Below are 72,089 nucleotides of genomic sequence, written 5' to 3' on the forward strand. Positions count from 1 at the left end.
TCTGATTGCGGTCGCCTCCAAAGCCTATCGTCGGCATACGTTTGACCACAAGGCCTATCGCCTGATTGCGGTTGCAGCCAAGGCCTATCATCTGAATGCGTTTGGTTCCAAGACATATCATCCGATTGCTGATTAGATCGAGAGCAAGCGTTCCAACGCTCGAAATTAATCGCAATATCAGAGTCTTTTTCAATGTCACGATATCGTTTACATTTTTGACAGGAACAACAACTAAGGTCGCATAACATTCTTTTTCTCATTTTCCTTGCGCATCTTTCCATCTTTGCAGACTTTTATTTATTTTAAAGTTTTTTTTTTGTTTTTTTTTTTAATTTTTTTTCTATTTTTATGTAAAATTTTCTATTACGTATACATATAGAATTTTTTTTTTCCAAATTTTTTTACAAGAATTTTTTCAATTTTTTTGTTGTTTTTTTTTTTGCTAAGAAAATTTCCGAAAATTTTTTTTTTTTTTTTTTTTGGTTTAAATTTTGTTCGAAAGATGTGAAGACTGTCTGACCAAAACGGATTTATGTAAATTTTGAACAGAAACTTACGACCGCACACGTACGTGCTGCTCCAGTCAGTTAAGAAAAAATAATAAAAAAAAAAAACTAATAAACCATATATATGTTGGGAAAATTGTTTACTTACTTCTGAAATTGTTGCCCATAAATTTATTTGAAAAGGTTTCTATAACGCTTTGATTTGTTTCAAATTGGAAGACGAAGAAAAACAACTCGCAAGAAACATGTTTCCAAACCATAAGGTATTGAAATTTGAATAAATTAATTTAATGCTAGTAAGACTGACCCGAATTTTGAATAGTTAATGCTCGAACTTTTTACACCCTACGCTACTTGCGTTACAAGGATATACAATGTTAAGTTTATGGGGATGTATACAAGGCACAGAAGGACCTCAAGGACGCAACTGTTCATTACATCGATTGGTTCGGAATCACTTTTGCAATCGATCTAAGCTTGTCTGTCCGTCTGTTTATCCGATGTCTGCCCACGTGGATTGTTGCTGAACTGAGATATTTTGAAGAAATCTGATACACGGACATGTTTTGCTTCAAAGACTCACACTATTGAAAATGGTTCGAATCGGAGCAGTTTTCCGACACTACTTCCCACATAATGCCTTATTTTGAAAAATTTGTTATATGAACAACTGTGGTTTCCTACAGAGTAGTTATTGGTTGGCCGTGACCCATTATAGTGTTTTAATTGGTTTTTTATTAATTTTAGGCGTTTCAATGCGCTAATCAAAACGGTTTTAATTGAAAAACCTCAACAAAATCCTATCAAATATTTGGAGTATTCCTGGCGAGCCCTGTGTTGCATTTTTTTTTTTTTTTTTTATTTTGAGCAATTCGACTCAGAGGAGCTCAAAGATATAAGGCGCTCGTGCAATTTGAACTAAGAAAGATTAGAGATATTGTCTAATGTCTAATACAGAGCGTGTCCATACACATTCACTATTCTCGCCTTTGGCACAAGATATTGCGATCAAATTTGTTGTGCTAACAAGGAGAAGGGCCAAAGAAAAACATTGCTGAAAATGGTACGGATATATATAACTGTAAGTTTGTGTAGAGTATTTTATGATGAACTGCGATCAGTTATTGTTTTTTGTTTACATTTTTTTTTTATCAATAATCCACATAGATCTAATATATGATTTAGATTCTTTTTTCTCTTGGTCTAATTTTCAAGACTCACAACTGCTTCCTTACCAAAACTTGAATTATAGACGTAGTAAAACGATTAACGCCATTTACCAACGGGACTATGTGATGGCCCTAATAATTGCTTTCACCAACTAATTTATTAAGCAATATGGAATACATAGCCCTAACGAATGTTTCAACATATCGTTATTATTTATTGTGGATGAGTTGTGACTATGCGCCTTATTCCGAGCGGTCTTCTACGTGATCCGTTTTGTAACTCGTCGCCTTTTTTTCCACCTCCATTTATGATTTTCGTAAACTAACATACCTGTTTTAGCGCTAAATTGTTTTGAAAAATTGTATTATTGCCATTTCTGTTTCGGAACACGTCATTTGATGCCAAATGTCTCAAACCTGGACAAGCTCGACGCAACGTTAATTTTACGACCCCTGATCAATAAAAATGTCAAATAATTACTTAGTTCAGTGTTAACTAGTGTAAGTAATACATATTTGGCAATTAGAAGTTAGAAGTAAGTGCTCCTTCATAACAAGTTGGTTGTTTAATATATCTTTGTTACACCCTGCAATACTTGCTGCGGTTATGTGCAGCACCAAAGTTTGTTGTGCCGACAAATTACGCTCTAAACCTAGGCTTGTGTCATCGCCTATCTCTTTGTCCGTCTTATCGTCTTATTTCTTTTGCTCAACTTGCTCAACAACCAAAAGAAGCAGCGCAAAAAAGCGCAGTCGCCAGATGCACCTAACTGCAGCGCATGCATAATAAGTGCAGCTAGGTGCAGCACAGTCTCTAGGTGTAGCGTAGTCGCTAGGATCAGCCCTACAACTAGATACAGCGCAGTCGCCAGCGGCCGTCTTGTTCTCTGGGATTGCACCTAAAAATATGTAATGATGAAAACAGGTCCACAGTAGCTGTAGCAAGCTGTTTGCGGAATGAAAGTCTAATTTCTACAATAGATAGATAGATAGGTTAAGTTCGCAAAATTTCGACCACATAATGTGATGTTTCGAGCACGAGTGAAACGTTATACTAGGCGAACTGGTGTAACGTATCTTTTAGTCATACTTACGCGCATGTCTTTGAAAATATACAAATTTTTTTTTTTTTTTTAATCATTTTTTGTTGTTCTTTTGCTTCCTTTTTCTATTTTACTTTACAAGAATTATCTGTATTAAATTATTGGTGAACTTGGGCTTCGTTGGTTTTACATCTGTCCTTTAGACTCGCACAAACGCGTTCTGATATATAGTTTCGTAGATAAACCAAGATAGCTGGGGGCGTTTTCATATCCAATGGATATGAATGTTTTTTATAGGTTTTGAAAATTTCTAAACCCTCCTCGTCTTCCTGATCTGCTAAGTTGGCCGCCTTCACTGCTTTGCATAATGTATCGATGCCAAAAGCTTTTCGTTGTTGTGCACACGTGTTTCCATTATTGTTCGACGTGCAATGCGTCTTGCAATGAGGCTTAACGTTAAGCGGATTAAAAATTAATTTATTATTATGCTTTCCATTGAGAGCGAGTCCCGATGATGGTTCCTTTTTAAAGTTCGGCGTTTGTGTTGATTTAACGGCTGAAGTTTGAATTTTCGGCACCGCAACTGACGGCAACTTAAATGTACGCGCCTTTGCGAACAGTTTCCATGGAGAAGACGTCCCTTCTACTGTTTGCGTTTTCTCATTTTTTTTCTTAGTAGTTAATGCAACTGTGTATTTTGGATGATCGGATGAACCACTCGTCGTTTCAATTGATGAATGACGTGTTGTTGTCTTCATTGTATTAGTTTTCGACTCAACAGCTATTTTCTTTGACAATTTGACCGGTTGTGGTGCTCTACCCATTTTAGTGACAGCTAGCTGGATCCAAAAGCTTAACGTTATTATAGCGATTATTATAAAAACTAACGTTTGAGTTTTGCTGAAATATTGCAAAAAAAAAAAAAAAAAAAAACAAATTTTTGCTTTAGCCAGGAAAAAACAAAAAAAAACAATGCAACGCCGAAGACAAAGAAGATTACCGTGTAGCGTAGAAAAAGTCGAGTAAAAGTTTTTTGAAATAAACACTTGCCAGGATGCAAAACACAGATGCGATCATAAGGAAATAGCTGCAAATTTTTAAATAAAATACATATCTTTTGTTGCTTGATATGCGAATACTTACGCCAGCCCGGCGATAACATCGAAGAAAACATTAAATAAATTCCATAAATTAGCATCAGTGCTGCTTATAATAAGATCGGGCACACGTGGCTTTTTCAAGCTGAACGTCATTCTTAATGAAGAATCCGATTTTGTAGGGGATGAAGACGAAGGTTTTCGCCATTTCATCCTTTGTGCTTCGGTCTCACTGCGTTGTCGTTTACATTTTTGACAACCACAAACAGTGTCATAACGCAACGGTTTCTTGCCGTTCAGCTTGGATATTTCCATAACTTTTTTATATATATAATATTTTCACTGAATTGAACTGTTCATGCTTGTGGTTGAAATTCCTTTATTTTATTTTTTATTATTTTTTTTTTTTTTGCAAAATTTTGCGAATTTCTTTCGTCTGTAAAATTTAATGTTTAAGAAATTTTTGCTTTTTCTTCTTATTATTACGTTTTTTGTTTTGCTTTTCAGAATTTTCGCTAGGGAAGGAAATGTTTTTTTTTTTGTTTTTTTTTTTTTGAAAATTTTTTCTTTATTTTTTTTTATTTTACAAAATTTTAAAAAGAGACCAAATAATATACAACCAAGTCGAAAGTAATTGTGTTTTAAAAGTGAGATAAAATACTGAAAAAAAGCACGATGACGTTCGACCCTAAACTTGTCCAGGAAACGATAGCAGTATTGAACCGGAATATGATACCTTCTTCTTCGCTACACTCGGCCCAAAGACTACTTACTCTTCATAATTAATATTGATTCCAATCGGCGAGTTATTGTCAACCAGAAAGAAGACATACATTCATTCTTTTCTCTTCGCTTTCGTGCGTAGCTTCAAAAAAATTCCAAAATTCTTTCTTTTTATCGAAAATATACAAAAAAAAAAAAAAAAGTGTTTTTTCTAGATTGACAATACATTGAATGAAATAATTTTTGCAATTATCTTATTACAAAAGGGAACAAACTTAATTCAACATTTGATAAAATTATCCGCGGCATGAGTTACGCAATTTCATGTCGGCAATCCTAATAGATATATAAGAGTGGAAGATAACCGTTACCGCATCGAACGTACAAGTTGCACAAGACGTCACGATATATTGCATCATAATTTTGGCGAAACTATCGGATCATTAAAAGCGTAATTCGAGCAGAGAGACACTCCTAACAGAAAACCTTATCTAAGAAAGGCTTTATGCTATTTTTGCTGGCTGACGCAGACATTAGACGGACAGGCATACTTAGATTGATTCAGAAAATGATTAGAAATCGATTTGTAAAGACGGGTCTATCTCAAGTTCTTCTAGGTGTTGTATATGCCCGCAGAAATTTAATATAAAAAAAAAGACTCTGAACATCGCTTGCAGCAATGTTTCGATAATGTCTCGTAGCCTTCTGAACAATCCTTGAGGCTTATAGCGAATATATTTTACTAAAATCTACAGGGCGTAAATAGTTCACTAGCTTCCATTCTGCATGCAATGGGACTTGAAATTAAACTTATCGTTTATTATTGTTGCCCAATTCAGAAGGCGAGCCTGTCCGTCTTGTTTTCTTCCGTTCAACTTGCAGGTCGTGCTGTCATTTGGGATATTTTTTTTATGAAATTTGGTACAGTGACGTGCTTTAGCCCAAAGACTTACACTGTTAAAAATGATTCGGACCGGACCCTCCTTTTTGCCCATTTTCAATATATGAATGACTAAATTAATCGAATTGGTGTAGGGCATCACGTCGCACTATAGGCTTTTTATTTCTTTTTTTGTTTGAGTGCAAACAATTTATATACACATCGAATTGAAAATCTGCAATGTCTTTAAATGATCACAACTTAATATCGAAAAGAGCAAAAGCATTTTTAAAAATGTTCATTCGATCATTATCTACATGTTCTATATATTGGCCTTTCATGTTCCACATGCATGTTAATAGATCTCAGAACTATTCTCTGGTCGTCGCTTCGATCAATTTTTATCAGAACGGCCAAGTTCAACAATATAAAAAAAAATTAGATTTAAAAAAAAAGCAAAGAATTTTTCTTTTACAATTCGTTATCAACGAGAACGAGAAATTGATTAATTCCTTGATTTATTTCAATAATTATTGCTCAATGTAAAAATTGATTAACGTTTCCCACGTCTTTTAGCTTGATTTAAATCTCAAACCTTATATATATATATATATATATATACCAATCTCCCAAATGTAATATGAGCACTTATATCACTTTCAAATATTGCTCGAATAGCTTGAGATAATAGTTGAAGTCCAAGTTTAGTCGCACAGCCTGTCGATCTTTTTTCTTCTTCCCTTTGCTTCTATTCACGATTCAAAACAGAAATTCATTAAGGTAATGTATTTTTCTAGTTTTGCAATTATGCATACATGTATACATGCATATACATATATATATATATTTGTATATATATATATATATATATATATATTTGGAAATTATATATAACAATATTTTTTGAGATTAGTTTTTAAGAGTAACATAGAATTCTTCATATTATTTATTAATCATCCGGAGAGGTGTCTGATGGGCCAGGACATACTCGACGAAATATACAATTATATAAATAAACTATGGGACTAGGAGGTGATTTCATTTCCATTGGATACGAGTAGGTGCGATAAGTTTGAAAAATTGCGCGGCCCTCTTCATCTGACATAGGTGTGTTAGTGGCTCTATCTTCGGTACTCACACTTCTGTCGTCGCCTCCGACTGTTCGTTTGTCGCAAGTGTCAAGTAATGAACAAAATTTATACTTTCTTCGATTTTTTGCTGGTGGACAATTATTCCTGCAGAGACCGCCGCGAAGACGATTGCGATCTGATTTACAAGATTTTGCGACAACCGTGGGAGGCTTCCTTCGAAATAAGCCAGCCGGTCTCTTTACTGCGCTCTCCGGCTTTGGAAGGTATAGAAACGTTGGCGGAGACATTTCTTTTTTTTTACATACTTTTGATGTTCCCGGTGCTTTGGCAGCTGCCGATACATTTGCTGATATCGGTTTTGATTCTGACGGCTTAGCCGGTTGTGATGATACCGCTGCTTGAGCTGGCTTTGATTTCTCTGCAGGAGATTTTTGTGTCGGTGATTTTGCAATTGATTTTGCAGCTGATTGCGTCGGTTGTGCTGGTTCGGCAGATCGCGATCGTGCTTTCGGTGTCTCTGCGTTAATGGGAGAGGGAGGTGGTTTCTTTTGCAACCTTGACTTTAAATGACTTAAGCTAATTAGTGCATAGTGTACGAAAATAGCTATAGCCACAACGGCAATAGCAGACAAAACAATCACTTTAGTTTTTCTACAACATTTGAAAATAATTTTGAAATGAATTTAATATAAACGATCTTAAGCACCGTTACCGTTTAGCGTAATAAAGTTGAACTAACTGCTTTTTCAAATGAATACTCGCCGAAATCCAAAATAAAGTTGTGCTCAAAATAAAAAAACTAAACAACATTTGGATATAAATTATTATTCAATTTGCAATGCTTACGAAATCGCTCCTATGATATCAAAGAGTACGTGAGTTAAATCTGTACATTTGACCTCGTCCTCCTGCTCTGCACTACCGAACGGCGACTTTTGTGCGAGAAGCGCCAACTTTTTTGCGGCTTTATTTGTTAGTGTAGCCAGTTTCTTGCCCTTACTCTGCCAAGGTTCTGGCTCAGTTCGGCGCCTTCTACATTTTTGACAATTGCAAGCACTAAGATCGCACAACATTGTCTTGGTTGCTTTGGGTGCTGGTCGCCGACTACATGCCATTTCTTTTTTAATTTTCTTTTTTACTTTTCAATTTAGAATTTTAATCGAATAAATTTATAATTTTACCTAAAATTTCATTATTAACATTTCTTAATATATATACATATATACATATATATATATATATATATATATATATATATATATATATATTTACCTTTTTTTTTTTTTTTTTTTTTTTTTTTACCCTTTTTCTTTTTTTTTTTTTTTTTTTTTTTTTTTTTTTTTTTTTTGACTTTTATGCCAAATACATCAAATCTTTTGTACTTTCAGAGACTTCTGCTGTATTGGGCGATCAAAGTTTTATACGCAATACTACATGGTATATAATGCCAGTATTGAATCCGGATAGTTATGTCTATAGTCATGATTACGATCGTTTCTGGAAGAAATCACGTTCGCTGCATGTTTCCCGACCGACTGGACTTATAAATTCGGCAATGACTTGGCTGAAGCAGAAAAAAGTTAAAGAGAAAATATGCTTTGGCGTTGATTTGGATCGCAACTGGCATTATCAGTGGGGCCGTAGAGGAAGTTCAAAGTCACCCTGCAATGAATTTTTTGCCGGTCCCGGACCATTCTCCGAACCGGAAACTAAAACCATGGCTGAATTTCTTTTAGAAAATCGCTCTCAAATAAAAGTATATTTCGGCTAAAAAATAATAAATAAATAAATAAAAAATAATTCAGATTTTTACAGTTATTTATATCACTTCAAGCCTATGGGCAAATTCTCAGCTATCCCATTAAAGTGAATGCCAGCTATAATACCGAACGTTTAGATGATATGCTTGACGTGGCTATGGTGGGAATTGATGGGCTGCGTAAAAAGTTTAGTAAATCCCGATATAAAATCGATACCTCTAACGATCTGATTGAGAATCGTTCAGGTAATTTTAACTTGAAAATTGTGAAAATTTTTTTTTTTTAAATTTCGCTAAAATATTTTTTTCACAAAAATTTTCAAAGGTTGCTCTGATGCCTTTGCCGCCTATGAGGTGGGAATACCGTTTGCTTATACGTTACAATTGGCGGATAACGGTGTCCATGGTTATTTATTACCGAGTGCAGCTATTGAATCTACTGCAGCTGATGCCTTTGAAATGATCATTAGCATGTTGGATTATATATAGAGTATAAAAGTTACTTGTTTTCTTCTTCTTCGAATTAATCAAATATTTCTACTATGAGAGAATAGCGTTAAAAATGTTTATATAATTGATAAAAAAAAATTTTTTTTAACATTTCGATTCTACGATTGTGTTTAACGCATAAAACTAAAAATTTAGCTTAATTTATGTTTAGTTGAAATGGAGATATATATATATATTTTTTTTTTTTATATTATATTAATTTAAAAAAAAAAAAGAAATTAATTGACGATATTTTGTTTATTTATCAAAATTTATTTTTGTTTTTTCTTTTTTTCTTTTTTTAATTTTCCACCTGCATGCCTGCATTGTCGAGAATAAAAATTAAATGCATCCTTAAAAAGTAATCCTATACCCTAAAAGTATTAAAAGCTAAATGAAAAAAATATGTCGCATGAGATTTAAAATATCGTTCACAATTTTCATTAAAATATATTGGAAAAAATATTTTTATTATTATTAATTTTATTATTATAATTAATTTAGCCAGAGAAATAAATTGTAAGACTAAATAAAGTCTTAAAACACTATCATCTAAGGCTATCAGCTTTATTGAAAACTGTACAGCACTTGAGATTGGAACCCGCGACCATTGAATTGTTCATCGAGATCCCTTCCCTACTCGGCCATTCAGGCGGAAAAAATAAATTCAAATATCCTTTCATGAAAGCATTTCATTTTATTGAAATAAGACAATCGATCCTTAAGGCGAAACTAAAAGTACATAAACCGATTTTTTGCCAGTATAAAGGTGAACAAAGAAAAATGAACAACCAATGATAAGAGAATCACATTGAAAGAAACTTTTAAACCCTCCCTCTCTTTCGCGCTGTCAGTCCAGTTCTTCATTACTAATAAGCTTTTTTGAGTTTCGAGAATCATGAAATATTTGAAAATTGTTAGCATATAATATAATTTAAAGGAGAAAGAGTTCAAAGAGCTCCCACTAGAGCGATAATGGAGTCAAAATTTAATGTCTATTTTGAGAATAATTTACTTATAAATACGATTTAAGCGCATTTTTGTTATAGATCGCGGTATCCTCTTAACGGAGGAGAAGCATTAACTTATTATACCCATCATCGAAGGATGAGGGGTACATTCATTTTGTGAACACGTTTGCAACGCCCAGAAAAAAGCACCAGAGAGCCCACAACGTATCTTCATTCTTGATCAGCATTAAAACCTAAATTGGTTTAAGCATGTCCGTCTGTCCGTCTGTGTAATGTCTATTGTAAAACTTCTCCTGGAAGCTATCGATTTTAAATTTGGCAGAAACATTGGAAGTTCTTGCACGTAGTTCGCTATTGAAAGTGGACGAAATTGGTCGGGGCACACGTCCACACCATCATGTAATGTGAGAGCACCACCTCTGCTTTTCAAAGCGAATGAAAAATTGTTGTTTTACTCATTACTCATAAACTATTGTATATAAACATACAAACATTTGAACGCATATTCTTTGGGCGATCTGGTAGTGCTTCCACAAAACATGGACAAACTTTACTATGCCTATCCAATATTATAGTGTATTACACTTTAATATTTTTCCCAATACTTTTATAATGCGCAGGAACAAGCTTTTAAAAGCCCCATAAAATATACACATTCCGCCTGCTCGTCTGCCCATCTGTCTGTTGTGCGTAACGTTGTAGTATTTGTAGTAAGAATTCTCCCGTTAGCGAATATGAAGATATCCCTTAAAAATTTGCAAAATTTTCGAATTGACCTAAACTTTTCAAAGGACACACCTACAACGCCCACACGCCTCGACGACAAAAACTTTTATTTTGAAAATAGAAAACACATCAACTGCGTCCGCTTCATATTAAAGAGCATGAGAAGTTTGTTCTTTAACTTTTTTTTGAGTAAACGGGGTGGGGTGATGGGTGTAAAAAATTCGGTCCCAACTTGTTTGTTTTCTAAATGAGATGTGATGTTAAGCAGCACGAAGTCTACGTTAGTATTTAATTTAATAACACTTGAGTATAATAGGTTTTCATGTTTCGAATTTAATATTGCGTAACCTTCTATTTAATCAATGCAAGAAATTATAATTTTTCGTTTGATTTGTTTTAAAATACACTTCATGGAGTTTTTTTTTTTTTTTTTCTTTCTTTTAATTGATGGAGGGCGAATTGACACGTTCATTTTTACATTAAAATTATAGTTGAATATCATCTGATAAAGATCGTGAGTTATAAGGCACAAACATATTTACAAAATGAAGAATTTTCCCAAATGACTACAAAGAAAGAAAGTTATATCCGTGCTTTTAGAATTATTTATTAACTAACTTTTCGTCGCGAAATTTTGACACATAGATAGATATCGTTCGTAGTTGTATTGCCGTAAACCAATGCCTGCAACATACAATGTCGTACATTATATGAAAATTGTATATGGTACACATGAGGATTGACTATGTTGAAGATGGAAGAGAAATAAGAGTCAAACCACTGTAGACCATCGCATATAAACTTAATAGTTAAGCATCAACTGTAAAACGCCATAGGCGAAATTGCATACGAGAACAATTTCTAAACGAAATGTTGCGGAAATGTCTTGATCTACATTCAAGATGCTCTCATCGCTCTCTAATCGGCCAACCAATACTCAAGGTCACGCCATGAATCGGATATGATCTCAATTATGGCAGTTTATGGAAGTTCGCTAAAAATGTTTGTTTTGAAAATTTACACAATTTAATTAACTCTTAACGATAGACGTAAGTAATACTTGCTTTTTGGCACTGAAGTAAGGCGAACAATAAACGATGATAGAAGTTTTGATTGATTTTGCGCTGGTTTTTTAATTGACAACAATCCACGATTACTTTAATTGAGGATTGTTAAAAAAAGACCAAAGTTTACATTTGAATAAAAAAATTAAAATTAATTACATATATCTGAGCAATCAGCCGTTTTCTTTTATTGAGAACAAAAGAAATATAAAAAAAAAAAAAAATGCTAAAAAGCAAAAAGCATAAGAAAAAGTGAATCCTTTCTCTCGCAAAAAAAAAAAAAAAAAAAAACTCAATAAATAAATAATAAAAAAAAATAAATAAAATAAAACAAGAAATTGCAAGGAAAAATTATTTCTCTATTTTTGTTTTTGAAAGTTTTTACTGCATTTTTTTAAATTAAAAATAATAATAGTTTAAAAAATTTTCTTTATCTTTATGATTAGGTTAAAGTGCTTTAGATAATGCTTACTTTTTGGTTACTATCTACAGCGGGAACAAGGGCTCACATTTGATTTGATTATACAGAAGTTGTGTTCCAAAATGAACTCAAATCATTTTCTACAGTAAACGCGAACATAGGCAAACCGAGACCTGCATTAAATGTCACAGCTTTTATAATAAATTAAAAGCATTGTAAGATAAAAAAAAAGCAAATAAAAAAAAAAAAAAATACAAAAAAATAATAAAAGAATAATAATATAAAATGCATTTTATTATTATATTATGTATTTAAATTGTCGACTCATTTTGGAACACGATTTTTTCTTTTTAAATAATAAACAAATATTCTAAGAGGATTCGGTTTTGTTTTGTTTTTTGTTGTTTTCTTTTTTTTTCTCGTCAAAAAGCCAGACAATTTATATAAAACTGCTAAATTCACGTACGTACACAGATGTTTAGATACATATGTATTTTATAATTAGCTTATAGATAAATATATACAGAATTATATATTAGATGAAATCTAAAAAGAAAAAAATATATATATAAAACAGTTATTTAACAACAGAAAAAAAGTTTCTTTTACAAATTTTTTTTCCCCGGAAATTTTTTTTTTTTTTTTTTTTTTTTTTTGGAAAACTTTTGCGTGAAGCCACCGAACAGATTATGCAAAACACCATAGATTTCATTAAATAAAAACCCTTTAAAGGCATTTATAAATTTAAAAAGAAAAAAAAAAAAAAAAAAAGTGCTTACAAATCTAAAGCCTAAATTTTTATCATTTTATTAATTAGAACAGAGATTTTTCGTTTTTAAGATTTCTTCCTTTTATGTAATATGTTTATTTAAATATATGTCCTTGTTTTAGTCTATAGTCTATATATATACATATATATACATATAGACTATATTTTATCATTTTCTCATTTTTATTAGTTTATTTTATTTTGTATATATTTTATTTTATGATAATTATTAATAATTTTATAACCGTAGTGTAATGAATTTATTTATTTTTTTTTCTTTTTTTAAATTTCTTTTCAGTGTAATGGTTCCTTTTTTCTCTCATGTTAATGCAGTAATAAGTTTCCTTTTCATTTTTTCTAGGCTTTTTTCCTCTTCCCTCACAGTTCACTCAAAAATTTAATGCATTTCCAGTTAATTTCTGTGTTAATGACGAAACTTTGTATTTATATATATGTATATGTATATGTGTTTTTGTTTGTTTGTGCATATGTGTGCATATGTACGTGTATGTATGTATATATGTGGGTATGTGTGTATGTGTGTGTATGTGTGTGTGTGTGTGTGTGTGTGTGTGTGTGTGTGTGTGTGTGTGTATGTGCTTCCTGTCTATTTGCTTGCATAAAATTTTCCTTAATTTAAAATTAAAATAGTTTTTACTCTCATTCATCTGCCTCGGGGAACCGACCGCCTTTCAAATTTTTATTACTTAATTTTTTCCTCAATTGTATCATAACATGTTTTTTTTTTTAAAATTTATATTTCAATGTTTTATTGGCTAAAGATCATCAGACATGAATGAATTTTGTGATTTTGATTCTTCTATTCGACGTATTTGCTGACGTAGATACATAATCCTATATAAAATGTAAGATTAATTAAATTGCTTTAGCAAAAAAAAAAAAATGCAATTTTCAATTTACTTTTGCTCCTGCAACGTTGCGGTTATTTCTGTGATTCTAACTAGACTTCTTGCGCACTTCAGTTCAGCTGAAACTTTTGTACATTGTAAATCTCCATATAGATGTGTTTCTTCGGAACATTTCTGGGCCTAAAGGAAGTCAAACAAATAAGAAAACTACATTCGGCCGCGACCGAATCTTTTATACCCATCACCGTTATTTCTATTAAAAAAAAAAACTACATCTCCAGGCTCTATACAGGGGAGCATCATGGCCGATCTTTTTTTTGGTTTTTAGTGTACAAGCGGAAATTTATATCGTACATCTATTACGGTTTATAAGCAACGAGCAGGAAACATCTAAAGCAAAGATGTTTTTAGTTTTTGCTACATAGACGTGTGGATGTTGTAGGCGTGTCTTTCGATCACTTTGGATCATTTTTAATATATTTCACACGATATCTCCATTTTATAGATACTAAGTAGTTTGACAGACGGACACGCTTAAGTGAACTCCGAATTTGAAATTAGCCAAGAATTTCTACTCTTCACCGAGTTTCGATGATTTCGGAAAGTGAAATGAAATTATGGGCGTAGCAAAATTTTTTTTTTATTTTTTTTATATGTACTATAGCATCACTTATAAAATATATTTTCAAATTTTTATAGGTTTATCTGTTGTAGTTTCCGAATAATGAGCAAAAACCCAATTTTTTTTTTTTTTTTTTATTCCCTTTGGAAAACAAGTTCCCCAATTTATACGTGGTTTTGTAAGCGTGGCCTTCGAGCGTTTTAACACATTTTCAATACCAATCTTCTTAGTACAAAAACTTTCAATATTTCTGTCAAATTTTAACGCGATGACTGAATGTTTGCGCCCTGAAGAAGAACAGTTTACACAAAACAGCCATTACACGGACAGATATGCTTAAATCTATTCAGAATTCGATGCTGATCAAAAATATATAAATTCTGTAGGGTATTTGAAGCTCAGCCGTCGATGATAGGTATAAAAGCATAGTCGGTGCGGTGCGGAGAATGAAAATCCACGAATTTTTTTTTTTTTTAAACTTGCCTGTTTCTCCAATTGGTCAGCTGCCCAATTAGTGACATGTGTTATTAAATCAGCTCTAAAATACTTGCTAAGTTTCGTTGATATTTCCGGACCTTGTGAACGTGCTCCAGCTTGTATCGAATTGGAAACGCAACTTTGCAGGGTACTTAACGATGCGGAAGCAGTATTATCCACTAATAAAATTGAATTTAAACAAATATACACTAGCAGAGTAGACATCATGACTTAAATCACTTGATAACTTACATTTCCGTTGCTGTTGATCTAATGATGAATTAGCGCTTATATCTAATTCCTGTGTAGGAGTCGGTGGTCCTTCACCGGGTAAAATGCCCAACGCGTTACCGCCGCTAACGTTAGTTGAATTGTTTGAATTATTAATGCCAGTATGGCCGGGTAATGCATTCAATGCTGATGAGGAACAAAGAGCAGAATTACTTCCCATGACAATGCCGCCGCCACCTACGCCACTATTACTACTAAGGGAATTTAGAGCAATATTAAGGTTACTACTACTGCCGGCACTGTTGTTGGCACTGCTACCACCATCGACAGTCTTGATACCATATTGATTGTTGCTGACATATGAAGGAGCAACGCTACTACCGCCACCGGAGGTAGTTGTGGCAGCTACAATGTTACCCAGACTATTGGTATGTGTTACCGCCGCCATAGAGGCTGTCGCAGTATTATGCGTTAAAGGACTTTTGGCATAACTCATGGGTGACATGCCATGTGAATGAGTTAAATTATACAAAGGAGAATTTAAAGCGTTTTCTCTGCGGAAAGGAAAGAAAAAATATATAAAGTAAATTAAAGTAGGACATGTTTAAATTTTAAATTAGCACAGACCTTAAATTCACAGCTCCAACAGTCGAGGCATGATTTATATTTTCTGTTAGCCCAGAGCCACCACCACCGCCGCCACATCCTGGCATTATGTGGCCATCAACTGTGTTCAAGTGGTGATGCATTTGCTGTTGGCGCAACATTAAGGCGGGATCCTTAGAACTAAGTTTGTTTGGTGGTCCTGGAGCATTGGAATTCAAATGATGATCCACTTGGTTTGTGGAGGCCTAAATCATCATTCAAATAATAGAATTAAACAACAACAACAACAAACAATATTTAATTTTTCTTATGCCACTTACAATGGGCGAACCCGCAGCCATTATATGAGATTGATATTGCAACCCCGTTACAGAGTCCATTTTCCGTTGACTACCGCTCACACCACTATTTGATAACACTCCGGCTGATTGCCCCGATGTTAAATTGACGGAAGCAAGGCCTGTAGCGGGTAACATGGTTGCACCAGCTATGCCGCTTCCTCCACTGTTGCTGCTATTACCATTCGGCGGCACAATAACGGAAGCCGAATAATGCATTGAAGCTGCTGCCGTAGCGGCGGTTACATTTGCGGAGGACACTGAAGATGCGTTAGGGTGTGAAGCCAATCGGGGCAAAGCGTTGGGCAAACCAACCGTAGTTGATGGCAATGTTTGGTCGTTATGTGATTGACCAACAGTACCCATTGTATCATGGGTAGTGGGCGTACCGGTCAACGAGTAACTGGCTTCAGAGGTGGGCGTGGAATCACCCGGACTTATATCCATATCGGCGTTATCGGTCAATCGTCCTAAAGATATGTCATACAAGATCATTTTAGGGATTACAAAATTTATAATAACAATAAATAAGTACCATCCAAACGTCTTCGATGTCCGGGGGGACCGGCGTCGTTATCATAATTCCACCTTAAACGAGAGTTGCCACGAGAACTGGAATGTTTTGTGTAGGCTAAAAACATGATCACATATTACATCTTTTAATATAAAAAAGCGTAATCTTTTCAACGGTCTTACTTGATCTAGAAAAGCGTTCCTCACGCTCACGCTCACGCTCTTTGTCACGGTAGTCTTTTTCGCGATGCTGATCACGTGCTAAATTGCTAAATAAAGGAAAAAGAAAAAGTTCTACAAATCTTTATATTTTACGATGCCGTCCATTATCGCATACCGTTCTCTCTCTATCCATTCCTTTGGTTTCTCCCATTGTGAGACCTCGGTCTTACAATTATAATAATACATTTTACCTAATACGACAACAACGCAATATGCGGAAAATTTGATTATTTGTTTTAAAATTAAACTTTTTCTTTCTCTTACTAACCAGACGAGCTAACATGTTCACTCCAGTCTCCACATCGAGCAACACGTTCGCCACGTTCGCTACGTTCTCCACTATTACCACCACCACTTCCTCGTTCCCGATCACGATCATCACTCCGAGCGCTGCGATCACGTTCGCGTTCACGTTCGCGCTCTCGGTCACGATCCCGCTCTCTAAGTGAATCTCGTTCTCGTTTACTATCTCTTAAATCGCGTTCTCTTTCACGATCCCGATCCCTCTCGCGATCATCCGAACCGGAACGTTTGTCGCCCCCGCTGCTGGAAGTGCAAAGCTTAGCTCCGCTACTGCCGCCGCTACCAGCACCTCGCCTATCAATCCTATCATGATTGGAGCGATGCGAATCAGAATCGCGATCACCACCGCGACGATCCCGTTTATCTGAAATTTCTTCAAAATTAACATCATTTCATAAATGAAAAACTTGCATATTAATCACCTGAATATTTGTCCTTTTTATATATATCGCGATCACGATCTCTCATTTTCTGTATATAACTGAAACGATCGCCACCACAAAGGCCACCGCCGCCACGATGATCTCCGCGATCGCGTATATCGTGCGAATTGGAGTGACCGCCTCTCGATGATGGCGAATCTATTTCGGGCGACTGTGAGCGATATGAAGAACTATTACCATTATTTAATGCTCCACCGCTACTTCCGCCTCCGCACACACTACCAGCCGGTGAAATGTCGCGGTCGCGGTAATTTGATGAACGATCGCGCTCATAATCACGTTTTGAATTGTATTTGGAACTCTACAAAAAATAAAAAAAAAAAAAAAAAAACACAAAAAACAAACAAAAGAACAGAAATCCAGCAATCAGGTAAATATGTTTTACTTTTTAAATGAGAGAATTAAAAATAAATAAAATCAGGGAAAAGTCCGAAAAATCAACAAATCAACAAATTTTGTAATAAGCCAATTAATTATTTGCAAAATTTAAAAATCGTGGGGGCCCCCCCCCCCCCCCCCCAAAAAAAAACAAAAAAAAAAACAACATGAATTAAATGAAAATGATTTTTTTGAAGACTTGGTTGTCGGTTCCGTTTTAAATGAAAGCAAAATCAAAGATCAAAATAAAAAGATTAATATCAAAAAATGTTTAAAAAAAAAAAAAAATTAAGAAAGAAAGAAAGATTTTAGATAGATATGTATTGCATTGTTGTTTGACGGGACCACTTACATCTACGATATGACAGAGGCCGACAGCAGCAGCATTTTTATTACATTCAGCTGCCAGTGTTGATATATCGAGTGCAATACTATTTGTGGTAGACATAAACTGTTTGGGGAAGCTTCAAAATCTTCCCAGCACTTTGCTTTACTTTAACTTTTCTAAACCGGGTCTTTGGCTTTGTATGATTAAGATGCGCAACAATCTATGAGTACTGTTGTTGATGTTGTTGGCCTGATGTTTTGACTGAGACGACAAGTGAATTTCTAATGCATGACACATTGGATGCGTTGCGTACAAACGAAGGAGGAGAATGAAAGAAAGCGAGAGAGAGAGAGAGAGAGAGAGAGAGAGAGAGTGAGAAAGTGAGAAAGAGAGAGAAAGAGAGAGAAAGAGAGGGAGAGAGAGAAAGAGAGAGAAAGAGAACGTAAAAGAAGGGAGACAGAGAATTTCAAAATCAAATCAAGTGCAATGTCAGTGTGTCTAGTTGTGCTTACAACAATATGCAATAAATCCTGTAGTCGATTATTTAAAACTATATATTAATCCTTTATGCATGGTATCAACATCATTAAAAAGAAAATAAACAAGTAACAAAACACATAGATAAGTTTTTCAAAATATACATATATATATATATATATCTATACGTATGTATGTACACTTTTTTTTCAATATTAAAAGCAAAAAAAAACCATACATTTAATGGCAAATCAAAAAAATATCGAGAATTAGTCAATTAAAGAAACGGTCCGCATTCTTTCGCGTCTTTGCCTAATTTCAGCGCGTTTCATTGAAGACACTCTACTCTGAATACTGAGTACACTATCTATAACAAATCGACATCTTTGAATGACATACACAGCGCTACTCCTGTCGAACATAACTACCCGGAATCCATCAGGCGGCTATTTACACATTAATCAAAGACTAGGGGCTTAAAGTTTGAATTCAACATTAATATGCTACGTAAGTCGGTGATATTCTTCTTTTTGACTATATTTCCACTTGAAATTGAAAAGGTAAGGTTTTCAACTCGCATAGCAAGTTATATACTGTGTCGACAAGATCTTCAAATTGTTGTTCGATTAACAGGGTGATCATTACTGCTCTGCTGGGATTGATTAAAAAAAAAAAAAAGAAAAAAAAATATTATACAATTGAACCGTCGACTTTGAGAAAATTGAAACCCCAAAGGTAACACAATGAGAACATAGAGAGAACTTGGAAAGACATCAAACAAATAGAGGGGGGGGGGGGGGGGGGGGGGGGGCCCTGATGATCGTACCCTTTTTAGAAGCACTTCATTCGCGACAGTTATTTGTGAAATTCAATCTGAAAATCATTCTTGATTGTTTGCTTAGAGCTTGCAGAAAGAAAGAAGCCTTCCTGGCACAGTACGACTATATTACGAGTAAGTAAGCGAAGTAATGAAAAATGTGACTTTCAGTTTAAGGCGGATTTCAGCAAATGCACAATCATAGCATAGTCGCCTTTTAAAGTTGTTGTGTTTGAAATTTACATTAATGTCTGTCGATAAATTCTTCATAGAGTTTTTGTTCTATTTTTCTTTGCAAATTTATTTGTGGGTGAATTGTGAAAATGCTTTCTTCTATCGACATAAGCTTAAGAGTGTATTTGAATGTTATTTGAGATTTCCACACCGAATCTTGAAGTGATTACCAATGAAGATCAAATCGTCTCTGATGTGCATATCTAGGCTTTGAGTTTATGAGAATGTAACTGGGAAAACGAATAATTCCTCCATTTCTATGGCAATGGCGCCTACGTGAGTGCAGTTACTTTGAAAACTTGATTCAGTCTAAATACAAAATACTAATCAAGAATGTGTAGCAATGAAATGGAAGGAAATGCTACTTGCTATAGCCGTATGTAAGCATTCATAAATTCGATTCGAACATCATGGATGCGGCGAATCGCAAGACGGTTTGAATTGAAATTGCTAAAGAGAGACGATGATTCCAATTCGTTCTATAACTCTAAATAACTCTAATTCATTACACACACACACATAGACATAAACGGGCGCGCGCGTGATGAGAGGCAAGTAAATGTAGGAGTGTAGCCGCCAGAAGATTCATTCCAGCATCGTGGATAAGTCCATATCCATAAAAAGATTCCAAGAATTGAATTGACATAAACAAAAGTCTTGCAAAAAAAAAAAAAATTAAAAAAAAAAAACTACTTGTTGCGGGGCGCTGAAATGAAGCATAAACATCAATTAAGTCTGTAAAAACTTAATAGGGTAAAAAAAAAGTTCATCTCTTACTTTCCTGCGGATTCCTTGATTGACTGACTAATTCCTGCTAATTTTCATTCAAAGTGCATACAAGTACATATATAAATGTGTACATATATTATATATATTTATATATATATATATATATATATATATATATATATAAAATAATTTAAGAACAAGCAAAACCATATAACTCTATCAAAATAGTCAAAGGTAAGAGATGTAATTATGAGAGAAAATATAGAAAACAAATTTCGTTATTGAATATAAATGATTCAAATTCAAATTCAAATTGAGTAGTAAGTAGTTCCAGAGAAAATCAAAAATGCTTAATAAACTGTTTATAGATAGATATAGATAGATGTGTATGTATATGATAAAAGAATTATTTTACTCACCTGATAAGGATGGGATTGATGCTTCTCAAAGTAGCTGAAATATAGAAAGGATTAAAGGATTAAAACGTAACGTAATCGTTAATATAGCAAATTAAGAGAGAAAAAGAGACAAAATCGCTTTATATATTATGTCAAATTTTTAATGATGGTATCAAAGGTCTTGCAAAGTATTAAAGCTACTAAATTCTATTCAAAGGATTATTACGACCCCGCTTACTTTGATTTACTTATTAAGTTCTTAGATCATTAGAGAAACTTAATTCGCTTAACTTATAACAGATTTTTCTTTAGAAAAGATTTTCAAAATCTAATAAGACTAAGTGCTTCTGACCTTCCAATCTATATTTTTTGCGAGTCGTAAGACAATTCTATCGCAAGTATTAAAATGCTGACGTTTCGTTATTATTCCCATAACTTTTCCAATATCTTGTTTTTTTTTTAGAATTGATGGTTAAAGGACATCAATCTGTGCACTTCATTATTGATCCAAGCTCCTGCACACAACTCGCTCAATATGACATAATTAAATTCGCTCTAAGGTAAAATCGTGGATACCCATCACTCTGATGAACTGATTATCGAAAATCGAAAGGTTTTCAATGCGTCATGCATTTATTGAAGATTTTGGTTCTACATTCACGTTTCCTTCTCTCAGTTAATCATTTAATGTATTTTCCGGTTCGAAAATGTAAGAAAAAAAACAAAAATTAATAACACAGAAATTTAATTGCATTAAACGGATAGAGAAGAACAGACCAATAAATACAACTCAATGGAACCTTTGCACTAATGTACTAATATATACATTGTATGGACTTCCTAGAGTATATTGATAAATGAAATTATTGATAGTGATAATCGAAAGTAAATTGGAATCACATTGATTCGAATAACCATCATATAGCCGCGAACATATTGGAATCCATCGAGCGCGTTTTCGGGCGCAATGTCAAATTTGTGTTTTTTTGCTGAAGATCGTAATGATCGTTAATAACAAATATATATGTTAAAGTCTTCTGGAATGGATTAAAGCAATTTTTATAATTGCTTCTGCTTTGAGCATCGCATGGTGAATATAGACAAATCGTTTTAATCATATATGTTGTGTGTAAAAATTGTACAAAAATTTCTACTGCGTATCTTTGGGTGTTACAAACAGAATGAAAAAATTATTACATCCCAATCCTTCGATGTTGGGTTTGCTTGCTGCAAAGACCATGATAGTTAATAACGATGACGAGTTTAAGATAATTTCCAAGATTGCTTTTAGGGTAGAATAATCAATGTATTTTAATATTTTAGAGTCCTCAAGAGGTTTCTGTAGTGCAACTAAATATTACTTAAGGGCATCAACCAAAATCTGACCAAAAAGCAGCAATACTGCGAACCACCTAGGATTTCGTCAGTGCTTAATTAGGCCACCGAACTTTGTCCCTTAATCGAGTCCTTTAATAGGATCATAGGCCTTTTTCATAGGATTCGCAACCGCTTCTCCTGGAATTGCCTGTATATCGTATGACACGCTACCGCGACTAGTCATCCTTAAAACGTACTGAACAAACTACCAGCAGGGTCCTTTCCTGCCGTGCCTGATGTTTTCACGTTTAATTGAAACGTACCCTAACACTTTTCTCCCCTCCCGTCCTTCTCTACCCATAAAACTTTCGGACCACCATCTTGCCTGCGTACATTAGGTACAACGCGACATTTTTGAGCGCAAAAAGATTCTTTACAATTAATATACATATAATAAGAAGTTAAATTCTGGCTTGCTTTCCGTTAGATAAACTTATCATAACCAGTAATTTGTATAACACTTTATAATATGATAGACGTTTACTATGGAAAAACCAGAATAGACTACCATTTCTCATTGTAAAGTAGATTTTTTTTGTAGATTAAGTAGATCTTAACAATGGCTTGTAACCGATCAATGTAATTTCCCCATTCATTTGTCGACAAGTATATGTAGGTCCGTATCATTATTCAAATCATCATCTCCTTTTTATTATTAAATTGCTGCTCTACATATCGTTTTAAGGTATCTTTAAAAAAAAATAATAATAATTTAGTTTTGCTTTACTGTGGAAAGAAATTGATTAAAAATAATATATAGATACAAAAAACTATTATTCTGCTCGACTTTAGAGTTAAACTAGAGGCTACACTTTGAACTGTTCACTCTTATTGCACGAATTTGCTTTTTGCTGTGTTTTCAAGCTGTCACTATATTCTTGTAAAGATTTAAGGCACTGCGATATATAGTTACCGCCACATTTATGCGAAATTGATGGAACATGAACTGGGCGCGAACTGCACGGAACGGTAACAACTTTGCTGAGATAACTAAATTTAACTTAAACGATTACTGAAATTATGTATCAACAATCGGATATTGAATGTTGAAGTGGTTGCATCGGGCAATAACGCAATGGTGCACAAAAATAATTTATGTTTACGTTGCACATTACCAGGAACCGAGGAAACTATTAAAATCTTTTAACAATTGCTCTTATGGATTATGAATAGAATAAAAGAAAAAAAAAACACAAAAATTCCTTTAATAATCCATCTTTCTACACTGTTTCCTCTTCTTCAATTTTATAGTACCGTAGGCTCTCTGCTTGTTTATATCCCACCAGAGTAACAGAGCCCTCTTCAGTAACAGCGCTGTCATGGTGGAAAGTTGAAAAACAAAGCATAAATGACAAGAATGTCAAATAAATGCCAAAAAAATAGGAAATTTTTTTCTTTCTTTTTTTTTCGTTAAAAATTATTTTAATGCGGATGCTTGATCGAATTTTACGAACCGAAAAATTGGAAAAAAAAACAGAATTAAAAAAGTTACCCATCATTCATGCGTTGCGGTTTTCTAGCATGCATTACCATCAATGCAAAGTTATTGCCACGATTTCCTCAACGTTAACGTCGTCCCACGATGTTGCTGCTGCCGCTGCTCTTGTTTAGTCTCTGCTGGTGACAAGTACAATACATAAAATTGATGGTCTGTTCTTTAAGGCCCTATATTTAGACGTCCGTCCTTATTTGAGGTGTAGAGTTTTTTTGCGAAGGAGTCTGCCAACCGTCCTTATCTTGTTACAAATTCTTAAAAAAATTTGCTAGGCTTTTTTCTAAAGTGATGAAGGTTACGGCACACACCCCTTCCTTTGGTTGCGAGTTCTCTTAGTCGAGAAAAGCAAGAATTTCTGTTCTGTTATTTTCTTTTGCTTTTTTCGTATATCTAAGATTGACTGAGAACTCTGGAACGTGATTTCTCTACTTTTTTTTTTTTTTAAGCGAGCGCTGTACAGATTTTCACGTTAATCGGTTTCTAATTGTTCAATTGGGATTTTATTCCCCTTTAGTTAATAATTCTTGAAAATGTATTTAACGCAAATTATTGTTTATATTAAAAGCAATAATTTGCGTATGTTTTTTCGTTATTAATTATTAATATAAAATGTAAAAAATTCTTCCAACAAAAATGAATTAAAATTAGAATATTTTCTTGTCGCCTCTGCACACTTGATGAAAATTTTTTCTTTTCAGGTTGTTTTTGTATTGTGGTGAATTATTTACTGCTGCTGCTGTTAGTAGTGGTGTATATGTGACGCCATTTTGGGACGTAATTACACCAAATTTCTTGAGTAGTTGCCATATCAAAAAAAAAAACAAAGAAAGCAATAAAGAAATATATATTATTTTTCCCACAAAATCATATTTTCACGAATTTAAAATAATAGATTTAGCATATTATACTTTGTAGTGTTTCTTTCGTTTTATTTTTTTAAATTTTTTTTTATACATATTTCCCTCGAATTTATAATAAAGTTTTGCAATTTAAAAGAGTTCCTTAGCTTAGCAAAATACGAAAAAAAATATTTTTAAAAAAATTTTTTGCAAAATTGATTTAGTGTTTTGCTGGGTAAAAAAAGGTGCAATAAAAATAGGTTTTATGAAATTAACGAAGTTTTTTACTCTTTTTCATTCATATATCTGGTCACTCTTTAAGTTGATTTAATATCTTGTGCTTCTTCTTTATTTATTTATTTTCACAATTTTCTTGGAAAAATGGCATAAAGCGCTGATATTGAAAGCTAAACGATCAGGAATATGAATAATTTAAAGAGAAATATAAAGAATTACTTACTTCTAACGGATTCTGAATCGTATTCAGAAGAAGTACACAAGGTTGGCTGAAATGTTGTTGTAGAGTATAATCTATTACGTTTTCTTTCAATTTCAGTTTTGTTTAGAACAAATACAAGACGGCCGCCAAGTCCTTTTGATTACTACAAAACAATTTGCATATACTCCATTAACGCAAGGATCTCAGTTAAGCGGTGAACAATTGCAGCGTTTATTGATAATGTGAGTATTTTTAATTATAAAGTGTTGTTTGTTTTTTTTATTTTATTTTATTTTATTATTTATTTATTTATATTATTTATTTTTTATTTATTTTTACTTTATTTATTTTGTCTTCATTATCAAATTTTAACGATCCTTAACGTTTTTTTATATTTTCATTTTTTTTTTTTTTTTAGGTATTGTCGATCATTAGGTGAGGTTAATCAGAAACTTTTGGAATTATACGAATGGTCATTGCCACACAATTTGGTTGTAGTGGACGTTTGTCATGATGTTTGCGATTCATTTGTCCATAAGATTGCACACTGCATAGCTTGCTTATATGGTTTTTTGCATTCGATGGAAACGCAACAGAGGAAACGATGTAGTTCGAAAACTAGCAAGGAATCGAAAATTTACTGCATATTTTCAATTAAATTTGATGAACAAAACTTCACACGTGAACAAGTAGAAATTTTGAGAAATTTATATTTCTATGAGAATACTAAGTTATTTGAAAGCTTCAATGAAATAAAAGAAAAATTACGCGAAGAAAATTCAAAAGATTAAAAATATTTCTGAACCTTGTTTATTTATTTATTTTCTTTTTCTATTATTATTATTATTATTATTATTATAAATTTAGCCAGAGAATAAATTCCAAGACTAAAGTCTTAAAGCACTAGCATCTAGGGCTATCGGCTTTTTTTTATTAAAAAACTCTACCGCACTTGAGGTTTGAACCCACGACTATTGAGTTGCTAGTCGAGACTCTTGCCTACTCGGTCACTCAGGCGGATTTCTTTTTCTAATTATTTCAGTTAGTCTGGAATCTCAATCAGAATATTTATCAAAAAGATTAAAGTATTAGGAGAACATGTATGGGTGAAATGGAAAATATACAACAAGGGCCATCTGTCAATTCAATTTATTTGAAAAATGAAAACTTCCATTTTAATTAAAAATGACAACTCTGTAACATTGGGATCTCCAAGCTTGAAAAACTAAACGAACAGATGGCAATACAGGGTGCTACAGCGAATGTTTAATTAATTAATCATGTGAACAGGGTACGCGTTGTGTGTTCTCCAGTGTGTTTTTTTTTCTCGCAAGGTCTCAAATAACAATGGAGCGTGTTGGACGGAAAAGCCTGCTTTCATTCTTTTTGCCTTTTACTTAAATTATTTTCGCATCGTTTTTGATAGCTTCTGTAAATTTTTTAAAAACTTAATTTTTTTTTTTTTTTTTGGTTAATCGATGCTTGAAACCTTCTAGAGTATGTGGAAAAAAGTTCATTACGCCCAAGAAAAATTTGTTTTCTTGAAATTTCGGAATTTTCCATAAGACAAATGTGGCGACTGACATTGCTGTGTGCAATTTTAATAACTGGTATGACTAGTATTCTAAAAGTTATTAAAGTTTTCGAAACGAACATTGTTACCCAATCAAACAATTTGTGCATTGAAGTCGACACTAACTGGAGCAAGAAAGCTGTAAAACACATAGGTTGTAGCATAATATCATTATGAAAATAGAATGGGGGAAAATATTTGAACTTAGAAGGACGGCCTGGAATTGTAAATAACTAAAAAGTTGAGACGAAAAAACATGCGTATAACACATGGCGAAGTTTGAAGCGAGTTTATCCCGAGACACAATTTTTGAAATCACCAAGAAGCATAATTTAAACAATTTTCATATCTTACATTCGAATTTTTTAACGCGTATTCAAAACAACATTCTCTAGGAAAAGACGTGGGCTCTTTTCAATAACTTTGTTTAAATATTTGCTTTTTTTTTGTTAATAATGTGTGAGTGTCTTTTTTTTGTCGAGAATTGCACTCAAACATTCGCCAGTTACACAAAAACCAATATTATCTAAAGACTCTACATGTTTTGCTAGATGTAAGAATGTAGATTAAATGATTCTTTTTTTTTTCAAACATGAATTTGGACCAGTTGTGCTGCTTGCCGCAGAGCTCTTTAAGATAAAGATGTCACCAGAGAATGGCTACGGTGTTGCCATTTTTTAATATTTTCAAAAAATGATTTTCTCTTCTAAGACTATAAGGTGCGCTTAGCAATCTTCTCAAATATTATTTCGTTACACGCGAAAAAAATTGTTACGGTGGTCTACGTCCTCAAGCCCCCGGCAATTTTTGCGGGAAACATTCTTTGTGCTTCTATTTTGATTTTGATCGCACTTTGATTAGTAAAAAAGATTTTCGTATTAGCATTACAGTCGGTGTAATAAAGGCAATTGTTCATTTCTGTTCCTCGAAGCGTTAGGTTTTCGATTAGGTTTTGAATAAAACTGAAAACATGAGAATTCATGGAGATTATGTCTTGATTGCGTTTGTTTGTTACATTCTACGAAGGGAAGATATCGGGACAAAGGGACGTATAGACATGGAGATTGTCTCCAGGAAAAAGTCCATTAAATGACCTCTCAAAAGACCGCCTGCCACAATTTTAAGACCTTTCGATCGTTTGTTCACATGCGCATAAAGAGCATCCCTTGAGCGGAAAAAAAATCAAATTATTTGAAAGCTGAAGTGATTTTTGATGAAATATCGTATAAGCATAACATGCGCATCTTGCAACTCTTACCTTCCGTTGACAACAAAAACAATTTGTGGTCGCTCAAACACACCAGGTCACATCAATAAAATTCTGAAAACTATTATCGATAACGGAAATGGAAAGTCATAAGGGAGAGCTTTAATCCCAAATGTATGAGAAAAGGTAGTTGCATTTACTATTTAGCCTGAAAAATTGGGCACTAGAACGCAGATTATCAAATGGGTACAAAAAAATGCCTTCTTACTTGGGCGCGGAAATTATTGATCGACATATATTTACATAATTGAACTGGTTTGGAAAAGTCTAGCTATCAGCTTATTTCTATGTCGGGAATATACCTGTGAAAGGTATGTTCAGTTTTTCGAAACGTTTGCAACACCGAGATATATTACGATCGTCGCCCTCTACAAGTACAAACTTTCAAAATGCACATATGCGCGTGGGTGTGTATAAAATGAACGCCAAATACAGAAATATAAGATGAAAGATATTGTAATTCGATATAAATGATTTTTAAACTGAAATCGATTTCATTGAGTGTTAGGTTTTGTTATTTTTTTTTGTAGCATACTTGATGGATAATGGATTATAATGAAAGCAAAAACAAAAACCAAAACTATAAGCAAAAAAATGCAGAAGAAAAAATTGATGAATTTCGAAAGGAATTCGACTTGTGTTGAGTTAATTACTGTTGCATACTGTAATGCGTGCGAATGCTTAATGCTAAGCTTTTGACAAAGATTTGAAAAACTTTTGAATTAAAAAAGGTCGTTATATATAGCATATGTTTAGGCATAAAGAGCTTTTTAAAGTTTTTCGTAAAAGCATTCGATTGCTTTTTTCTTTTTCTTTTCCCTTACTACGCTCTCTCTGAAATAACTCTTTACGAAAGTTTTCCTTTATAAATATATATTAACTCTTATGTATGGTACTCTTTAACCGGAAGAATGTGAAAGCACGATCTGGCGCCTTTTTTCTGCAACGAAATTGCAAAGTCAAGTTTGCAGAAACATATTTCCTTTAAGTTCTAAAGCGTAGCGTGACAGAGGATGGAGGGAGGGAGAGAACAGTTTGGATACTACAGATTTATAATAAATGGAACATAACAAAATAAAGCCAACAAGTAGTAGAAGTAGTAATGTTTTGGCTGCGTCAGTGAGAAGTTTCCATCTACATATGTAGAGGAAAACGAATAAAAATAATATTTAGAAAAAACAAAGCGAAGAAGAATTTCAAAATTATACAGTAACGAAACTCGTGTGCATTGTATTTATTTTTCATTAAAAATATGTCGATTAATTAAACGGCACAAAGACATATATATACAAAACTACATCCGGAGTGATTAAAATTAAGTGTAATAGAGTCCACGAATTTATTTTTTGTTGTTGACGTTTTCCTTAATGTTTTTTTTTTTTTTTTTTTTTTTTTTTTCTTTTCTTTTCTTAAACTTTTTAAATGGTAAGTAAGAGAATGATAGGTCATTGAAGAATAGTTTTCATTACATCAATATTATGCAAAACCACCGGGTATAGGGTTTTGCTTATATCTTTTTTTCTTTTTTTCTTTTTCTTGAATAGCAGTACAATCCTTGTTGTATTTTATCTTTCTGTCGTGATTATAAAGGATAAGGGCAGAAGGAAAGGTGATTATTCATGATGATGCGTTTGAACAGATTAATTTCGATTTTATTCGTAGCACTCTTTTGTTTGCACTATCTTCTTCTACAATGTGAACAATTGTTCTTTTTTCCTTACATTTTTATTTATTTTTTTCTTTTTTTTTTATATATCCATATATATATATATATATCTTAGTTAAAAGGATTTTTAACTCCATTCATTTTATATTTTGTTTAAAAATTTTTTAGTTTCTTGTACAAGACTCTATAATAATGGAAGTTGATTGTGTCTTTCTTGTAGATGGCAATATATAACGTACTTAGGTATTGTATTGGAAAAAAAAAAAAAAAAACATTTTTGTAACAGCAATCTTATGCGGATTTCTGTGGCCAAGAAAGAATTCTCATTGATTTTTATTTTTATTTCTTTTTTTTTTTTTAAGTTTTTTTTTTTCTTTTCGCTTTACATTTAGTTGCTAATGATTTCTCACTATTTAAACTTGAAAGATTCATTACAGTTTTTATTGATAATTAATTTCTCTTCATAGGATTTTTAATATATCAAACATGTTGAGAGAGTTACTTATGTCTTCTGATTTATAACATTTAAAATAAATTGCTCAAATTGTAAGGATGCAAGCTTAAGCGATGTCCTATAAGAATATGATTTTAAAAATTTATTTATTTACTTATTATGTATTATTACATTGTGAACCGCCTGTGGTGCAACGGTATGTTAACTATGTGCAGATTCATGCAACACGCACTTGAGGGACTTGAGATAGATCCGCCTTTCATTAAAACTGATTGAGCTGAGCTTGTCTCTCTCTTTCTCTTTCTCTCTCTATCCGTCTGTCCATGTATTCATTTGTTCAATCTAAAGTTCAGAATTTTTAAGATATTTTAATGAAGTTTTGAAAGCTCTATTAAAAATTGTTCGCAACTCCGTCTTGTTAGGCAAAAATTTGTGGGTATTTATCCATCACTCACAAATTATGAAAGATAGAAGAGTGGAAGTTTTTACATACACTTGACGGAAAACTCTATTGTTTGTGTGCAAAAAGCGTAGTAGGGTGTTTCTATTCCACTATGGATGGATGACAGTTATCTAGACCAGCTTAACCGCTTTAAAAGTCAACCAATCACTTAAAAGTCATTACTTTCCAAAGCATAAATGGTTTCTTAGCTTTTTTTTTTTTTTTTATTTCAAAGCATCTTTCGCTGCTCGTTGGTTACCTTACGTTGAATGAGTTAACAAAACGATTTAAAATCCTAGATATAGTTATGGGAACAACTAAAGCTAGATATTCAACTAAAATATAATGAGATCGAAATTCCGTTGACTCTTAGAAGTAAATCTTATACTCATTATGATGACAAAATATGTGTAAAATGCGTAAAGGGAAGTGAAGACAAAAAAAAAGAGAAGAAGAGAGAGAAGAATAAACTTCATGTACAAGTCAGTAAGAGAGAAACAGTCGCACCCACAATCGATACAGATCCGAGTTGCGCGTGAACCCCTAAGCCATTGCAAATATGCATAAGCTCGGCAACCGATAACAGTAAACAACACCAGTCAGTTTTCGAATCATGAGCAAGTTGTTGAGATTGCAAGTTAATTTAAATACAACACTGACTAACAAGTCGTCTGTGTTAGAGATAATTGTTTTGATAGACTGTACGGAGTCCGATGTTGAGAGCAAGTGATCGATATCGTTTAGGTTTTTGCAACCGACTCTGAACGGATTCAAAAAGCTCGTAATTATATTTACATTGACTAAGCTTTATGAAGGACGAGAAGCGATTCGGGATAGTACCGCTTATTAACTTAATTATGAAAGCAATACCAAGAATAAATTTTCTTCTTCTTCTTCTTCTTCGAAAAGTATCTCAAGTGATGATAAGGCTAAGAGAAGCAATCTATTTTGATAAGGGGGCCGAGGGGAGATAAGCGAGTTCCTAAGGGGCAAATAGCAAGATACTCCTTTTGAACGGATTACATTGAATCTGCATAACACTTATGGGAAAGAGATCGCAGAACAGTGAAATACCCAAGTATTGGCACATGTGCAGCCTCTTTGTAATGTAAGGATCGTTAAGCTCGTTCGACAACTTTACTTGAAGAAAGCTCAGTGTGAAAACTAAAACGTAATCTTTGGGAGAATAGAAGCAACGACGTTTCCAACTTAAACAAATCATATCAGACAATTTGTAGCTGATCCGAAGACGATCGGCTCCACGGAGAAGGAAGAAAACAGTTTCAGATCCTCAGCTTAAATTAAGATATGGCTGGATTGAGAAGACTGGATCGGGGGGAGATCGTTGATCTATCAATTAAATAAAAAGGAATATAGCTAAGTGTTATGCGATCCTATCGGCAGGACAGGCCAGGACTAACTATAGCCCCAAGGAAATTAAAATCGACCGCACTTGCTATGCGCAGTTTGCGCGTGTGTCATGTAACTCTCCAAAAATGGAGTTTAGAAATTCATTTCACGCCTAATAGATTGTAAAGCGCAGTTTTTCTTCTAGTGCTGCTGCATGATTGCTGGCTGGATTGGTTTTTTTCTGTTCTTCCATTTAAGTGCTGAATTTCTTTCATAGTCTTCGTACTGATGTTGAATGAACGTTGAATGGCCGTCGCGAAGCGTCTCAAAGCTAAGGACAGAAAAGAAGAAGAAGAGCAAAATGATCACAAATTGAATTATGAAATACGTCGTCTTAGAGGGCTTTTTAATTACTTAGCGAGAATTGCTTTCGACCATTGACCGTCAGGTCTTGTCAATGATAAATAAATACTGCGTCTCGTTTGAATGAAGAAAATCTGGAAAATTTGTGGTCATTGCGAATGCAATCAATCAATGCGTTGACTATTAGTCGTACATTGAACATTTCATGCCTCTTTCTTATCGCTATATTTGCAAAAGTTGAATGTGAATACAAAAGTGTTTATACAACTTCTTTAGTTCTTTGCTTTACATGCTCGGGTGTATCATTGACAAGGACATCAGGAGTGATGGAAACTAACGAGTAAATGCTCTATTTGCTCGATTACTTCATACATATATCGCATTTTCAAAATCTTCTCTTTCCCTCTAATCGCACACTTATACGCACCGCATGCATAATTGATCTGGGTACACAAAGTTTCGAAAGTTGCTTAGTGTGTTTGTTCATTGGGAAATGACTTGACTTTAATTGAGTTTTGTTTTCATAGAAGAGTAAAACAAAAAAAAAAAAAAAAAATTAAACAAGAAATTTCTTTTCCACTCCCAAAGAATAAAGGTATACTAAAATTCTTATATCGCTTCGGCCTAATTCTTAAAGAAGCAATGCTCGACTTGCCAATTCATGCAGACATACTAATATAAAAGTGGAAAAGTGGTGTTCGCCTACGCTCTCCCAATATTATTGGGTTGCCGCGTTGTCGACTAGTTAACAGTCACCAGTGCTAAATCGATGTTCCCGTGATTTCTAATCTCGATCCTAGCTATAATGAGTGCGGTTGCTCGGTAAACGCTAAGCCTCCTTGTCTTTACTCCCACTTCTTTCGGACCATGTCCGTGTTACACATACCGGATTGGTCATGAGTAAGAAAGAGAAAATAAAAACCAAATAAAAATGATGGCTATGTTCGTGGTCTGCCTGAAACTCTAAGACGACGTGGTAAAGTTCTTTCACAATTATATTTATTGATTCATGCGTCTATCTGTCTGTAACTCCAGCTCACACTTTGAATGTTTTTTTCCTTTACGATCTTTGCGCAGAGTGTTTCTCATTACGACTTCATCCACATTAAGTTGATTTTTCGACACATTACATCATTTTATGTGGACTAACATGCTCGAGATATGCAAATGTTCGGGTTAGCCGTGAACTCTGTCGGCCCGGCAGGCGAAATAGACGTTTTCTTGACGACCGGCTTCTTTTGTTCTAAGGAATGTGCGAACACCTTCTAAAACAACTTATTGAAATATAGTTATCTTCCCTTAGATAGAACCCTATCCATTAGTCCTGTCAACACACTCTCTACATGTGTTTACCGATATCGATATCATCAGCATAATATTATTGAACGCGGAATAAAGTCGAGCTATTTCCTGAAATCAAAGCGAATCTTAAATTTTATGCCTATGGTTTAAAGGCTGTTGTGACAAGCTAAGATGAAAATTAATCATTTTTTACGATATGATTTACAGGGCATGCATTAAACGTAGTCTTTGCGTAAAATATGCCACACGCACTTGATGAAGATGCATACGTCTTCAAGTTTGAAATAAGAAACTCCGCAACTCTGCAACCGATGAACTCTTTATGTTTAAAACATTTAATTTAAGACGCTTCATACAAAGAGAGAGAGAGAGAGAGAGAGAGAGACAGAAAGAGAGAGACAGAAAGAGAGAGAGAGAGAGAGAGAGAGAGAGAGAGAGAGAGAGAGAGAGAGAGAGAGAGAGAGAGAGAGAAAGAAAGAAAGAAAGAGAAAGGGAGAAAGAGAAAGATAGAGAGAGAGAGCGAGCGAGCGAGAGAGAAAGAAAGGAGAGAGAGAGAGCGTAGATAACTGAGATATTGATATATGCGCGACTTAAGTTTCCGTTCAGGTACCAGCTGTCGTTCAGAATATCATAAACTTTAAAAATATGGATGTCATCGATGGTATTTTCACTCGTCTTAAGTGGATTAAACGGGGAAAAAATGCAGCTGAAGCTATGGAGAGGATTAAGTTGACTTGAATGCATTTAGATTATGTGTGCTTTGTGAGACTTTGTCGCATGTCACCTATTCACCGTAGCTGAAGATGTTCAGACATCAATAAATAGCAAGAGACTACAGATAGCGATGATGTATGTTTCGATTATTAAGCCTCTCAGCAATAATAGGTTAAATCAATTTGAATTTTATTAAAGAACAGAACAAATTTATTTATACACGTTGCGTTCACTTTGATTTTCAATTACAATATAATATCTTGGCGGTGTATGCGGCCATTTAAAATCTGGTCGAGAGATTACCTAAGAATGTTCTTAAAAAGGCGGGAAAAGTTGCTTTACTTATATTCTTTCTCTCTTTCTTTCTCTTTCTCTTTCTGTTGCATTATTCTTGCTCGTTTAATTATAGTTTCATTTAATCGCTACTGCGGCCAAATCGTAAAAATTAATGGAGTAAGGACTTATATAATAATAAATATTTAAAATATACGCAATCGCTTGGTAGGCAGTGAGTAGTGCTATAATAAAAAAGTATTAACAGAAAAAAACAAAAAAAAAAAAGAAGAAGAAACACAATAACAACAATAATAACAACAACAACAAAAAATATAATTAAAAGCCTTTAGAAATGATAATATGATGAAAAAAAACGACAACAACATTTTAAGCGAAAAAGTATTGAGACTATTTTCGAAAAACTGTAATCAACTTTTTCTTTTCTTTTCTCTTTCTTTTTTTTTTTTTTTTGTTCTTCAAAAAATTAAAGGGTAAACTAAAATTTATAAATTATTTTCTTAGCGCCTTCGCTTCTTAGACTCTTGTAATTGCTTTTACAAGAACTTGTGATTTATAAGCGTAACTTTTCGCCATAAAATGTGTTACTTGTTATGACATTTGCCAAAAAAAACGAAAAAACAAAAAAAAACTAAACATTAAGTGTCAACATCAACAACCATCAGCTCACAGCAACCAAGAACTTATTGCCTGCATTGAGTGCACACAGAAGAGACCGCCAACTATCAAATAATCATAATAAAGCATCCTTAGTGAATTAACTTAACCGAAATAAAAAAGGACAAAAAAAAAAAAATAAAACAAAAAATATATATATATATATATGGAAGAGAAGCAGATAAGAAATTATTCAACAGGGTCATTACATTACGAGAGGTACAAACATTCTACAAAACAGTGTAAGTGGATATGAACTGAACATTTTTTGTTTTTGTTTTTTTTTATGTTTTTTTTTTTATTTTTTTATTTTTTTATTTTTCACTGATTTACCATATTTTTATGTATGGAAACATAAACATATTTAAATGTATTTATATTCACTGCACAAAAAAACACATACATACATGGGCACGGCTTTAGCTTATTAAAAACGCACGTAACGCGTAAAGATATAAAATGAAGACTCCGAACGACAGTACTGAGCATAATATCCTAGTTTAGCATAATGAGCCTGCTGCTGCCAGCTTATCACAATTGTCTGCCCTTATGCGCATCATTCAAAGTAAAGAATGGAATATTGAATAGGTTTAATACTTTTTAGCCTCAGATTATCATTTATTTATTTATTGCTTATCTATCTATGTCAGGAAAGTAGTTGAGAAACTTTCTTTAAAACAGGAAGCCTGCACCCTCTCTTTCTCTCTCCTCCTATTTATAGCTTACCTTACCTGTGGTACAGGGTATATTAAGTTTTGTGCGGACGTATGTGACAAGCGGAAGGACTTAGGATAGACTCTCCTTTCACTTTATTCAGAATCATTTTCTGAATCGATTTAGGTCTATTCGTTCGTCTGCCTCTTCGTCTGATGTCTGTCCAAGTCAATTTGTGTTCAAGCTAAAAGTCGCAATTTTGGACGAAGTTTGGTAAGCTGACATGTCTTGGTCCAAGGACGAACGCTATTGAAAATAGTTCGCATTGGTACAATTTTGCAACCAAATGAAAAAATTGCTATTTTCAAATATTTCTCCACAAAAAAAAATGTGCAAAATTTTCGTTCGGCTGTGGCAATTTTTTTTCTCCTCTCTTTTATTACTATTTTTATAATTAATCGAGTTTTATATAAAAGTAGTAAAAATGTATAATTTTTAATATCTAATATATCATGCTGACAACTAATTCAAAATGGTAGAAGTCAACTTTACCAAATTTGGACCAAATCGGTTCATATTTTGGATACCTACAATATGCGGGCTTTTCACATGAAAATAATGTGTAACCTCCGATGTATTATTACTAAAACGACCGGATAACTGCATTAAACAAAGTGGTGTAGAGTATCTAAAAGTCGACATTGCCCGACTATAATGTTCTTACTTATTTTAGGAAAGTCTTACATAGGTTGAATGCCAAGTCGGTGAAGGCCCAACACTTATCGATCACCCATACACCTACTCGATTGCAGCCACCTCCCCTATCTCTTTCCCTTTTTTTACTTCTTTCTTTTCCGGAATGAAAACAAAGAAAGGTGGGGGTATACAAGGCCCCTTGCAGAAAAAATTTTTAACTAATATATGTTTTCTCCGAATCGAGCTGCGCTTACTCCGTTTGCGTTTTACGTTGGCGTTCAGCCTGCAAGAAGGTTATGTCAATTTTCAGTTTTATTAAAAACTATGCTGCATACGACAGTAAATTCTCACATTGCAGCAACGGTGTAATTATATAAAAAGAAAAACAATTACTTCGCAATTGAATGCAAGATTAATGCAATCTCTGACTGATTGTTTGATGAAGAATTCCGAAAACCATTACTTCTCATAACTGTCTTTTCTGACCTCGGCGAGTCAGAGCCCTGCTTACAATGCGTCATCAATGCGTGTTTTAATTTCAAAAAGCTCTGGGCACGTAATAAACGCCCGGACTTCGTTCGCCCCGAACACTGATCGTACGTTAGCGAAATGTGAGGTTAAGAAATTGAAATGATGAAAAGGTTTCTATCTTCTAGAGGCGCTGAAGATAAATTTGATTGTAATTGAATGTATTTTCAAAGGACGGATATGATTAATAATTTATGCATCGTCCATTGCCCATCCTGTACATTTAGGAAGCGAATCTTTGATGTCCACCAGATCAAATTAAATTATGTCAAGTAATTTTTATAGTCAGGTTACCTTTTGTCCATTCATTATGCCAACACCTTTGTGTAATCCGGGAGGAAGGCTTGTAAGGAACCTTACAAACAGCGTGCATTCTTAATCAGCGATGATCGTATGCCTCCCTATCGTAGCTGATTTCCGACCATCGTTGTGGAACGGTAGTCATAATTAATTGGATTCATTCATTCCCTGTAATATATGCAACAAAGAAAAATATGCATTAAAAAATCCCATAGAATATAATTATTTTGAATTTTGAGAAAACTTAAAACTCTAAGCAAGGGAGAGATATCAAAAAGTTGGGTTAAGCCTGCACTACATTCATTCATTGAATTTTTTACTTGCTTTTCTTTCTGGTTACTAATTAAATTCTTTTCATTATTGCATCATTTGATTCCCCGCCATATAAAAGGAGCAAATTCATATTAATTTTGCTATACTGTTAGTAACATTTGAAACGGATGGAGACATTTTATAGTACACAGTATTATGAAAGTATTCATTACAGGTCCAACATCGGATGTGTATTTAAATAAGGGAGAAATCTCAATTTAGCCATGTTTGTGTCCGTCTGTCCATTTGTTATTGAGGTTATAGGTAAGCACATTTTAAGCTCCACTTTTGAAAATTTCAACAAAACCAGTAAAAATACTATAGCGAGCCCCGGATCCGAGGCCACCATTAAATACCCTACATTACGTTGTTTAATGCCGTCAGTCATGTAACAAGTTTTCGCAATAAGATGTTCTATGGGAGGTGGTCGAAGAAGTAGTCTGGTCCGAACCATCTTCAATAGCGTACATGCTTGGGCTAAAAAAATGTCGGTATATTAAATTTCATCAAAATATTACAAAGATTGCGGCCTGCAATCTGAACGTAAGAATATAAGACGACCAGACGGACAGACAGATAGATGCACAAGCAAATGTAGATTGATTCGGAATCATTTTCTGAAGGTCACGGTAGGTCAATCTCAATTCTTGCTGGGGATAGCACACATCCCTCCAAAATTAAGAAACCATTGCACCATAAATGGTGTAGGGTTTAAAAAAAATGTTTGAAAGAGAGACAGGTATTTAGAGAGAGAGAGAGAGAGAGAGAGATAGAAAGAGAGAGAGGGCGAGAGAAGAAAAGTAGACCAGGATCACTTTCGATATATTTTGCTTGACATGGTAGCTATTCAAAATTCATCTAAACACGAACATAGTTTGTACGATTCTTTGTTTATTTAGCAATTTAATCTTTTCAAATACTTTAACTGACGTTTCAGTTCATTTTAATTAAAAAACTTTTTTCATGCAAAATATTGTGCTGTACAGAGTCGCAATCATTTCCTTAACATCTTTCGTATCGCAACAAATTTGATCAATTTTCGCATTCCTTTCTATGGAGAAGACGTTCATAAGTGTTTTATGGAAAAATTTTTAAAAGGAATTTTCTCCAAAGAGAAGTTTTGCAAGTATTCTTCTTCTTCTTCTTTTTTTTTTAATAAACACAAAGGCTTACGCGATGTCACACCGCGTACAATGCATATAAATGTGCATCAGTGATTATCTTGAAAATTAGGTTTAATTTAGCAAAAGTTTGTTAATCGTTTCTGGGTTCACTTTATCTCTAAGAAAAAGCGAACTTATTTCCCATTGGCTTGGATCGAGTCTTTAATAGCCACATCATGGTAAAAGCTCTACCAAAGCGCACGTATATAACGATAATTTCCAAAAAAGGTTATTCAGAGCAGTTATGTAATGAGCTTTTAAGGAGATGTACTTACCGAAGAAGAGATTTTTATTGGCCTGCATTAGACGGGCTCCTGCTGGAATTCTATTTTCGATTCTTAGTAACACTGTTAATATACTTTGTGGACAATTAGCAAATATTTTGAATGCATTGCGTAGATAAAATGAACGATTGTGATGGGTATATACGATTCGGCCCCAGCCTAACATAATTTTCTTACTTGTTTTTATTTGTTTTGCGCTGATTATAAAAGAAAATTTTTTTTTTTTTTTTTGTAATGAGACCCCGCAGTTATGCGAGTCTTGTTGCAGGAAATTTGTAACATTTTTTCACAGAAGCCAACTGAAAAGTGCTTTGTAAAGAGCGACCTGAAAGTTTAGATTTTCCAGATTATACCCAGGCTTAGAAGTAAAATAAGTGGAGAAAATTACTCTCAAGGCGATATGTAAATAAATACTACGTGGGCCACGAAGGTGGTTTTGGAATGAAATAGGGGGAGGGGGAGGGCAGGGGAAAGGATTCCTTTAAATCAGTAAGAGTACTTTTGAGGCATATGTTCTATGAATTTTGTTTGCTACATATGTGACGTAATGTAAGCCAGTTATTGTTAGGTTCTTTTCGGCCATTTACGCGCAATTCACTTTAATAATTGAAATCTACTAAGAAAAAGGATGTTTGGCAGAAGAACATGTACATCGAACAATTCGCTATCAATCAATGTTATCTGCGCGGTGCATACACGCAACAACTTCGGGCCAAAATTAATTGAAGTGAATGCAAATCGATTTTGAATTTCGTAATGTTGACTGCGAAATTTGCGAAATATTCACGCGAATTTTGCATGTGTATGCGAAGCGAACGTGTATTCATTTGAATTTGATATTAGTCTTTGCACGTAAATGGTATCGTTTTAATTTTGATTTTATGTTGTCAACGTGTGTGTTACGGGACACAATTAGCGAGTAAGCCGTTTTGTGCGCTTTGTACGGCTACGTGCTGACGTGGAATAGTTGTGGGTTGAATATTATTTATCGTTAATCTTAATAAGCATACAGTGTTCTCTCCATTGCCTATTTATTATCAGTATTTTAATTTTCACTCAACCGAAATTGGAGAAATGTCATAACCTATACGATATGATGAAAGCATTAAAAGAATTGCTCGTTGCTTCTTTTTGTTATTAATTTCTTGTTAAGGTATGAAAATTTTTTATTTCAATAATAGGTGTGTGTGTGTGTGTGTGTGTGTGTGTGTGTGCGAGGATCAAGATCACAAGGTCATTTTCACCCTACATTTATCTTAAAGCTAGTTTCACGTATCGTTAGTTTGCACCTCAGATAATGTGAAGGAATGATACCGAATTAGCCGTCGTATGGCTATGGTTAGAATTTGATTGTTGCCCTAATTGGCCATGTTAATCTTTTGAAGAGAAGTTAGATGGAGATAATCATCGCTATTTTCGTTCTTCTTGATCGAGTCATAGAAGCAATAACATCGCCGTCATCAATCTGATCCATAAAAATCCGCGTAAGAACGTTAGGAGTCGCATAGGTTAAACTAATAGAGTAGTAGTAGTAGTAGTAGTAGTAGTAGTAGTAGTAGTATGAAGTGACCGATAAGCGCTTTTCCATAATGTACGACTAATAGTTATTCTTAATTGATATTGGAAATAGAACTCGCATAGGTTAATCAAGTGGTAATCATATGGTCTTCCCATACTCATGCAAAAAGTGTAAAAATACAAAAAATGAAACCGGATCGTTCGATGTATCACAATATAACCGAATTTACCGTTTAAAAGTCTCTCTAATGCATAAATATAGAGCGTAGCGTAACGTGACGTGTGATGATAATAAACGAAACTCATTATTGTTAAAATGGAAAGTCTATGCTTTGTTAGTGAGCCGTGGTATAAAACGGGGATCTAACGGCAAGCGAAAAAATATTGGATTTACAACTGGATTATAGAAAATAATTCTTGCATATACCATTATAATCATATCATCATGATTTTCTGTATATATATATATATATATATATATATATATATATATTGAACGGAAGCAGTAATGTCTGATAATAAGAGCTGAGAGGGTAAGTCATGCCATTATGCCAAAATTACAAGCATCCGCTGAGCGGGTTTTCCTATATACTATATATATCACAACAGTTGTTGTTGGTAGCGTTTTGTAGTGAAGCGTTCGCGTAATTGAAATCAGCTCAGCTGATTCGTCAAAAGGCGACGTCTTAGATCTCGATCCTTATGGTCGATGATAATGGTTCGTCTACTTTGTACGATGCCTACTTAGGCTTCGAATAGCGTAATGCATCCACTGTTCATCATTCGTAAGAGGTTAGCGACGCTACACTTTGAATTAACCAGGAATAGCAAAGATTCCCGCAAATGCCGGCTATTTTGGGACACAACTCCATGCCATCCATTCAAAGTTCTATGCTATGTTTTGTTTGCTTCAGCGTTAAAATTTTAGGCAAACTGTGAGTTATTCTTTTAAGCGGGGAAAGTAAAGTTGCCCCTAGACCATGGTACTACACCTATTCAAACCTCCAAGAAACTATGTTTCGTATGCTTTAGTGTATTTTCAAATGAAGAGGTCACAGTATGTTTTATTCACTATCCCATCACACTACTTATACTCGTACGTTCTTGGCAAAAAAGGACCGAACCATATTTTACTCTCAATATTGGAAAGTACTATTAGCAAGCGTTCTTACACAAAAAGTCGATTTGTTAATTTGTGTGAACAATCTGTAGGCAAACTTTTCAAGAATGTAATAATTTTCTCGTTTCTCAGATGATGGCTTTTTGTCTCGTATCACTCACTCATCGTTTATACCTTGATAAGTTTTGTTTTGTTAGCTTATCAGGGGAATGCTGGCACATTTTAATCCCCTTTAGACAAAACATAACCAATGTTAAGCATATCAGAGTCATTGTGGGTGGGCAGATGCTTCTAGCTCTCTATGCCAGTCAGTCAAAATCAATTTGAAAATGCATAAATTCTTTACGCATACGGTTGAAGATGTATATACACTGGATAGGATAGGTTTTAAAGAGTAAGAGAAACCCAATAACAATTATTTTATATGAATTATTATTATACATAATTGTTGTTGTACATGCATATGAATGCTTAAAAGCTGTAAAATACAAAAAATCAAAAAAAAACCTTAAAAGAAAAAAAAAAAAAAAAAAAAAAAAAGAACAGAAACTTATGTTTAACTACCACTGTAATTAATATACATCATGCATACACACATACGTACGTAGAAGCGAATAAAATTCGAGAAAACAAAGATTGAAAAAGACATTTTCACATACCTATAATAAGTAGAAAATGTAATTTTATGCTTCATAGCATAATTTTCGAAATGAATCAAATGTCATGACATGACAACTAGTAAGCAGCGTTTAGTGGTAATGCAAATGTAATTTATGCACACCGTTCTCCGTGTAAATGCACGATTGATTATTAAAATTTAATTTACAAATTGTTCTGTCATGTCATCGTAAAAGAACATTTCATTTTCAATTTCTTTTTATTATTGTTATTGTTATTATTATTCGCTTCCACTGAATTGACTACTAATTAAGTAAGAAAGTTTTATTCGCCTTAAACTAACTGATAAATTATATGTAATTTCGAAATATTTTCCGCAATGCATGTGTGTGTGTGTGTGTGTGTGTGTGTGTTTGTGTGCCTGTAAGAATTTGATCTAGTCACTTGGTTGGAACTATTCAGATCAGCGCTATTTAAATGCTTTCCGTTACTTATAATATATTATTATATTATGTGCTGGGGACGAGTTCGAAGAAGAAAGGTCATGCGTCCATTTTGCCGAACTAATTTTTCAAATTATGTTCGAAAATGTTGGCGATAATCGAATTATGGCCATTTTGTAAATTTTCATCAATTAAGAGTATGTACGCGTATAAAGTCTCAATACTTACTTCTGCCAGACGGAAAAAGACGAAAGGCAGACTAAAAGCTGAGACGGGGAAAGTGGACTTTGTTGAATTGATCGAATACAGTTTGTAAGGCTTTCAATACACATTGCTTCTCTTAAGCGATATGATAAATCCGTCATGTTCGCATTTTTCAATGATGAGAGTTTGTCAGAATAATGAAATTAAAATCCATATACGCTTCAATTAATTTAAGTGTTGTCCGAAATGATAAAAATGAGTTTATGCTTAAAGGCGTATATGGTCAAGTGTATATTCATAAATATATTTATGCGAGCTCGTTCATATTTATGTAAATCATTTTTATTTCTATTTACATAGTTGGTTGGTTGGCTGGTTGTCTGGTTGCGAAATATGAAAAAACCAAAAAACCTAAAACCAAAAGTTAAGTGTACATCAAAAGTAACAAAAAAAAAAAAAAAAAAAAAAAAAAATAAAAAATAAAAAATTAATAAATAAACAAATAAAGTTGATATAAGTAAGAAAACTATAATCGCTTTAAAAATTTACATTAAATTATTTCAGTTCCCTCAGTTTCTATTGTTTACAGCGGACAAGGATAATATCTTTTCTTCTTTGCTAGCGCTTCTGAAAAAAGAATCTCTTCTAAAAGAATCTTTCCCGTAATCAGTTAGCGACTGATAATGTTGTATTCGCAGCAATCATCATGGACGGTGAAGATATTTGATAGAAAGGAGAAGAGAAGCGACAGCATATCATGGCAAACAGTTTTCTCGGGAATCTACTCTCAACTTTTATGTTTTATTTATAAGAGGCGATCTTATTAACGAACAATTTTTAAGGCAGGAGGTATCATTTTGTCAAAAATATAAATCGCTTACAAGCAATGGGATGAAAGCTTCACACAGATCGATTCTGTTTGAGTTGAAAATGACGCCTCATCTCTTTGCTGAGAGATTAAAAACGTCATAGAAAATGAATTTTTTGTCTGAGCGTAATGGACGAAATGAAGGAGTCGAAGTGAAAAAATTCTGTTCATCTTAGGGCACATTTTCATATAATATTCTCGTCACAGTAAGCAATTATCGAATAAGTGCAATGGAGTTGGACACCTTGATTGCTTGCTTGCTTGCTTGCGCATCTTATATGCTATACGTTTGTTCGGGAATTTCTAATCGAGGTCTAACTAAGTTTCTTCAAAAACAAAAAAAAAAAAAAAAAAAAAAAAAATGATTGTTATACCTCGATGTGATACGCAGTCATATGGCACTTTGTTGCGGAGCATACTTGTCGAAGCGAGTTCTAATTTGCATCGAGTCATGCGGGATTTATTATAGTATTTGGTACGTCACGTGCATGACAGAAAGTATCGTCACATCGTCTGAGAGCGCATTTCGAGACTTTTAATCAACACAAATTTATTGAAACACATTCATACTAACGTTTGTACGTTTGTCGTAATAGTTTAAATAGTTTGAAAATTTGATTCTCCGAACGTAGTTATAGGGCAGTATACGGATACTTGATACTTTACACGATTTTTTTTCCTTTTGAAACGATACGCAATCATTTTTTCTCATTCCTTTCGTTCGATTGCTTTGCAAAGGCTTAAGGGAGAGAAAAGGTAAAGAAATATGAGGCGATTTTCAATGAGTTAATTTAGTTATTGCTTATGATACAAGCGATATATCGGCATTAGCCGTTAATTATAGCTAAAATTGCTATTAGTCTTAGTGTCCTTTAGATTATGTATAGATTTACTTGAATTTAAAAATTTTTCTTGTTTTCCTGTTTTGCGCTTTACGTAGTCTTCGATTTTTATTTTATTTCTTATTTTTCTATAAGTTTTTCTATATGTTTTCTTATAATCATCGTTTAAATCTGTAAAGCAGCTTTGGTATCTTCTTAAAAAATATTTGTATAAAAGTTATTTGACTTTTCTTTACTTTAGTTTGATCAAGAAAAAAAACAAAAAAAAAAAAACAAAAGAAAAAAATTTTAAATAACTTATTGCACAACACAAGGAAAAGTCACGCTAAGAACTCAAAGTTATTTTTACCTAAGAAAAGAAAGCAAAAGTAAAAGAATGAAGTGAAAAAAAAAAAAAAATAAATAAATAAATAAGAGGGAAACTAGAAAAATAATCATAACAGAAAACTTCAAAAGCGTCCGTCGGCTATTAACTTAATTCAGTTGGCTTATGGCAATGTCCGGTTTATACGTATACTTCTAATTCAAACTTTATAACAACAATTTTGGGATTTAGAAAGCAATAGGCGAGTAGCTGACTCTATATATATATATATGTACTTCATGTAATGAAATTCATCATCCATGAGTCGACTCGATTAGCCCGGTCTTTTATAATCAACATCTGAGCGTGTTTTCAAGTGTACCTCTCAAGTTGAACAAACATAGATTATTACTGATCGTCTGTATTTCTAATTTAAAGAATTAAATCTACTTTGGCACTCTCCGCAAAATGTTCTTAGGCAATACGATGCGGTGTAATTTATTTGCGACCAGGCGCTATATTATTCTGATGAGTTCTTCCCCCAATACATATGCAGACTGAAATAAGGCTACATTTTGCAACAATTTTTACCTTGGCTTGACTTTCGCGAGACATATAAATTTTTCAAATATTGAAATGAAAACAAATAAGAATAGGGCCGACTATTAGATTCCCTATACTATTTCGACTAATTGAGTCGTCTACTCATTTCGATTATAAGAATCCAAAAATTACACATTATTCTCATGCAAAAGCATTCTACACATTGAAGCCCGCATTATGGGGACTGCCCAAAAGATTACGTGGCGTGATCCAAATTTAGCAAACTTAATTTAGTTCACAAAAAATTTATTCCGTGATTGAAAACTAGAAATTAGAGTTTATCTCCATAAATTCCTCCTGGCTTTTCACGGTACTCCCTATACATGTTAGGGTCTACAAAATAGACCAATTTGGATCGACTTTCCTATCCTTAAATTTTTCCCTAAATTGTTAAAAGAATTACACTGTTTTTTGAAGGACTTACTACTCATAAAAAATTCCAAGTCTGGTCCACGGAATTTTTATGTCAAATAACTATAAAAAATAAATTTTAATTATAAGACATTGACATTTAGGTCTTTTTGGCGTATAACGGTTTACATATCTTGAGAATCCTTATTTGCAGTGGTATCCAAAAAATATAACTACGTAGTTCAGATACGGTGAGGACTCTTTTTATGTCAGTTTACTATTATGGACCAAATATATATATAACCTATAAGTTAAACGCAAGAATACGTGGAAAGATATCCAATGGACAGGTGGACAGACAAGTTTCGACTTGATTCGATTGGTAAAGTAAAGATTGGGCCTATTTCCAGCGCGTCTGGGTGTTAAAAACATCCGTTCGAATTTAAGATATCCTATGTACCACAACCGATATGGGATACATATATATATATATATATATATATATTGCCTTGTTCCATAATGAGTTTGGGCCACACACCCAAAAAAAAAAATCTGTCCCTTACATATAAGGATATCAGTACGGGTTCTTTGTAATTTTACGTCTTCTTAATTTTCTTACGTAATCAGTTTGTTCCAGCGAAGAGGGACCACGCAATTATTGGCGGCCATTTTAGTCTATATATATCGCTATGAATGCTTTTATTTCAACTCCAATTAAAAGTATTTTTAAATCAATATTTTTTTCGTTGCTTATCAATGTGCTACGCCGCGTTGGAAATAAAGATAAAAATTTTTGAATAAATGCATTGAAGAGAGTATCGTACTATGTTGATAGTGTCCGATAGAGGAACATCGTGACTCCTAACACGCTTCTTATTAACTTCGTATATTCGGACTTTATTTTATACCTAACCTAAAGTTTTTATTTTTGATTTAACATTCAATGCAATTTCTCTTAGTTTTTAGCAAAATTTTTTTCCATTTGCTATGCATTACGCTACTTGTGATGAGCATTTATTAAGTATGTATGGATATATGCAACTCGCAGAAGGAGCTGAGACAGACGCTAGGTTTATTATACCAATCGATTTAGAATTTTTGTTGCAATCAATTCCATAACATTTCCTGAGCTCTATCTTAATAAAATGTCGGTGTATGTAACAAAACTTAAAACTGCTTATATTCCTTGGCAAAAATCAGTTCAAAATAATTCGTTGGCAGGTTAAAGGCCATTTTTTGAAAAAACTTTATTACAAAAGTCAGATTCTCATATATCAGCACAAGGTATCATTGTTCTCTTTTATGAAGAAAATGGAGATGACATAGCGCTAGAGCGTATAAATTTACGGCGCTAGGGAATATCTTCCCGCCTTTGGCGAGAGCTCCCATGAAAAGCAAGACATCATACGGTAACAAGAGTTGAAATTTTTGATATTTTATCACGAAAATGAGTGAAAAATTGGCAAAGTACTGCCGCTTACGCTACGGCTTTTAAATATTTTTTAGATGATTTTTGAAGGCATGTCTTCTGCTCGAAAGTATTCGTGAACAGTTCAATTATCGCTTTATTGATACATTTTAATTTGAATCGATGTTTAAGGAGAGTTCTTACTAGTGTAAGGATTTATTTGTAGTAACAAATACATCAAGCACATCAGACGTGAATAACGTATATAGGAGAAGTCTTTCCTAGGATATTGCAAACTAAATGAAACACTTTCTATATCTCGATTATTTAGTAGGGAGCAGAAAAATAAATTGCAGTGTCAACAAAAATTTTAAACTCCGTATACGTCAATAATCACGTAAAATATGACAAACTTGCAAAAACAGAAATAAAAAATTCCGTATATGAGCGTTTGTTTTCGCACAGACTTTTCGATGTCAAAACAACTTATAGAGTAATATTTTGCGCAAGGACATAAAAACAAGAAATCAAGTTGTCATTTTAAATTATTAAAATACCACTCTCCTCTTAATATTTGCAAATATATGTCAAGATCTCTTCTCTGTTCGATTACAATGATCTTTTTTCTTATTACAGTTTCTGAGTTTAAAGATTGGTGGAACTTTCTCTCTCGAATTCATTTCAGATTTAATGTTAATTCCTCTCTACTCCTTAGTGTATTTCAGCGAAGCTAAAAGAGTGACAAAATCTTATGTTAGTTTATTTCCCATCTTTTAGTTCATCTCACTAAAAGTTTGTTTAAACCTAACTTTTGTTATATAATTTACTTTTATATGCACCACGGGAGGATGAACGGTATATTCATTTTGTCAACACGTTTGTACCGTCTAGAATAAATCTTCGGAGACCGCATATTCTTGATCAGCATCAAATTCTAAATTGAGTTAAGCATGTCCGTCTGCCGTCCGTTTGACTAATGTCTGTTGTAAGCATTTTCATGAGGCTAACGACTTTAGATTTGACATGACAATAACGTTGATGTCTGATAATGTCTGATGGTTCAGAGCTCTGTTTGGCGCTGTTTAGGCGAATTAAAACGGATTTTTCTCATGCGATATGCTATTCAAAGTGAGTGACCAAGAAGGTAGAGTCACTAAAACGGCTGTAGCTTCTAAACTAAGGGTTTCAATCTACTAAAATTTTGATACATTTTGTTTGAAGGCTGATACTAACTAGAAAATATAATGGATCTGTGAACAGTGAGGTCATATATTTGTTAGACCGGGGACTTATTGAGTGATGTGATACAGTCTATGAACAGCCTGTGGTAATTTTACACACGACACCTCAAAAACGAGAATATATCCGTATTCACAGATACTGTGTAAATACACATATATATATTATATATGTGCATTATATCGTGCAAAAGATTTGAATGCAAATGGTGTGAAACGGTAATTGCATATAAATGCGTTCACTAACACTTAGTCATCTTTGTATACCATATACAAGCTTTTAGACTGATTCTAGACAATAGTTACGCATATATAACATACATTATATGAAATATAATACAGGGCACAGGTTTAGTAAGACTGCGAAGAAAAAATGCATCGAAAAGATATGAAATTTCTGTTATTTACCATATTTTACATACTGAGTTTCTTTGCATAAGTTTCCAACTAGCGCACCTAAATATATATATAGAGAGTAGTGCGTACAAATTATGAAAAAAACTTGTGATATTTTTATAGAGATAAATAAGTAAGAAGAGAGAAAGAGAGAGAGAAGAAAGAAAGAGAGAGAGATAGGAGGTGTTTTAAGACATTTCTACCCAAATACGTGAGCAACATTAAAATGCTTTACCTCTGTCATCATCACCAACGAAATAAACGCACATTTGTCGTAAACCTGTGCTATACTTTTATTATTATTATTGCAAATGTTTCCCAAATCAACCCACACACATTTACAGATTTAAGAATGATAAAAAAAAAAAAGAAAAAAAAAAAAAACTATTGAATATAAAGGTTATGAATAAATAATGGGTAACATTTTACAAATGTAATGCTAAGTGCTGACAATGTCATTACATTGTGTGTTCAACGCACATGAGTTCATATGCATATTTAAGGCGCGCGATAAACGTTTCGATTCACTTTTAATTTATTTTATTATTTATTTACTATTGCACAATAGTTACTGGCAATTGAATTAACATTTGGAAAACGGCATAGTCACGCAAAGTTTTTCATCATCATTATCATCATAACTAAAGCTTGCAAACTGATCGCATCTCTTCCAGATCATTAACTTTTAGTCGCTGTATGCACGTAGACAGTGTATGGCAAATGAAATCTAATAACGGAAAAATTGAATATCCTGACACTATGTATTCAACCGAAAATTGATAAAAGCATTTATGCAGGGATCCCCAATCTCCAGTGTGTTGCCCAGCTTTGCTTATTTTTTGTGTGTTCTTTATCCGCCCCAGCAATTACATTAAATTTTTTGAACACTTGCAAAGCATAAAAATATGCAACAACACCGACAACAACAACAACAGAAAATCTATAAGTTATAATGTTGTGATGAAATTGCAGTACGTGTAGTATTTTCTGTTTGATAGGTCGACTGAACCTTTTCTCAAATTTCACGTTACGTGAATTCATGCTTAGCTTTATAATCGAGGCATAGCTTTCTGATGCAAGCGGTTTTATGTATTTTGAAAATACTTAGAAGCCAGATGCACCTGGATACGGCGAATAGTTTTTGACGCCATGAACCTAAATCGAATTAATGTTTGAGGAAAGAGATTTTAATTCTAGAAAATTTTGATGATTTTTTGGACTTGCATTTAAATTGGAATTGCATTGAATTAATAAGTTTTGAACAATTAATTTTCTGAAATTATTCATATATAATAGTTGATAGTGGGAAACGTCCCACCATTAAATACCCGACATCACTTCGTTTAATGCGTAGAACGTGTTCTTAAAATACGGCCGATCAGGGCCATTTTCGATAGGTATAATTAAAGGTGGATCTATATCAAGTCCTTGTATGTGTTATATACATTCACACAAACTTGATATACCCCGTACGCTTACAAGTGTTGCAGGGTGTAAGAATTCATTTTTTTTTTTTTTGTTTTTATTTTACGAGATGAACTTTAGGTTGTAAAAACAAGTGCATGTATGTATAACGCAACGCAAAGAATAACGGGCAACAAGTTTTATGTTTAGTCATTCTATCAAGTTCTCGGGTAAGTTGTATTGCGTCTAGAAACGAAAACCTTGTAACTATTTTTCCCTAAAATTATTCCACATTTTCTTATACATTCTTAAATTAGTAAGGAGAAGCAGGGTAATATGAAGCAGCTCATCGTGCCCTTCCAATTGCACCAACAATACAAAGGATTTCTTTACGAGGCCGCAATCTAGGCTTTGCTGTCGTTTGTCGAGCTTCTTTCAATTCGGACGACGGTCCTTTTCGCATATTATTGTTGTATGCGATCAAGTCTCTATTGTTCGTTTAAAGCCTTTTTTTTTCTTCAAAATGCAGTTCTGCAGCGCTGCCGTGAGAGATTCTTAAAATTTCATCTCTTTGTCTTTTCTTCTAACATTTTCACATTTTTCTAATTGTTCGCCGTAGATAGCTTTATAAGCGTAACTAACTTGATACAATTTGTGTTTTTCTTCTCGTGAGATATTTTAGTGAATAACTACTCATAATCACATTTTTGTTCTTCTTTTTTCCATTTTCTTCTTCTTCTTCGAACACCAACATTTCGAGTGTACAAATAAAGAAATCATTTGGATGCTGCTGATGATGATGATAAGGTGTCATGATGTTGCCGCAAGCTGGCAAAGCGTTATCGTCTGGTTGAACTGATATTATGAAACGAGATATGAAAAATTACTTTCGATTGAATTAACAAATCAATTTGGATCCGTTGAAGATATGTAACGATGTTTTCTTATTTTTTTTTTTTTTGACTTACGCGACTCTGAAGCTATCGTTGGCCGGATAGATAAGCAGTAGCATGTCGGTATCCGCGAAATCAAATCTCGTCGCAATTTGTGATCAAGCTCAAGCGGAGAAGGGTCAGCCATTACTGATTGGGCATACAGTCAATAGGCGGCGCCCATTTCCTGTCTCACTTTCGTCACTTCTTTCTGAGAAGAAAAAATTTTATAGAAACTGTCGCAAGAAAGATTGAATGAGCATTTATATCTCCACGCCGTTTAAGGGGGGGGGAGAGACCATATTATAAGTGAAATGAAGTCACGTACTCATTGAATCTTTCTTGTGACAGGTTCTATAAAATTTTTTCTTTTCTTTGTGTTCCGATGATGGTCAGAAAGATGTCCACGTTTATCATTCTGTATCATTCTATGATAGTTTCAGCTGAAACACTTAAAGCAAACTTAGAGTACAACCCTTGGTTCACCTAACCAAGTTCGTTCAAAGTAATTTTTATAACATTATTTATGTACAAAATTCTGAATTTGTTTGCAAATGATTTGCTTCACAATGAGCATTTGTTTTGGTCTGAAGAATTTTCTTGTTCTTTTGACATAAACTACCGCATCAGTATAGGTCCTTGCAGATTATTATTATGAAGAAATGAATTTAATTCAAATGTTGTTATTTAGTTAGTCTTGCCATGCACATTAACTTAATGAAAAGATCTTCTCTTAGAATTAATTAAAATGAAAATTTATTTTGTTGTTGTTTTTATCTTTGTTTGCGAAACTTTCAAATATTTTTAAAAAGCACGATAAGAAAGTGAAGAGTTTTGATGTCGAATATATAGTATTAGATCTCTCTTCACTTATTCATTATTATAACGATCTATGATATTTGTCATCTAATTTGTATGTAATATTAAAAAAATAGAAAGCGAAAATATTCTGAGGGAAATGTACTCTTGATCCGTTCATTGCGTGCTTTGCATCCATATGCTCCTTTTTTTATCCTTTTCTTTTCGAATTTTTGCGATTTCTGAGACTAGATAAGAAATTTAAATTTGACATTACAGATTTAAAAATGGGCGTGATTACTAATAGTTAACACACTGTACATGACAAAGATTAGATGATTAGTTCATTTACATGCAGAAATAGTCGTAAGGTGTACCTTGCATTGCCTATCAGCAGCGGACTCACTATTCGCCTATCGCGAATAAAATATGATTGAAAAAAAAGACGCCTGCATGAAATTGTAACGTATAGTGAACGTATAGCAAAATTTCTTTGATTACATTAAAGATACGCTTTAAAGTCAGATTAAAAATTAATTACGGGAATGATTCTAACCGGATAACTTACACGTTGTCAATTAACAGTCAGTTGTGTTCATATTTAACAGTGTTTATATACGTAGGGAATTGAGTTGACGGATACTTAAGATTCACATTAAAGCGAACGTAAGTTTCTTACTGTAGTTTGTAATATGTTGGGAACAATAACAAATAGTAGGTCTTCTAAGTACACATAATATTATGCATACGAAAAGTTTTCACGCATGTGAAAAGACCCTTATGATGCTTTATTTTAACAAAAAAATATTTGCCAACATATGTACACACACATATATATATATATATATATATATATATATATATATATATATATATACACACGTTTACAGTATAAGTTCGACCGACCATTAACAGTTACTTAGTTATTATGTTTTTAGTGAATATCCGGGGATGGGGGGAGGTTGTGGGCGCGGATAAAAGTGAGAAAGAGCGAAAATTATAAACGAAAAGTTTGAAGCGCTTAAAGGCAAACATTGTGGCTTATTATTTAAATATTTGCTATGAAACGCGACACATAGTTAAAAGAAAAAATAAAAATAAATTAATATTAAAAAAAACGCAAATTAAATAAAAATTAAATTTGATTTAAAAAATTTGTATTAATTATTTACATAATGAAATATATATTTAAATCTTTTCGCGACTGACAGAAAAATTTTCAAATGTAAATAATTAAGAAACATAAAAACAAACAGAAAATTAATTACATTAATATTAATGGCACCCACTGCAGCGAACACGATGTAAGCAACAATCCAGCGCAACTCTGCCAATATTAATGAAAAATCTACTTATGATGTATGTGAGGACAAATTTATTTATATATACGTGTATTAAAAAGAATTGTTTATGGTTTATGCTTGCTTGCCCCCCATCAATGTTTGTTTGCATGTATAATAATGATGATGAATTTGATAATAACACTCTTCTTCTTCTTCTGGTTGTTGCGGTTACGCGGGTGTATGTTTTGTACAACAATAAAACAAATTGACAACAAAGCAACTTTGACATTGACAATATTAAGCTGTTAATATGGGTATATGTGTACACTTATGTGCATATTGGTTATTAGAGAGTAAGTGGATGTGCGTGTGTAAACATATACCAATACATTGCAAAATTTATTTGATTAAATCCCAACAGAATAAACAATTGTTGATATGCATCGTTTCTAAATTGATTCTATGCCACACACCTAAACAACATAAAAAAATATGGCAAATCAAGTGTAGAAAGTATTTTCGCTTTCCTTGACTCCGAAGCGTTCTAGGCGTTAGAATACCTCCATGCAAGAAGAAGAACAAGAAGAGAAAATTTTCATTGACTCCTAAGCGTCCTAGGCGTTAGAATACCTTTTTACAAGAAGAAGAACAAGAAGAGAAAATTTTCATTGACTCCTAAGCGTCCTAGGCGTTAGAATACCTCTATGCAAGAAAAAGAACAAGAAGAGAAAATTTTCATTGACTCCTAAGCGTCCTAGGCCGTAGAATACCTCTATGCAAGAAGAAGAACAAGAAGAGAAAATTTTCATTGACTCCTAAGCGTCCTAGGCCATAGAATACTTCTATGCAATAATAAGAACAAGAAGAGAAAATTTTCGTTTTCGTTTCGAAAAGGAGTTTTGATACTCACCACATCTCAAATTGCTTTAAATATAAGATCCGCAATGCACTTTGTTAAATATTCGAGTAACACGTTAAATGCTTGCCGAGTATCATGTTCAAATTATGCTCGACTTGACTCGATCGATTTGAAGTAGTTGTACTTGTTTTAACGCTAAATGTTGTAAAACATGCTTCTTTCAAAAAAGGTGGAGACCAACTGCTTGGTGGATGTGTAGCATGGCGATGGTAAAAACGAAGCGAGGAAAGGGGTAGGCAGCCGGACTGATAGCAGCTTAATCGATGTGTGGACAATCGGTAAGTCTTACGAAGCACACTACGGCCAAATCGTAGCTAAATTTGAACTCGTGAACGTCTACTTGGTCTTCGTGCGTCTTATCTACTCAGCTAAACGGCAGCCAGCAGATTGTGTTTGCTACACGTCTCAATTGGATCAGTGGTTGCTCGAATGAAAATGCCTTGGATCCATAACTATATAGTCGATATTAGTAGTTCATCTATTGCAAATCGAATTTTTTGCGCCTTGGCTATGACAGTTTCGCTATTGCTCATCACTTAGCTCGATTTAACGGCACTAGCTTTCGAATTTAGCCGAAGAATTTGTGCCTCTTGCTTCTAGCGTCAATATGCGAACTATGCTTTAGCAGAATAACTTACACCGTCGTTTAAAGTAAAACGATAGTTTTTTCATATGGAGAAGTCCTAGTTTGACAAATGTTTGCAGAAAAAATACGAGAAAATATTTATTAGAAAAACCTGTGAGAACCAATTTTTGTGACGGTCAGTAGCGAAAGAGATGAAAGGAGGGACGGACACAATCTTTCTCTCCCGCACGTGCGGTTAGATAGAATAGATTATAAATCTTTAAATGCGGTTTCAGATCTCACCTAATTTTATTAATGGATGTAGTAAATAAGAGGAAAAGAATTTTCATTAAATCACTTACTGCACTCAAGTACTGCGCTGAAGAAAGCAGTGAACTTTTGAAGCAAAAAAATATTGATTATCGAGCTGCGTTGTCTTCAATTTTGCTAAATAAAAAGTCTAAGTTGTTTTTTTTTTTTGCTTTAATTTAATTGAAATTTTAAGGCGGAGAGGAGTTAACTGAATTTGTAAAAAAAATTTTGTAAGAAGACCACGTCTTCTTAGGCGAATTTTAAATTCCTTGCATTTATTTCTTCTTTTTTTTATTTTGTTGTCACTATTGGAGCTAATAGATCAAATGATTTGAGTAGAAATCATTTAAAAATGCATTTATTAAATGCGTAATCTTCTCTTCGGGTCTTCTGCAAAATCTATTATATCATAAAAATAATTAATAGGCAGACAATGCATTCGATAGGGGACAGGGGAGTCAGTACTTACGTACGATTAACAAATTCTTTTGTATCTTTCGCTTTGGTCAATTAAAAAGTAGAATGATATTTATACCCTACACCACTTGTGGTACAGATGGTTTCAGTTTGGTGTTTCTATCTCAGGCGCTTAATGTGTGCTGCCTGTAGATTGAACAAAAGAATACAAGAAAGACAGATGGACAGACGCAGAGAAAATATGAGATCGATTAATAAATAATTTATGGATTTATGTTGAGCTATTTCTGAGTGCTGTTTACATCCACACAAAAATATATCCTTATACTACAACTGGTTTAAGATACAATATCTAGAACAATGAAGTCATGTTGTTGAGCTTTCTGTCATTTTCGCTATTTTCGTTATGTTGTTTTACTTTTGTGTTGCTTTAAGTGAAAAAATAAAAAATTATCGAAATTAATCGTTTAATGCCCTTGAACGCTTGCCTTGCCAAATGAAATCATTTGACGAAAACATTGAAATTTGCCGTAGAACGTAGGTCGTATAAGAGTTTATGGATTAAATTTCAATTTTTATTCCAATGTTTTTCTCTGAATTGTTTTAAACTTTTGGAATTTACAATAGTCAACCATAATGACTTAAAAAAAACAAAAAAAAAAAAATTATATTAAACATCTCTTCCATTTTTTTTTCTTGGAGGATTTTCAATTCATAAATGTTTTCAAATGTTAATACATTTCTTACATTGCGAGCACACATCACATACGTTATAATATAGAGTCAGATGTTAGGAAATACCCAACCAACTAAATAATAGAGAAGAATTTAACGTCAACCACTTTCACAAACAACATGCAATCTACCAGCACAAAGAGAAAATTCAAATAAAAAATGTTAAAGCATAACGTAATCGAACTGTCTATCCTACCAAACAAGCGAATGCATGGTACATAATGCAATGGTCAATAATTTGTGGGATTCACCTATAGATAGATACCTTTGTCTCTCTATATCAACCCTCCAGTGATCCTGAACTTTTGTTATTTTCAAAACAATAGAAAATTTTGTGCTCGTCTTTCGAGTGTTGGTTTTTGACGTGAGAAAGGTATATTGATTGTTCAAGGCCACCAATTACTTGAGCTAGCTTTATAACTCTATACTTCTATAGCAGCTCTATCCTCTTTACATATATAAAGACTTACGGACACCGACGACGATGGTGAACGGAGTGGACGCATGAAAGACATTATCACGCCAGGATACATCTAAAAATTTCTGAAAATTATGCTCCATAATCACAAATAGCCCTACATTCTATAGTCTTGAAGTGGGATTGTGCTCACAATTTTGAATAAATATTATGGCATGAGGAAAATGTTGTCCAAATGTGTATCGTAGAAAAGCACTGCTTCGCAACTTTATAGCTACAATGACAGAAATGCATGAGTTCAAGTTCATATCGTTGCTTTCTCGAGCGTACTATCCAATTCTGAATCCTAGCGGCTATTATCTGTTTGTTTGCAAATTTTAAGCGGATGCTCGCGGTAAGAAATTTTGATACAATAATGAGTTCATTGCGTAGATTGCCGTTGGGTTTTAGGCTTTTGACAAATCATTCATGTTGGACTGATTATTTCATCCTTGCGGGGAACTATGCTGGTAAGCAAAAATGATATTTTGTAAAAGAAAAACATGTTGTTTACTTAGTTCTCGCAATTGGAGACATGCTTATATAGCTATACATATTGAAACAGATTGCATTTGTACGAATAATAAAATAGCAAATTTAACAAACTTCACTTATGCACATCAATTAGGAGTGCAAGGTTTAACAGAAACGTAACCGATGCATACATTAGGTATACTTTAGTGCATCCGCATTCGTTTGAATTAAGCTTGGGAAAATGAATAATTTGAGAAATTTAGTTCAGCATGCGAATCATTAAATTGTGTGAAGACATATATGTTTTCAATCGATTTCAATCAATTTCGAATTTCCCATCGTTTAGAGTAAAGTGAAGAAAATTGGATGGAAACTTAATATAATCCATGCGTATCTGAAGTCTGCAAATTAAGTTCGAAAATCAAATTTAATTTTTGGGTAAAAATTGAATTTGAAAAGAATTTTAGATTTTTAATATAGTTATCTGTAGTGTAAACACTCAAATTTCCATTCAATAGAGATAATTTTTTAAAAATATCTATCAGACTCTAGTAACGAACAGTTGATTGACTCACAATGAATCAACAAAAATATTTGAGGGTTCATCGGTTTACCCGTCTTTATTGGTATCTAAGAATTTCCATATACTTTCCAATATGTCAGTTAAACGCAATTGTAAACCTGACAGTGGGTCACGGCCACTATTAAATACACTACCCTACCTTACACTATGGAAAGTAGTCGAAAAATCGTCAGATGCTTATCATTTTCCAAAAGCGTTCGTCAGGCCGATATATCAAATTTTAATTTAAATGTCTCCAAAATTGCGACCTGTAGGAAAAAAATTAAGACAAACAGATGTACAGACAAGCTGAAAGGTGGGCCTATTACAAGTTCTCCTTATACATCTGCGCAAGGTTACTACGAGCAGTGTCGGCTATAATAACAAAAAGAATTCTTTAGTTCTTTGTTAAGCGTTAAAAGATGAATTGGTCGAAAACCTTTTATATCTCTTGTCGAAGCTTAGATGTATACATACATACATAAATACATACATATACAGAAAACTTTACTGAAAGAATGGAAATATATACATCTATCTATATATGATTATATCGGTGTAAGATGTCTTTCGACCTGCCTAATACCTTTACAGAAGACATGTGCATAGCATATAATTCTGTGTTGAGCCGGTTATCCGTTCTTGTTTATCCGTTTGTCTGCTATTCAGCTATTCCTGAAGACAGAAAACTTTAGCAAAAGCATGTGAGTCCCACTTAGAAGCTGCTGAATAAGTTTCACAGATTAGAATTGAGAGTACATGGTTAAAATAAGAGACGCAGAAGAAGTTTAATAACGAAATGATTAAAACACTTTACGCTATACAGAAATTCGCATGAGAAAATAAAGTGTATTTGCAAAGCAAATGTTTTTAAGCGATCGATTTTTATCCTTTCATCTCCCATGATATTTGAAACACCTTGTCAAAGCCCGGTACGTTTACTGAAAAGCTGTGCTAGATATCAGTTTGAAATCTAATGGAAGTATCTATCTTATTAGTACATACTGAAGTAATCATAACGCCTCAAATAACAATAAACTATCGTATTACAAAAAATCGTCCTCGAATCGATTATTTTCTTTCTACAATGATGGTTATATGTGGTTAGATAGAATGATAGGATTTTGTTTGTTTTTTTTTTTTTTGTAAACTTGTACTAAGTGAGATAATATCCTTCTTTTGTATTATATCAAATTTTCATAGCCCTTTCTCTATTTATGTGTTATCGACTTAGTGGCTGCTAATCTTATTTACTCAAGTATGCGATAGACTATATTTTGACAAAGTCGTTATGTAGGAGAAAATTTTCGATTTTAAATTTTCTCGATCCGCCTGAGTGGCCGAGTTGGCAAGTGTGTCGGCAAGTGGTCGTGGGTTCAAATCTCAAGTGCGGTAGAGTTTTTAATTAAGCCAAACCTTAGATGCTAGCGCTTTAAGATTTTAGTCTTAGAGTTTATTCTCTGGCTAAATTTATAATAAGGAATAATAAATTTTCTCGATAAAAATTCTTGAACAAAATATCATTTAAGCCTACCATCCGAATGCGGAAAATTTCAATAATTTTTTCAATTCAAATTTCAATTAATTTTAAGAAAGCAATTCAAAAGTAATTCAAATTAGCGATTTGCCAGTAAAAATGTACCATCTTAAGTACAATTGATCCGATTTCGACTCAGTCCAAATTACGTGTTCATTTGTACTTAATAGTTTTCATAAAGTGAGAGCCACTACACTAATTTCTGGTTTTTATGGCAAAAAAAAAAAAAAAAAGAAGAGATTAAAATTTTCGCTAAAGAAGTTCGCTTTTATAATGGAAATGTGTAGAAGAAGACTTATATATGACGAAATGGTGTAGGGTATTTAATGATTAGCCTTATCGGTCTATAATATATTCTTGTGTTGTATCCATCACCGAAATTAGTGGAAAGCCTAGAAGAATACCACTTCAACTGATAACATCTCCGTTTGTCAAAAGGAACACATAGTTGCTTTCCTGACTATTACCCATAAAGTATAGCAAATAAAAACACAACAATTTTGGATGCATACTCTATGGGTGATAGATACTATAGTGCCTATACATAAATGGAAATAAAATTGACCACGCCTACCCAATATTATTAATCATATTAAAATTTAGTATATCTGTCTGTTCGTTTGCTTAGTATGTGTTGCCTTTACGTCTACCAATCTGTGTTCTATCTGTGGTAAACATTCTCCCGTCAGCAAATTTGCAAAAGAATTTGAAAATAGCATCAACTTTTCAAAGGGCACGCCCACTCATTTATGCTTTATACTTTGAAAATAAAAAAAAAATCAGTGGTTCACACTCCACAATACAGGCCATGAAAATTTAGTTATTTTACTTCTTTTCTGTCTTTTTTTAGAATAACTGCGATGGTTATGGTAGAGAGTTCGGTCACAATCGAATATAATTTTCTTTCTTTCTTGTGTTATATTGAGTTTGACTTTGGGGCCAAAAAGTAATTATATGCCATACAAATTAACAACAACCGAGGGAAAATGTGTTTAAATACTGCAGACTCCGATGCAGTCATAAATTCCCAATTGCTTTAAAGGGCAACAAAGAGTGCATAATGAAGATAGTAAAGAAACTATCAGTAAAATGTTTTCTTCCTGGTGGTTGAAAAGTTTGTTATTAGAGTGTAGCCTTGCCCTGCTATTAAACGCAAACTAATAACTCGTACAATTTTCCTGGCAATTGAAATTGCCGTTACTTTTCAACGTAACCGCCGTAGTTTTCTTTAGACTCTCAACTCAACTCATCTCTTATGTTATGCCTTAATGCCTGCTACGGAATATTTCTCTTTGTAATGGCATACTTTGCATATAAGCATGTATGTAGATGCTCGTGTGAGCATCATCACGACAAGTGCAACGTTTTTGCAGAGGGTTATGTTAGAGAAACACTTTACTTTTCATTGCCTTTGTAGCCTAATACTGTACTAGGTGCAGCGATAGCTCGATATTTCTTTCCTACTGATTGGTGTGATGCTTTGAAAACAGATTTTTTTTTTGTTATTGTTGTTAATTTTCATACTCTTATTTCTTGCTTTGGCAAAATGAATATTCAGTTTTTATTGTCTATGAAGAGCAATGCTACATATATCGATAAATAAAAATGCATTGACAAATAAAATTGGAAATAAATGCTTATAAAATAGGAAAATGCAATTAATATGCATATGGTAAACCGATGAGGTTGAGAAGTATATGAAAACTTTTCTTAGATATTTTACATGTTATTTATTTATTCATAACTAAGTGTACACAAGTACTTTGCAAAAGTTCAATCAAAAAAAATTTAAACTTGAAAACTTGAAAATAAAAATAAACGAGTATAATCGTGTTAAGTCACTTAACTTATAGTTTGATCTCTACTCGTAGTAGTTGTTTATAATATCAAGACCTTAAATATATTTTTTTATCTCGGTTTTCGATGGCTGCGATCCAACTTTGATGACATGTCATGGCTTCGATTTGAATTGGTTCTATATAATCATTTAGGGATAAAAATTTATTGCAAACAGTCGCGCTTTCTATTGTTCTTAAGGAGCAAGAAGCTTCGATCAATATTGTTGTTTTAATCCCGGTTTTGAGACTGAACTTACAACTTAACCCCTCAAAAATTTTTTTTCTTATTGGGAGCAGAAATTAATTCAGGCCTTTTTTTTTGTGGTACAAAATTCATTTATTTCAGAGCACAATGGATGAATGGAAAGATGATTTTCAAATTTCATCTCGAGAATATGACGCGCTCCTTGCAACTATCTCACGTTTATGTATCGCCATAAGGATTGAAGCACCGTTCGAGCGAACAAGAAGTTATGGATTGAAGCCCGTGTTAATGGGAAAGATGTTTGTTAATAGCAGTGGGGAGCGTAAGACATTGCAGGTTAAAACAGCAACAGGTTTGCTGCATGGAGTTCAATTCCTTGACACTGAGAATTTACAAAGTCACAACTTTTGACCTATCACGCCCATTTTTTGTCGTAATTGCATCAATTATTTTTGGTTTCATTTGCTATGGAACAAGCCATAATACACAATACCCAACTGATCCACATAGCCTCAAGGATAGTATCTTAAAATAAACAAAGTCACAATTTTCTCTAGCACTTTTTACATTCTCTCTCAGAAAACGGGCCAAAGCAATTCGTATGAGCAAAAATTCAATGTAAGGAACATTCCGATTACGGTAAGCCATCACCATTTTCCTTGAAATGCTCATTTATGACGCAAGACTAAGGGAATAAATGATCAATATCCCCTAACAATGTTGCAGAAACAACACGAAACAATTTCATTGATTTTGGTTGCAATCTTTAGAGGTTAAAAAAAAATTGTTTCTTTCGAACCCAATTATTTTCTTGCAACAAGGTCAGAGGTCCTAACAAAATTTCGATAGACAGATAAATATATGGATATAAAACAAACTGTGTGACTCTGTTAATTGCGATATTTATGCATTATAAAGTTTGGATAAAGTTATCACTGACTCCAGGAAAGGTAAAGCAAAACTCATATGTCCTATCGGCATTAATATAAAAATATTCTGTTATATTACATATGTGCAGGAATAATAAACGAATTAATATTAAAACAAATAAGAAGATTATATTCGGTCGGGACCGAAACTTATTTACCTATCAGGATTATCCCAAAAAAAAAAAAAAAAAATAAATAAAAAAAAAAAATGGAAAGAACTAAATTTTGATACTCTACAATATTGAGTGAGCGCGGAAAATTTTTCCCATTTTCAGAATAGTTGTCCTTTATGAGTAACAAGCAAGAAACTTGGAAAGCAAACGTACTCTCAGTTTATGTTGCATAGGCGCGTCCTTTGAAAAGTTTAGGTTATTTTCAAATTCTCCCGCAAATTTGTCTATTCATGAATGCCTTTCTTTTTGCAAACTGCAGAATGTTTAGCACAAATACTACACGGTTAGGCAGTTGGATAGGTGGACAAATGATCGAACGAACGAACCAAACTGGCCAAGAATTTATATATACTTCTTGGGATTTTTGAAGCTTCCTTCTGCGTGTCGTAAAGATATCGGAAAAAAAGTTTTTTTTTTTTTTTTTTTATTGATACACTATAATAATGTTGAATAGGCGTGATCAATTTTCCTCATTTTTATACTATAGCATCGCCCCTAGACACATACGTTCAAATTTTCATAGATTGATCTGCCGTGATTTATGGGTAATAAGCAATAATCAATAATAATCAAATAATAAAAAAAAAAATAAAAAAAAATAAATAAAAAAAAAACAAAACAATAATCAAGCAAACAATTTCTTATTCGTATTATAAAAGAACGGAGGTGTTATCAGTTTACGTCCTTCAATCGATTTGGCCCATTTTCAATACCAACTTGAGTGCATGAACTTCTAATGTTGCTGTCAAATCAACAGACATTAAACAGAGAGACAGATCGACAGACTTAAATCGATTCCGATATTGATGCAGTTCAAGAATATATACATTATACGGGATCTCTGAAAATTCTCTCTGGGTGTTGTAAACGTTTCGATAAAATGAAAATAAATTTGCTAATCTTCGCTGATGGATATAAAAACAACAATTTTTCTTATTAAAAATATATTTTTTATAATAAAAAACAAAATTCCCTAAAACAAACACAGTACAAAATTAAAGCAAAACATTGCAATGCTGATGCCATAGAATACGTAGGTCGATGTAAAAAGTAAAAAATATTTTTATTTTTTTTTTTTTTACGCACATTAATAGCAATAATTATGGGCATTTTTTCGTTAAAGTTCAGTTTGCTCATCCGTCTGTACGCATATATGGATTCTCAAGGGGCATTATTCTTGGCCAAGTTGTTCCAAAACTTGTATTACTAGAAACGAAACAAGTAAGAAAGTTGTACTCGGTCTGGACCGAAACTTTCATACCCAACGCCATTGCCCTAGAAGAAGAAGAAGAAGCCGATAGCTTCCTTTTCGTGACCAGGCGAATGTTTACCACAAATATTACCCAAACGGGTAGACTATTATGCTTAAATCCATTCAGAATTTCATGCTAATCAAGAATGTGTGCACTTTTGTACGAGAGCTCCTGAAGCTTCCTTATTGGCGTTGCAAATGTTTAAACAAAATGAATATGACTCCAATTCTTGTGGATATGAAAACGAAATTCCGCTTTGATGTCAATGGGAATAGCTCTCCTGGGTTAACCCACGACTATTGACGCTAGGGATTGTCTTAATAGATCCACTTTTCATTGTCAGTCACAATATGCCACAGAAAACTGTTTCTTTTGTATAGGCAAACAATGAAGTCGCGATATTGAAACGGTGCAAAATGGCATTTACAGTCAATTGGTTCGTTACCCATTTTCCCCCGTTTTGCATCTTTCACAAGGCATGTAAGTATCTAGAAACACTGCTGACTTGTTCGAGAATTCTTTAAGAGCTCTTTGAGCTGCGTTTCGGTCAAGAAGTTTTGCAATTGGTATATGATGGACCAGCATAGCATCACCATAGGCTCCTAAAAGCATTTAATGGCCTTACGAAGCAGATTTCTTCAACTCAATAATACTAAATGAAAAACTGTTATTTTACGTAGCGATAGGTCAAATCAAGGTCAAACTCATCGAATTCAATGGTTATCTACATTAATACTTGGCATTTATTTTACTTTATCATTTTCACTAGTAGATGCCGCTGATCAAAATATATGCAAGCATCTAATAACTAAAGGAAGTACAACTAAGTCTATGTACTTAGATAATAAGATCTGTATGCTGGACGAATTAGCTAAACTGAAACGCTTCATTGGTTGCAATTGGTTTTGATATCAAAAATATGCGAATCTTTTTTTTGCTTTACATTTTAACTTATGAAACAAATTTCTGCTGCAAAATAAGTGCAAAAGTATGACAAAATATTGTAATCTATTGTCTGCTATATATACATATGAATGCATGCATGATTGTGGTATATATATATATATATATATATGTATATGGCGACGACGCCAATTTGACAGAGACTATCATTAAAGGATTATATAATGTTGATACTTACGCATTGGCGGTACAAATAAGGGGCAATAAATTCAATTTAATTATGCAGTTTGTATGCAGAGAAATGTGTTTATGTGTGTATGCATTTGTTTCGGTTTGGTAATTGCCATCAATGCGTTAGTAGATTATAAATTAACAGGCGACAACCACACCCACAACTAACTCGTATGTCTAAATGTTTCCGGATCAAAAGAATGTATTCTTCTTCTTTTTCTCTTTTATTTCATTACTTTCTTCATACAAATGCAATGCACATATGTGTGCGAGTCGCAATCATTTGCAAATAATCGCCCATAAAGGAGAGTGAGATAGAAGAATGCAAGAGCTATATAAGTAAAATTGTGATGTTTCACACTATACGGTATAAATATTAACACCATCGCACACGCATACTCATACGCATACGCATACGCATATATATGTAGCACATATACATACATACATACATACATACATACATACATACATACATACATTACATACATAAATAAATAAATATACATACATACATAAGTAAGTTTATGTAATTATATAGAAATGTTCAGTATGTCGACTATTCTCTTATTTTATGGCATCGCCAACGTTGGCGCCTTTTTTTTTTGCTGAATTTCTCCGTCTCAACCACAATTATCGTGTTCACAGCATGTCGGCATTTGCATGCATGAGTAGTTTGGTAAGCAACAATTTTATATGTTTAACATATAAATTGAAGTAATAAAAAAAAAAAAAAAAAAAAAAAAAAAACAAGTGCAATCTTTCTTGTCAAAAATTATAGTAAAGTAGTTGAAATTTTCACTTTTCTTTTTCTCTATTCGTAACGTGAGTTTTTCTCATTTTTTTTTTTATCTTTTGGTTTTGCTCAATAAAATCTTCAATTTATTAGATGAAGTTTTTGAGAACAAACGATGCTTGTTATCAAAACGTATTATAAACCTTTTAATGTTTTTATTACCGAAATTGTCTTTCCAGAAACCACGGCAATCTTACTTCGGAGCACTTTAACGAAATTTTAAAAGTATGATGAAAATACATTTGCTTTCATAAATATTCATCATCTTCAGCAACTTAAATAGATATCAGTTTGAAGAATGATTTTCAATAGAGTAGAATAAGCAATATTTCGAAATGTTTTTGGCATCGACATCATACAATTTGACTTGAAATTCGCTGTTATTTGCCTCATTTCAATTCCCTTTACTTCCCTTGCTTTATGAATATCTACTTCAATCTGCTTCATATCCGTAGAGGTAATATTTTGCAGAGGATAATTCGTTGGCCGATCATAAGATATATTCTCACTCATTTTTTTGCAAATAATGCGAAATGAAAAAATACTTAGTTACATAAATTAGTTTCGATCTATTCGATCTTCGATCTATTGGCCTCACATACACTTGATCGGTTCGTCTCTTACGAGGCCACGATTTAATTTGTGCAACGTGAGCAAATTGTTTGTTTATAAATCCTCGAAACAAGTGATGAATACTACATTTTGTAAGCTATCTGGGAGTCGGTCCTGTTCTTTAATACTCTTACCTGTGTTGTAAGGAGATTTATTTTACCAAATATGGGATTTGCAATACCAATACGTTAGCTTTGCCTCTTCGCTTGAGATGGTATGTTTAGTATCAAAGTATGAAACAAATGGCGGAGGTGGGGAAGAAGAAAAAATATTTGGGAAAGCGAAGTAAAAAAAAAAAAAAATACTTAATAAATGTTTTCCATATTAAATCATTTATTATTATTATTATTATTATTATTATAAATTTAGCCAGAGAATAAATTCTAAGACTAAAGTCTTAAAGCACTAGCATCTAGGGCTATCGGCTTAATTCATTTAATCAAGTGAAAAACTATTTGAAGTGATTGCACAAATTCACTCAGTCGAATGTATAGTTTTTTATAACACAACCTGGGGCCAAAAGGTGCATTTTCGGATCGGAGAAGTCCTAAGTTACAAAGGCATGAACTTTTTTACCTTCGTTATGAAAATTTTTGCAATTGTCTTGCATATGTAGAAACGGTAGTTGTATCGAAGATTTTCTTATCTACTTGATGGTTGAGCTTACAATTTATTTCGACTTTTATCTACATATTGATTAGATTTAATTAAAAAACGACTCGATAATAGTATATTTTCCAATAAGACGAACTATCAATGGTTGGCTGGTTACCATTTTCAGAGAAAGACCGAGAGAAGCAGAATGGTTCTCAATATGGACGGAGGATAATGAAGTGTAAAGTGTGCTTGTAATTTTCCTTTCTTTCTGATGCTTCTTGCTATGATGCTCCTATATTGGGAACGCTGTCGTAATTTTTTGACAATGTGCCCTGACATAATAGATTAGTCAATAATTCTCTATTCTGGCACGTAGATATCGTTTCTAATGATAACTTCTTATAAGTGTTAAGGAAACGTAAAAGGAGATAAAACCATGTCGCTGAAAGTGCTCAAGATCGAGGATTGAAAAGGGGGCTGACACATGTGTATCACATCTAAGAGGCATTACTTTGAAGTGGACAAAATGGATATCGATGAGTAAATAAATATTTTCGAGAAAAATGAAAGGTCGCCCTTTCTTTTGAACACACCTCTTCAGTTAGTAATTTATTTGCGTTGAGTTTCCTTTTTCCTGAATATTAACGAAGAGAGGACTTTCTTTGAAGCATTGTTAATTAATTTTTGGAAATTTAATTATTATTATTTTATTCGTACGAAAAACATAATTCAAAGAAGTCAAGTCAGAAACGCTAGTTTTGTACGAGTACCATAGCATTTTGGTTATTTTCTATCGAGCTCTTTATGTTTATAAAGTTTATTTTGAAAGGTCACATTCCTCGAGCAATGCTTGCCAAAATTTCGCTTCAATTCGTGCTATCATTCACTTCATTTTTGCTTTTTGATGGAAGAAAACTCAGCATTGGCAAAAGCAAGAAAATTTATCTGATTTTAAACGGGATAGTACGGACACCGATTATGCTGAACACACTGAATATTCCAATAAGAGCGGTTACTCTAGAAAAGATAAAAAAAAAGGGGCGGTAAAAATGATCGCTTCGACTATCGCGTTATATTGCAAGAGAAAGAATATACCCTAAGGACATTAAAAGGTGGCGGTGGTTCATAGTTTTACATAACAGTTCGGACGTGAAAAAATCGGTTGGGAGGAACAAGAACATTGTGACACAAGTGATTTTATGCAATACCAAAGTTATATCACTGCAGTGAATCGAGTTGCTGTATCCATCTATCCTGGTCGGTGGACGATTATCATCTGCTTGCAGGTAAAATCTTAACATGATTTTCCGGGTGGAAAATTCGATTGAAATTTTAGCGCCCTTGGGGAGATTGAAGCGCATTTTAAGGGTCTTGCAGCAAATCTTTCTAGAAGAAAAGCGTTAGTATTTAAAGAAAGAAGTCTTATTCCCAAAGAAAAAAGAAAGCAAAAACTTTTTACTTACTTAGTTCCGATTTTTAATGATCATGATATTATTACTATTATTATTGTTGTAGGACTAAAGGTAGGATGAGTACTGGTTCTAACTGGCTATTGGCAACTTTCCTTTTTTTTTTTAAGGGGTAGATTAGTTAGTTGGTTAGTTCGCTGGTTGCTTTAATAGATCATATGAATAAAGCAAATTGCTTGCAAAATTTTCTTTTGTTTCGGAAAAAATTTAAATGGGTTTAGGTAAGAGAACTTATTGAAATCTTTAAAGAACTGATGTTGTTTTCATTCATCGCTCTATATAATAATGTGTCGTATTATTAACATGTTTTATATATATTTTATAAAAATTTATAATAAATAGCGTTTGTCTGCTGACTGCTGTTCGTCGTATTATAGCAATCGCAAGAAAATATATAGAAATATATTGACCTTGAACAGTACGCAGTATTGAGAAGAAGAATGAATAGTATACAATACATATATAATTGTAGATGGTCACAAAGTATATAATTATGGCACGTACGAGATGACACAATTTCTTTATTATAACACATATATAATTTTTGTTTGCAATTTTTCCTTTACGGAAAATCACGATTTTTCAGAATAACAATTCATGGTTATTCTAGTTTTTTTTTTATTTATTTATTTATTTCTTTATTATTTATTTTTTTTCTTATTGATTTCCCTAAGGGAACAAGATAAATGTACATGTATGTATATATATATATATATATATATATAGGAACAAATAAAATTGAAGTTGCGCTCGTCGTTTTAAGAAGAATAAAGATAAGCTTCTAGTTTTCAACAATTCTCATCAGTAATCATGAATTTCTTTATGCTTGAATAAAATTCCCCCACTCTCTGTTGGCCTTCTTAATGTTTATGGATTTGCCTAACAATTGTGAATTTTCAAAGCAACAGGATCTTGCGTTTGGTCTCTGCTATGATTCTCATTAAAAGCAAAGTTTGTTGTAAGGAAATAAGTGAGGCATTTAGAAAGGGAAAAAGACTGAAAAGAATTATTTAGAATTTTTCTTCTTCTTTGTTGCCGTTTTTTTTTTTTTTTTTTTTTTTTTTTTGCTTTGTTTTTTTTTTTTTTTTTCTCTCTTTGACTTTAAATAAAATGTAGAAGCAAGTGCTAAAACATAAAATGCCTTTAAATGCTAAAGCTACGGGTATTATTAAACATATACAGGTCCACCAACGACTATATAGAAGTAAATACCAGTATATAAATATATATATATGACGCACACACACACACACACACACACACATATATATATATATATATATATATATATATATATATATATATAGATGCGCGTACCTTCTTACTGAAGAATAAAGGGCATTTTCCAACTTGGCATAAAACAGTTTGAAAGGATAATTGAGATTACTGAGACGTATGAGTTGTATGCCTTTGTATGGCTGGGAGTTAAATAAACGTCCTTCAGCTTAGTGCAGTAAATATTTTTCAACATTCTTTGCTTTAAGAAACCGAGTTTTTTTAAAGTGAAATTTATAATTAAAAAACAAAAAAAATTCTCGTACAATGAGAGTAAGAAAGTGCTACTATAGTGAATGCCAAGTGCCAATAAGTTATCCGAGGATATTATAAAAGAATTAATAAATAACATTATTTAGTATAAAATTTGACTCGTTAGGGTTTTCACATTCGCTTTGAGTAAGAGTATAGTGTAAAGTTTTAAAAGGTTTTTCATTGACCTTGCAGCGAACCTTAGTACTGCAAAAATAAAACTCTTACTCTTATATTTTTCAGTGTTTCATGTAATATGTTTGCTGCAATAAATTTGAAACAATTTGGAACTTTGCACAATTAACTATATATGAAGCGATGCTGACCTTTTTGCCGCATATCTTATACTTATATGTCCTGCACCTGTTGTCGTATAAGGTATATTAAGCTTGTTTGGATGTACGCAATATGCACAAGGACTTAGTAAAGATCCACCCATTATATTCATCTTTCATTAGTATATATGTAAGTATGTTTGACTATCCATCCATGTGTTCTTTTTTCGAACCTATAGTCCGCAATTTTTGAGATAATTAAAACGAAATTTGTCACATAGATGTATGCAGAGTTCTCGTGAAAAATAAGCTGATTTTGGGAGCATTGACATTCTTTAACCGTTTTGTGTTCCAGTTGCCTTAGTTGTGGGACTGTTGTGCTTAATTGGAATAAACCGTAATAGAGCTCTTTAATAAAAATATCTTTGTATTGCGATAAGTGTTCATATTACAAGCGATTAATATTTTTTGTCAGCTATTCAAGCTATAAAAAAAAACACAATTTCGACATGAACCAGTAGAGTGACATATAAGTGAAATTTAGAAATTTAAGTACCCACTCAATGGTCTTCGAGACCGTTACAGGTCCACTCAGCAAAGGGTAGCCCAGTGGCTAAGGCAATTATCAGCATTTACACTGATAAAAAGTATATACAGGCCATTTTTTGAAATCTCCCAGATATATATATATATATATTGATGGTAACAATGGAAAGAAAATTTTCTATCTTACACCTCTCTCTCTCTCTCTCTCTCTCTGTGTGTGTGTCTCTCTCTTCCTCTCTTTTTCTATTTCTAGAATCTTTTCCTGGTAAAGATTATTAAAAATTTTGAAAAAGTTTTTTCTACTTATTTCACTAGAGACGCTGTGCTAGATTCTCTGTGCTCTCATCTAGAAAATTATTGCAAATTTCTCTTAACTTCAACCTGGACGTTGGATAGTACATAAATTTTGTTATTCCGTTCATTATTTAAAAAAAAAAAAAAGAACCCATGAACATGCACCAAGGAGTTCGCTTTAGATCGTATGGATCACATCCATATCATATCATCCACAGTTTTAGATTTTCCCAGCGTGCATTTTACGTTGATGCTAATTGATAAATGGATATCGGCAGTTTAGAAGCTAGTTCCCTACTTCTCTCTTTTTTCGATTTGAAAATTAAACTGAGTTTTGCATCATTCTCGTAACTCAATGTTGACAAATTGAAAAATTGTCTCGTATTTTCTATCTTATCAAGTATGATATACGTATATGTAGCGATCAGCAAGCTATAACAGTGCCGCCCATTGTTTTGTGGCAGAATTTTAGTACCTTTCTAGCTGGAAGCAATCTGCTACCTCTCCGACTTTCGTTGATTAATGTAATTTTCTCTATCGAATTTCCCGCTAATCAGAAAAAATTTCGAACAGAGCCTGCAACGACTTTTCATTCTTATGTCTTATGGCATTCAAACAAAGTAATAAAACATTGTTGGCAATGTCTCCCTATTAACTATGGTCCGTCCGCATGACTTGTGGTCGTTCAAAATTCGCAGAACTTGCACAATTTTTATGCATACGCCTACATCGAAGGCCTTATGTACGTCCTAACGTTTCCTATATATATTTGTTCGAATGATTTTTTGTTTTTTTAATAGATTAATAGTTTGTTCAACATTTGGCATATGAAAGATGAACTTATTTCACAGCAAATGCTTGTTTTTAATTCTCACCGAACTTTAAAGTTTTTGTAAAACAAAAACACATTTTTGGAACATCTTTTATTTCTTTTTTTTCTGACATCACATCTCATATGCATTTATGTAGCAAAGTCCTTACATAAACGTGTATGCAGATCGGGTACAGTTAGTTATTGAAAACATTTCACTTGAGATTTATATCAATTGATATTCCTTTTATTACCAAAATAATCAGGTTTAACATTCCGTAGATGTTTTGAGAACCATTGCTATCGGCCAATGCCATTGGTTTTTATTTGCAACTTTTTTTGAAAATTTCTCACAACTGAGTCATTGACTTTAATGGCATTGTATTATAAACATTTTTTTCTCTTCTTTTTCATCCTTTCCTCCTATATATATATATATGTATATATGTGCGCGTGTATT

General features: G+C 33.2%; 4 protein-coding genes across 5 annotated transcripts in view; 2 read left to right on the forward strand and 2 right to left on the reverse strand.

Annotated features, from left to right (window-relative positions):
* Positions 1-8,791, forward strand: part of LOC119644796 — an 18,977-nt gene extending 10,186 nt beyond the window's left edge. Inside the window, exons 5-7 of the mRNA XM_038044533.1 lie at positions 7,898-8,265; positions 8,325-8,514; positions 8,594-8,791. Of these exons, the coding sequence (XP_037900461.1) occupies positions 7,898-8,265; positions 8,325-8,514; positions 8,594-8,757 (722 nt within the window). The 3' untranslated portion in view covers positions 8,758-8,791. The remainder of the gene's footprint in view (positions 1-7,897; positions 8,266-8,324; positions 8,515-8,593) is intronic.
* Positions 6,521-7,627, reverse strand: LOC119641528. The gene is made up of 2 exons (XM_038040269.1): positions 7,356-7,627; positions 6,521-7,308 (listed from the first exon to the last, which is right to left on the reverse strand). Exons 1-2 carry the CDS (start codon positions 7,622-7,624, stop codon positions 7,218-7,220), a joined length of 360 nt encoding a protein of 119 aa, XP_037896197.1. The 5' UTR covers positions 7,625-7,627; the 3' UTR covers positions 6,521-7,217.
* Positions 8,792-13,359: 4,568 nt separating the features above from the next.
* Positions 13,360-24,179, reverse strand: LOC119639509 (WW domain-containing adapter protein with coiled-coil homolog). Of its 2 annotated transcripts, XM_038036942.1 has the most exons (13): positions 23,563-24,179; positions 20,715-20,748; positions 17,312-17,633; positions 16,855-17,253; positions 16,702-16,777; positions 16,548-16,633; positions 16,387-16,482; positions 15,834-16,321; positions 15,535-15,758; positions 14,929-15,461; positions 14,683-14,855; positions 13,630-13,757; positions 13,360-13,563 (listed from the first exon to the last, which is right to left on the reverse strand). In XM_038036942.1, the coding sequence occupies exons 1-13, from the start codon at positions 23,601-23,603 to the stop codon at positions 13,485-13,487; spliced, it is 2,679 nt and encodes an 892-aa protein (XP_037892870.1). In that variant the 5' UTR covers positions 23,604-24,179; the 3' UTR covers positions 13,360-13,484. The 2 variants fall into 2 exon arrangements, with proteins under 2 accessions (XP_037892870.1, XP_037892861.1); XM_038036933.1 differs by lacking the exons at positions 20,715-20,748; positions 23,563-24,179 and adding an exon at positions 18,063-18,173.
* A 648-nt stretch (positions 24,180-24,827) lies between these two features.
* On the forward strand, positions 24,828-25,634 carry LOC119644797. Its single transcript, XM_038044534.1, has 3 exons — positions 24,828-24,905; positions 24,961-25,085; positions 25,262-25,634. The coding sequence occupies exons 1-3, from the start codon at positions 24,828-24,830 to the stop codon at positions 25,632-25,634; spliced, it is 576 nt and encodes a 191-aa protein (XP_037900462.1).
* The last annotated feature ends 46,455 nt before the right edge of the window (positions 25,635-72,089 follow it).

This window comes from Glossina fuscipes, unplaced genomic scaffold, assembly GCF_014805625.2.
Source record: "Glossina fuscipes isolate IAEA_lab_2018 unplaced genomic scaffold, Yale_Gfus_2 0, whole genome shotgun sequence".
In the NCBI taxonomy this organism is placed as follows: domain Eukaryota; kingdom Metazoa; phylum Arthropoda; class Insecta; order Diptera; family Glossinidae; genus Glossina; species Glossina fuscipes.

Bases quoted from the DNA above. Each gene is read 5' to 3' on its own strand.
- LOC119644797 (XM_038044534.1), top strand. From the start codon at position 24,828: ATGAATAATTTAAAGAGAAATATAAAGAATTACTTACTTCTAACGGAT. The intron at 24,906-24,960 runs GTTGGCTGAAAT...TTTCAATTTCAG, and splicing joins ATTCAGAAGAAGTACACAAG to TTTTGTTTAGAACAAATACA. The intron at 25,086-25,261 runs GTGAGTATTTTT...TTTTTTTTTTAG, and splicing joins TTGCAGCGTTTATTGATAAT to GTATTGTCGATCATTAGGTG.
- LOC119641528 (XM_038040269.1), bottom strand. From the start codon at position 7,624: ATGGCATGTAGTCGGCGACCAGCACCCAAAGCAACCAAGACAATGTTG. The intron at 7,309-7,355 runs GTAAGCATTGCA...AATGTTGTTTAG, and splicing joins GATATCATAGGAGCGATTTC to TTTTTTTATTTTGAGCACAA.
- LOC119639509 (XM_038036933.1), bottom strand. From the start codon at position 18,158: ATGTCTACCACAAATAGTATTGCACTCGATATATCAACACTGGCAGCT. The intron at 16,483-16,547 runs GTAAGACCGTTG...TCATGTTTTTAG, and splicing joins GGAACGCTTTTCTAGATCAA to CCTACACAAAACATTCCAGT. The intron at 16,322-16,386 runs GTACTTATTTAT...ACATATCTTTAG, and splicing joins ACATCGAAGACGTTTGGATG to GACGATTGACCGATAACGCC.